We start from the raw sequence: 72,089 nt of genomic DNA on the forward strand, positions 1-72,089 counted from the left end.
CAGTGCGAGCTGAAAATGCATTTTCAGCACTAAAAAACCAAACTTTTATAACAGCTAAACCAAACGTTTCCAATGTAAATTTCCACCTTTATATAGTGTAAAAAGACATCCTGAAGCCTGGGCAGTCATTAATTTGATTGTCCAGTATTTCCCTTATGAGATAATGCCTCACATAGCAAATGTGTACAGCGCGAGCTGAAAATGCATTTACAGCACTAAAAAAACAAACTTTTATAACAGCTAAACTAAACGTTTCCAATGTAAATTTCCACCTTTATATAGTGTAAAAAGACATCCTGAAGCCTGGGCAGTCATTAATTTGATTGTCCAATATTTCCCTTAAGAGATAATGCCTCTCATAGCAAATGTGTACAGCGCGAGCTGAAAATGCATTTACAGCACTAAAAACCCAAACTTTTATAACAGCTAAACCAAACGTTTCCAATGTAAATTTCCACCTTTATATAGTGTAGAAAGGCATCCTGAAGCCTGGAAAGTCATTAATTTGATTGTCCAGTATTTCCTTCATGAGATATTGCAACACTTAGAAAAGGTGTACAGCGCCAGCAGACAATGAATTTTCAGCACTAAAAAATCGAAACTTCATTAACAGCTAAACCAAACGTTTCCAATGTAAATTTCCACCTTTATATAGTGTAGAAAGGCATCCTGAAGCCTGGAAAGTCATTAATTTGATTGTCCAGTATTTCCTTCATGAGATATTGCAACACTTAGAAAAGGTGTACAGCGCCAGCAGACAATGAATTTTCAGCACTAAAAAAACGAAACTTCATTAACAGCTAAACCAAACGTTTCCAATGTAAATTTCCACATTTATAGAGTGTAAAAAGGCATCCTGAAGCCTGGGAAGTCATTAATTTGATTGTCCAGTATTTCCCTTATGAGATAATGCCTCACATAGCAAATGTGTACAGTTCGAGCTGAAAATGCATTTACAGCACTAAAAAACCAAACTTTTATAACAGCTAAACCAAACGTTTCCAATGTAAATTTCCACCTTTATATAGTGTAGAAAGGCATCCTGAAGCCTGGAAAGTCATTGATTTGATTGTCCAGTATTTCCTTCATGAGATATTGCAACACTTAGAAAAAGTGTACAGCGCCAGCAGACAATGAATTTTCAGCACTAAAAAAACGAAACTTCATTAACAGCTAAACTAAACGTTTCCAATGTAAATTTCCACATTTATAGAGTGTAAAAAGACATCCTGAAGCCTGGGCAGTCATTTATTTGATTGTCCAATATTTCCCTTATGAGATAATGCCTCTCATAGCAAATGTGTACAGTGCGAGCTGAAAATGCATTTACAGCACTAAAAAAACAAACTTTTATAACAGCTAAACCAAACGTTTCCAATGTATATTTCCACCTTTATATAGTGTAAAAAGACATCCTGAAGCCTGGGCAGTCATTAATTTGATTGTCCAATATTTCCCTTATGAGATAATGCCTCTCATAGCAAATGTGTACAGCGCGAGCTGAAAATGCATTTACAGCACTAAAAAACCAAACTTTTATAACAGCTAAACCAAACGTTTCCAATGTAAATTTCCACCTTTATATAGTGTAAAAAGACATCCTGAAGCCTGGGCAGTCATTAATTTGATTGTCCAATATTTCCCTTATGAGATAATGCCTCTCATAGCAAATGTGTACAGCGCGAGCTGAAAATGCATTTACAGCACTAAAAAAACCAAACTTTTATAACAGCTAAACCAAACGTTTCCAATGTAAATTTCCACCTTTATATAGTGTAGAAAGGCACCCTGAAGCCTGGAAAGTCATTAATTTGATTGTCCAGTATTTCCTTCATGAGATATTGCAACACTTAGAAAAAGTGTACAGCGCCAGCAGACAATGAATTTTCAGCACTAAAAAAACGAAACTTCATTAACAGCTAAACCAAACGTTTCCAATGTAAATTTCCACATTTATAGAGTGTAAAAAGGCATCCTGAAGCCTGGGAAGTCATTAATTTGATTGTCCAGTATTTCCCTTATGAGATAATGCCTCACATAGCAAATGTGGACAGTGCGAGCTGAAAATGCATTTTCAGCACTAAAAAACCAAACTTTTATAACAGCTAAACCAAACGTTTCCAATGTAAATTTCCACCTTTATATAGTGTAAAAAGACATCCTGAAGCCTGGGCAGTCATTAATTCGATTGTCCAATATTTCCTTTATGAGATAATGCCTCTCATAGGCAAATGTATACAGCGCGAGCTGAAAATGCATTTTCAGCACTAAAAAAACGAAACTTCATTAACAGCTAAACCAAACGTTTCCAATGTAAATTTCCACATTTATAGAGTGTAAAAAGGCATCCCGAAGCCTGGGAAGTCATTAATTTGATTGTCCAGTATTTCCCTTATGAGATAATGCCTCACATAGCAAATGTGTACAGTGCGAGCTGAAAATGCATTTTCAGCACTAAAAAACCAAACTTTTATAACAGCGAAACCAAACGTTTCCAATGTAAATTTCCACCTTTATATAGTGTAAAAAGACATCCTGAAGCCTGGGCAGTCATTAATTTGATTGTCCAAAATTTCCCTTATGAGATAATGCCTCTCATAGCAAATGTGTACAGCGCGAGCTGAAAATGCATTTACAGCACTAAAAAACCAAACTTTTATAACAGCTAAACCAAACGTTTCCAATGTAAATTTCTACCTTTATATAGTGTAGAAAGGCATCCTGAAGCCTGGAAAGTCATTAATTTGATTGTCCAGTATTTCCTTCATGAGATATTGCAACACTTAGAAAAAGTGTACAGCGCCAGCAGACAATGAATTTTCAGCACTAAAAAAACGAAACTTCATTAACAGCTAAACTAAACGTTTCCAATGTAAATTTCCATCTTTATATAGTGTAAAAAGACATCCTGAAGCCTGGGCAGTCATTAATTTGATTGTCCAATATTTCCCTTATGAGATAATGCCTCTCATAGCAAATGTGTACAGCGCGAGCTGAAAATGCATTTACAGCACTAAAAAACCAAACTTTTATAACAGCTAAACCAAACGTTTCCAATGTAAATTTCCACCTTTATATAGTGTAGAAAGGCATCCTGAAGCCTGGAAAGTCATTAATTTGATTGTCCAGTATTTCCTTCATGAGATATTGCAACACTTAGAAAAAGTGTACAGCGCCAGCAGACAATGAATTTTCAGCACTAAAAAAACGAAACTTCATTAACAGCTAAACCAAACGTTTCCAATGTAAATTTCCACATTTATAGAGTGTAAAAAGGCATCCTGAAGCCTGGGAAGTCATTAATTTGATTGTCCAGTATTTCCCTTATGAGATAATGCCTCACATAGCAAATGTGTACAGTGCGAGCTGAAAATGCATTTTCAGCACTAAAAAACCAAACTTTTATAACAGCTAAACCAAACGTTTCCAATGTAAATTTCCACCTTTATATAGTGTAAAAAGACATCCTGAAGCCTGGGCAGTCATTAATTTGATTGTCCAGTATTTCCCTTATGAGATAATGCCTCACATAGCAAATGTGTACAGCGCGAGCTGAAAATGCATTTACAGCACTAAAAAAACAAACTTTTATAACAGCTAAACTAAACGTTTCCAATGTAAATTTCCACCTTTATATAGTGTAAAAAGACATCCTGAAGCCTGGGCAGTCATTAATTTGATTGTCCAATATTTCCCTTATGAGATAATGCCTCTCATAGCAAATGTGTACAGCGCGAGCTGAAAATGCATTTACGGGACTAAAAACCCAAACTTTTATAACAGCTAAACCAAACGTTTCCAATGTAAATTTCCACCTTTATATAGTGTAGAAAGGCATCTTGAAGCCTGGAAAGTCATTAATTTGATTGTCCAGTATTTCCTTCATGAGATATTGCAACACTTAGAAAAGGTGTACAGCGCCAGCAGACAATGAATTTTCAGCACTAAAAAACGAAACTTCATTAACAGCTAAACCAAACGTTTCCAATGTAAATTTCCACATTTATAGAGTGTAAAAAGGCATCCTGAAGCCTGGGAAGTCATTAATTTGATTGTCCAGTATTTCCCTTATGAGATAATGCCTCACATAGCAAATGTGTACAGTGCGAGCTGAAAATGCATTTTCAGCACTAAAAAACCAAACTTTTATAACAGCTAAACCAAACGTTTCCAATGTAAATTTCCACCTTTATATAGTGTAAAAAGACATCCTGAAGCCTGGGCAGTCATTAATTCGATTGTCCAATATTTCCTTTATGAGATAATGCCTCTCATAGCAAATGTGTACAGCGCGAGCTGAAAATGCATTAACAGCACTAAAAAAACAAACTTTTATAACAGCTAAACCAAACGTTTCCAATGTAAATTTTCACCTTTATATAGTGTAAAAAGGCATCCTGAAGCCTGGAAAGTCATTAATTTGATTGTCCAGTATTTCCTTCATGAGATAATGCCTCACATAGCAAATGTGTACAGTGCGAGCTGAAAATGCATTTTCAGCACTAAAAAACCAAACTTTTATAACAGCTAAACCAAACGTTTCCAATGTAAATTCCACCTTTATATAGTGTAAAAAGACATCCTGAAGCCTGGGCAGTCATTAATTTGATTGTCCAATATTTCCCTTATGAGATAATGCCTCTCATAGCAAATGTGTACAGCGCGAGCTGAAAATGCATTTACAGCACTAAAAAACCAAACTTTTACAACAGCTAAACCAAACGTTTCCAATGTAAATTTCCACCTTTATATAGTGTAGAAAGGCATCCTGAAGCCTGGAAAGTCATTAATTTGATTGTCCAGTATTTCCTTCATAAGATATTGCAACACTTAGAAAAAGTGTACAGCGCCAGGAGACAATGAATTTTCAGCACTAAAAAACCGAAACTTCATTAACAGCTAAACTAAACGTTTCCAATGTAAATTTCCACCTTTATATAGTGTAAAAAGACATCCTGAAGCCTGGGCAGCCATTAATTTGATTGTCCAATATTTCCCTTATGAGATAATGCCTCTCATAGCAAATGTGTACAGCGCGAGCTGAAAATGCATTTACAGCACTAAAAAACCAAACTTTTATAACAGCTAAACCAAACGTTTCCAATGTAAATTTCCACCTTTATATAGTGTAAAAAGACATCCTGAAGCCTGGGCAGTCATTAATTTGATTGTCCAGTATTTCCCTTATGAGATAATGCCTCACATAGCAAATGTGTACAGCGCGAGCTGAAAATGCATTTACAGCACTAAAAAAACAAACTTTTATAACAGCTAAACTAAACGTTTCCAATGTAAATTTCCACCTTTATATAGTGTAAAAAGACATCCTGAAGCCTGGGCAGCCATTAATTTGATTGTCCAATATTTCCCTTATGAGATAATGCCTCTCATAGCAAATGTGTACAGCGCGAGCTGAAAATGCATTTACAGCACTAAAAAAACAAACTTTTATAACAGCTAAACCAAACGTTTCCAATGTAAATTTCCACCTTTATATAGTGTAGAAAGGCATCCTGAAGCCTGGAAAGTCATTAATTTGATTGTCCAGTATTTCCTTCATGAGATATTGCAACACTTAGAAAAAGTGTACAGCGCCAGCAGACAATGAATTTTCAGCACTAAAAAAACGAAACTTCATTAACAGCTAAACCAAACGTTTCCAATGTAAATTTCCACATTTATAGAGTGTAAAAAGGCATCCTGAAGCCTGGGAAGTCATTAATTTGATTGTCCAGTATTTCCCTTATGAGATAATGCCTCACATAGCAAATGTGTACAGTGCGAGCTGAAAATGCATTTTCAGCACTAAAAAACCAAACTTTTATAACAGCTAAACCAAACGTTTCCAATGTAAATTTCCACCTTTATATAGTGTAAAAAGACATCCTGAAGCCTGGGCAGTCATTAATTTGATTGTCCAGTATTTCCCTGATGAGATAATGCCTCACATAGCAAATGTGTACAGTGCGAGCTGAAAATGCATTTTCAGCACGAAAAAAACCAAACTTTTATAACAACTAAACCAAACGTTTCCAATGTAAATTTCCACCTTTATATAGTGTAAAAAGACATCCTGGAGCCTGGGCAGTCATTAATTTGATTGTCCAATATTTCCCTTATGAGATAATGCCTCTCATAGCAAATGTGTACAGCGCGAGCTGAAAATGCATTTACAGCACTAAAAAAACAAACTTTTATAACAGCTAAACCAAACGTTTCCAATGTACATTTCCACCTTTATATAGTGTAGAAAGGCATCCTGAAGCCTGGAAAGTCATTAATTTGATTGTCCAGTATTTCCTTCATGAGATATTGCAACACTTAGAAAAAGTGTACAGCGCCAGCAGACAATGAATTTTCAGCACTAAAAAAACGAAACTTCATTAACAGCTAAACTAAACGTTTCCAATGTAAATTTCCACCTTTATATAGTGTAAAAAGACATCCTGAAGCCTGGGCAGTCATTCATTTGATTGTCCAATATTTCCCTTATGAGATAATGCCTCTCATAGCAAATGTGTACAGCGCGAGCTGAAAATGCATTTACAGCACTAAAAAACCAAACTTTTATAACAGCTAAACCAAACGTTTCCAATGTAAATTTCCACCTTTATATAGTGTAGAAAGGCATCCTGAAGCCTGGAAAGTCATTAATTTGATTGTCCAGTATTTCCTTCATGAGATATTGCAACACTTAGAAAAAGTGTACAGCGCCAGCAGACAATGAATTTTCAGCACAAAAAAAACGAAACTTCATTAACAGCTAAACCAAACGTTTCCAATGTAAATTTCCACATTTATAGAGTGTAAAAAGGCATCCTGAAGCCTGGGAAGTCATTAATTTGATTGTCCAGTATTTCCCTTATGAGATAATGCCTCACATAGCAAATGTGTACAGTGCGAGCTGAAAATGCATTTTCAGCACTAAAAAACCAAACTTTTATAACAGCTAAACCAAACGTTTCCAATGTAAATTTCCACCTTTATATAGTGTAAAAAGACATCCTGAAGCCTGGGCAGTCATTAATTTGATTGTCCAGTATTTCCCTTATGAGATAATGCCTCACATAGCAAATGTGTACAGCGCGAGCTGAAAATGCATTTACAGCACTAAAAAAACAAACTTTTATAACAGCTAAACTAAACGTTTCCAATGTAAATTTCCACCTTTATATAGTGTAAAAAGACATCCTGAAGCCTGGGCAGTCATTAATTTGATTGTCCAATATTTCGCTTATGAGATAATGCCTCTCATAGCAAATGTGTACAGCGCGAGCTGAAAATGCATTTACAGGACTAAAAACCCAAACTTTTATAACAGCTAAACCAAACGTTTCCAATGTAAATTTCCACCTTTATATAGTGTAGAAAGGCATCTTGAAGCCTGGAAAGTCATTAATTTGATTGTCCAGTATTTCCTTCATGAGATATTGCAACACTTAGAAAAGGTGTACAGCGCCAGCAGACAATGAATTTTCAGCACTAAAAAACGAAACTTCATTAACAGCTAAACCAAACGTTTCCAATGTAAATTTCCACATTTATAGAGTGTAAAAAGGCATCCTGAAGCCTGGGAAGTCATTAATTTGATTGTCCAGTATTTCCCTTATGAGATAATGCCTCACATAGCAAATGTGTACAGTGCGAGCTGAAAATGCATTTTCAGCACTAAAAAACGAAACTTCATTAACAGCTAAACCAAACGTTTCCAATGTAAATTTCCACATTTATAGAGTGTAAAAAGGCATCCTGAAGCCTGGGAAGTCATTAATTTGATTGTCCAATATTTCCCTTATGAGATAATGCCTCTCATAGCAAATGTGTACAGCGCGAGCTGAAAATGCATTTACAGCACTAAAAAACCAAACTTTTATAACAGCTAAACCAAACGTTTCCAATGTAAATTTTCACCTTTATATAGTGTAAAAAGGCATCCTGAAGCCTGGAAAGTCATTAATTTGATTGTCCAGTATTTCCTTCATGAGATAATGCCTCACATAGCAAATGTGTACAGTGCGAGCTGAAAATGCATTTTCAGCACTAAAAAACCAAACTTTTATAACAGCTAAACCAAACGTTTCCAATGTAAATTCCACCTTTATATAGTGTAAAAAGACATCCTGAAGCCTGGGCAGTCATTAATTTGATTGTCCAATATTTCCCTTATGAGATAATGCCTCTCATAGCAAATGTGTACAGCGCGAGCTGAAAATGCATTTACAGCACTAAAAAACCAAACTTTTATAACAGCTAAACCAAACGTTTCCAATGTAAATTTCCACCTTTATATAGTGTAAAAAGACATCCTGAAGCCTGGGCAGTCATTAATTTGATTGTCCAATATTTCCCTTATGAGATAATGCCTCTCATAGCAAATGTGTACAGCGCGAGCTGAAAATGCATTTACAGCACTAAAAAACCAAACTTTTATAACAGCTAAACCAAACGTTTCCAATGTAAATTTTCACCTTTATATAGTGTAAAAAGGCATCCTGAAGCCTGGAAAGTCATTAATTTGATTGTCCAGTATTTCCTTCATGAGATAATGCCTCACATAGCAAATGTGTACAGTGCGAGCTGAAAATGCATTTTCAGCACTAAAAAACCAAACTTTTATAACAGCTAAACCAAACGTTTCCAATGTAAATTCCACCTTTATATAGTGTAAAAAGACATCCTGAAGCCTGGGCAGTCATTAATTTGATTGTCCAATATTTCCCTTATGAGATAATGCCTCTCATAGCAAATGTGTACAGCGCGAGCTGAAAATGCATTTACAGCACTAAAAAACCAAACTTTTATAACAGCTAAACCAAACGTTTCCAATGTAAATTTCCACCTTTATATAGTGTAAAAAGACATCCTGAAGCCTGGGCAGTCATTAATTTGATTGTCCAATATTTCCCTTATGAGATAATGCCTCTCATAGCAAATGTGTACAGCGCGAGCTGAAAATGCATTTACAGCACTAAAAAACCAAACTTTTATAACAGCTAAACCAAACGTTTCCAATGTAAATTTCCACCTTTATATAGTGTAGAAAGGCATCCTGAAGCCTGGAAAGTCATTAATTTGATTGTCCAGTATTTCCTTCATGAGATATTGCAACACTTAGAAAAAGTGTACAGCGCCAGCAGACAATGAATTTTCAGCACTAAAAAAACGAAACTTCATTAACAGCTAAACCAAACGTTTCCAATGTAAATTTCCACATTTATAGAGTGTAAAAAGGCATCCTGAAGCCTGGGAAGTAATTAATTTGATTGTCCAGTATTTCCCTTATGAGATAATGCCTCACATAGCAAATGTGTACAGTGCGAGCTGAAAATGCATTTTCAGCACTAAAAAACCAAACTTTTATAACAGCTAAACCAAACGTTTCCAATGTAAATTTCCACCTTTATATAGTGTAAAAAGACATCCTGAAGCCTGGGCAGTCATTAATTTGATTGTCCAGTATTTCCCTTATGAGATAATGCCTCACATAGCAAATGTGTACAGCGCGAGCTGAAAATGCATTTACAGCACTAAAAAAACAAACTTTTATAACAGCTAAACTAAACGTTTCCAATGTAAATTTCCACCTTTATATAGTGTAAAAAGACATCCTGAAGCCTGGGCAGTCATTAATTTGATTGTCCAATATTTCGCTTATGAGATAATGCCCTTCATAGCAAATGTGTACAGCGCGAGCTGAAAATGCATTTACAGGACTAAAAACCCAAACTTTTATAACAGCTAAACCAAACGTTTCCAATGTAAATTTCCACCTTTATATAGTGTAGAAAGGCATCTTGAAGCCTGGAAAGTCATTAATTTGATTGTCCAGTATTTCCTTCATGAGATATTGCAACACTTAGAAAAGGTGTACAGCGCCAGCAGACAATGAATTTTCAGCACTAAAAAAACGAAACTTCATTAACAGCTAAACCAAACGTTTCCAATGTAAATTTCCACCTTTATATAGTGTAAAAAGGCATCCTGAAGCCTGGAAAGTCATTAATTTGATTGTCCAGTATTTCCTTCATGAGATAATGCCTCACATAGCAAATGTGTACAGTGCGAGCTGAAAATGCATTTTCAGCACTAAAAAACCAAACTTTTATAACAGCTAAACCAAACGTTTCCAATGTAAATTCCACCTTTATATAGTGTAAAAAGACATCCTGAAGCCTGGGCAGTCATTAATTTGATTGTCCAATATTTCCCTTTTGAGATAATGCCTCTCATAGCAAATGTGTACAGCGCGAGCTGAAAATGCATTTACAGCACTAAAAAACCAAACTTTTATAACAGCTAAACCAAACGTTTCCAATGTAAATTTCCACCTTTATATAGTGTAAAAAGGCATCCTGAAGCCTGGAAAGTCATTAATTTGATTGTCCAGTATTTCCTTCATGAGATAATGCCTCACATAGCAAATGTGTACAGTGCGAGCTGAAAATGCATTTTCAGCACAAAAAACCAAACTTTTATAACAGCTAAACCAAACGTTTCCAATGTAAATTCCACCTTTATACAGTGTAAAAAGACATCCTGAAGCCTGGGCAGTCATTAATTTGATTGTCCAGTATTTCCCTTATGAGATAATGCCTCACATAGCAAATGTGTACAGTGCGAGCTGAAAATGCATTTTCAGCACTAAAAAAACCAAACTTTTATAACAGCTAAACCAAACGTTTCCAATGTAAATTTCCACCTTTATATAGTGTAAAAAGACATCCTGAAGCCTGGGCAGTCATTAATTTGATTGTCCAATATTTCCCTTATGAGATAATGCCTCTCATAGCAAATGTGTACAGCGCGAGCTGAAAATGCATTTACAGCACTAAAAAACCAAACTTTTATAACAGCTAAACCAAACGTTTCCAATGTAAATTTCCACCTTTATATAGTGTAGAAAGGCATCCTGAAGCCTGGAAAGTCATTAATTTGATTGTCCAGTATTTCCTTCATGAGATATTGCAACACTTAGAAAAAGTGTACAGCGCCAGCAGACAATGAATTTTCAGCACTAAAAAAAACGAAACTTCATTAACAGCTAAACTAAACGTTTCCAATGTAGATTTCCACCTTTATATAGTGTAAAAAGACATCCTGATGCCTGGGCAGTCATTAATTTGATTGTCCAATATTTCCCTTATGAGATAATGCCTCTCATAGCAAATGTGTACAGCGCGAGCTGAAAATGCATTTACAGCACTAAAAAACCAAACTTTTATAACAGCTAAACCAAAACTGGGTTTAGCTAGTCAGTAAAACACTCTTTATAGTGTAGCAACGTTAGTAACGCTAAATTCTTACCTAGTTTATGAGACGAGTGCTGTACTTGACTATTTTTTGTAATTTATTATTATTATTTTTTTTAATGCTTTATAGAGCAAATTGCACCTATGACAGTTGTTATTACCACAGAAGCCATCTCAAATGGTTGCAAACTCTGAGGGTGACTTTGAACCGGAAGTCCCGCCTCAATCGTCATCTGATTGACAGCGGAATCCTGGAGCCAGAGAAGAGAAAAGAATCAGACACGAAGTTGAAGAAGCGAAAAAAAATAAACATCGAATCTTAAAGTTCTCGCAACGAGGGTGACTGTTGGGGTCTGGAGAAGTGACCGGGAGATGGGGAGCCCCGTATTTTGGTCTTGGTAAGAGGGTAACTCACTTGATGTTGACGAGGGAACCTATGCCGCTATGCTATATACCGTCGTGAGAAAACTACGGCCTGGGGGCCACATGCGGCCCGTTAAACGTTTTAATCCGGCCCGCCGAATTTGAAAAAAAAAAAAATAAACCTTGTTAATGTTTTATTTTCAAAATAGTGTGGTTTTTCAAAGACAAGCTTTTGTTCACTTTCATTTAAAATTAAATGTTTTTTTTTTCTCAGATGAGATGAGGTTACCAAAACACTCCATCCATCTGCTCCTGGTCCAGCCCCTCTGTCAAATTTTAGAACCCATTGTGGCCCGCCAATAAAAAAGTTTTCCCACCCCTGCTATATACTATAAACTATGTTAATGTCGTCAGGCCATTATAGAGTATTTCTTCTGACATTTTGAAGGAGAAATAATACTCAACGTTTTATTTTTTTATGATGTTTGAGGCATTCTGACTGAAATACAGTTAAATTGAGGTTACCAGTAGTCATTTCCATTACCTGTAAATGTAAATTAGAATGTAACTTACTACAGTGAACCCTCGGTTATCGCGGTTAATGGGGACCGAGACCACCCGCGAAAACTGAAAATCCGCGAAGTAGCGGCGCACCTTCAAAAATGCTTAAAAAAAAAAAGTGCGAAGTAGCGGCGCACCTTCAAAAATGCTTTAAAAAAAAAAGTGCGAAGTAGCGGCGCACCTTCAAAAATGCTTTAAAAAAAAAGTGCGAAGTAGCGGCGCACCTTCAAAAATGCTTAAAAAAATAAATAAATAAAATAATAATATATATATATATATATATATATATATATATACGGGTAGAGAGAGAGAGGGTGAAATTCATGTTATAACAAAAAAAAAAAATTATTAAAACATTTTTTTATTCCCCAGCCATTATTTTTGTATTTATTCAATTACTTCTTTTTGTATTTATTTAATTACTTCGACTTTTACCTGCTGGTACGCCGTCCGGTGTGCCCTGGCATTCTTCATTTATTTATTCATTTATTCATTCATAACTGACAGCCTCGCGCTCCGCTCATGCCCGGGCGGAAGGTGTTCCTCTTCGGCTTAACAACCACGCACGCCGGCCGGTCTCCTCCGGAGCTCTCGCACGGTCCCGAACGGAGCGAAATGTCGCCCCGCTAGTGCCCGGGCGGAAGTTGTTCCTCTTCGGCTTAACTGCCACGCACGCTGGCCGGAGCTCTGGTACGGTCCGAACCGCGCGAAACGTCGCCCCAAATCGTGCCCGGGGGAACGTGCTCTTCTTTGTCCACTCTCCTCTTCGCCCACGTTCTTCTTCGGCGGACGCCGGCCGTCTAACCACTCCAGCGCCCCGTCGTGCCGCTCGGCGAAACTACAATGCCCCCGAATATTTTTTAGACCCGCGAAGCACTGAACCCGCGAAAGGTGAACCGCGAAGTAGCGAGGGTTCACTGTATTGCAACCAGATACCTATAAAATGTCATTTAATTTGCACTGTTTTGATCGCCACTGTTTTGCTCATTGAACAACAAATGAAAAGATGAATCATACACAGTGTTTGTAAAGATAATTGTCAATGTTTTATTAAATGAAATTCCAATGTAAAATTGTGTAATATTGTGTTATATAATGGGTCTACAACATACATTTCTCACAGACAAGTAGAGCTTTTTCTCATGAAATGTGTTGAAAAAAAACTAACATTTGAACATTGTTTTGCGTTACAACATCCGTGTTTACTGGTCATAAATTATTAACTTAAGTTTAATATACACTACACGAGCTGGGTAGCCACCACGCCTCAACCACCATAACAAGTTCGCTAACCCTTTAAGTCGAACGAGGTAGCTAACATATCGGGTTCAATTTGTACCAAAAATATGCTGTTGTGCCTTGTGTCTCTGTATATGTCGTCATGACGTGTCATTTGACAAAGCCTTGTGTCGATGTTAGTTGTCGATGTAACAGTCTTATGTTAGATGTCAATGTATGTCTATGTTAGATCTCAATGTGTCGATGTTAGATGTCAATCTATGTGTCTATATTAGATGTGTTTATGTTAGATGTCTATGTAAATGTTTGTTAGATGTCGATGTGTGTAAGATGTCTATGTAGAGGTTGGTTAGATGTCGATGTCTATGTAAATGTTTATGATGGATGTCGATGTGTCTGTTAGATGTCCGTGTTTGTTAGATGTGATTGTAATGGTTTATGTTATAGACGTCAATGTAAGTGTCAATGTTAGATGCCCATGCATGTTTGTTAGATGTCGATATATGTGTCATTGTTACATTTCAACGTAAATGTTGTTCGTGCAAGTTTCCAGTCCTCCAGCCACGTGACATCATGTGCGTCAAAGTGATAACTCGTACATTTCACGGAGGGAAAAAAAACAGACACCATTGGTAGTTTTGACCGGGAAAAAAAAAATCATTTATTTTTTTCGAACACCTCATGTCTCTTTCAGCGTAAGAATAAACATGACACGACCAAAATAAAATATACCAACACAGGCAAATATTTAAGGAGCACTCAAGAGATACACTTCAGCTCATTTAATCCCACCTATTTTTACTAACGCAAACCCTTCAATTCTAGCGCCCACAGAATAGTGTGCTATAATGCTATAAAAATATGGAGCCTTTACCTGACAGCGTTTGAATATAACTGAATTCCCATTGCTCACGAAAAACTGAGAAACTAAGAACAAACATTTCAAGCACAAGCTTGACTTGACTTCAACAGTTCTATTTTTTCTTTCGTGACAGCTCAGACATCAAAATAATGCTTTCCTTCTATAAAATAAAAACAGCATGACAAAAGGTGCTGAAATAAACTATATACGGAAGTGCGTGAGTGACAGTGTGTGCATGTGTTTTTGCAACGCATGTGTACACCCCGCCATACAAATTACACAATTCGTTGGGTATGTGGTATACACTTAAAAACAATTGCCTTGGAGCAAGTGAACACAACACGTCTCACACTGTATACATGCTGTAGAAGGGCTGGGCGATATGACCTCAAATCAATATCGCGAGAAATCGAGCAATTTTACCTCGATAACGATAAATGCACAATAAATTCCCACGTGGACTAAAATCAAAATAAATGCAGGAATTGCATATTGACTGTTTTTTTTATTGACCAACTGGTACACTTTACTTTCAATGAAAAATAAAAGTACAAAAATCATTTGTATGAACATTCCAAATAGCTTGCAGGGTTCGCGGTTAACTTTAAAAACTGCTTGCCCATAGGGCAAGTGCCACTAAAATTTGCCTTGCCCGAGTGGCCAAATTACTTGCCCGACTTGGGCAAGTGACAATTTTTTTTCTCTAAGAATAAAATGTTTATGGTTGTAAAATGTGCGCCACAAATGTAAATAAACATATAATCTGATAAGCATAAATTAATCTTGTTTTCATCATCAACCATGAAACCCTACTCACAAGAGCAAATGTATCATCCTGTGCAGTTATTGAAAATGTTAATTGTAGTTTTAATAATTAACAAATCTGCATGTTAAATTGGGAAAATGATATTACAGCAATCCAGATGATCAATTTTAAGTCCAGGAGAGCGTATTAATTGAGGAATCACATGAGTAAATTATGAGTGTGGCAAATTTGTGTATTCCTTTAAGACCAGTGCCTGTGGTGCTGCCTCCATAAGTTTCATAGCATAAACAGAACACAGTCACTGACACTATGTCAGGTCACATCATGGAGCTAATGAATTAACAGCCAATAATCAAATATTACTCCCTTCCTTACTCACAACTGAATTGTCTACTTAAAAATATTCGAGCTATTTTAGTCATGTCAGAGGAATCCGAAATGTTCGGATTTGAACGAACTCGTCGCCACTCGTAAACATGCGCAGAAGGTAAGAAAACTTCCGGCTGTCAATTTTCGGCCAAAATATCGTAGGTTTTTGTTGTGTTTTTCAAACTTCAAATGAGGATGCTACGACAGCGAGTTCCAATACTGCGGGATTTATTGACGTCCACTTTAACTCGACATTCACTGAACTAACTGATCCCCGTAGCGCCCGCCCATTACCCCCGATAAGGCCAATGGACCATACCAAAACATAAGGGGTTGTCTGGGTTAAACCATCACCATACAGTGCACACAAACAGATCACACCACCGTTTTCGTCAAAATTAAAGATATTTGGCTGCTTTAAAAAATGCTTGCCCGGTCGGGCAAGTTGCCCATAATTTTACCTTGCCCGTGGCCAAATTTCACTTGCCCCGGGCAATCGGGAAGCGGTTAACCGCGAACCCTGAGCTTGCTTTGCATGACTTGAACAATGTCACAAAGAAAAAGGGTACCTCTTGCGAAATCTTTTTCTGCAAATAGATTGCGCCAAGATGCTCTCATGATGTAAATAATGGCAAATAAAAAAACGCGAAATAAAATGAAAGAAAATGTCAATGCAAGCCAAATAAACAAGTGGGTATTATCGGGGAAAATGTGCCGTCTCGAGTACTCTGCTGCGCAGTCGCCACTTGTCATCTATGGAATGCACAGTTAGGCTCAATCAGGGATCCATGTTGCGACCCGACCACAAGTCGGATGTAGATGCAAAATGCTTGACATGTCTAAGCTCCCGGCCCGATGTAGTCCATATCGGGAAATACGGCTTTCATGAAGCGTTTAAATCCTGTGCGCGCCACGTAACTAGACGAGCTTTATCTTTAGCTAGTGCTAGGCTATCGCGTCCACCTCTGAGACGTTCTCTCGTATGGTGTCGCCTCCGTTCATGGGCTGTTGTCACTTGTCGAACCTTGCTTCTCACTTTGAACTTTCAGCACAGCATGGTTGTGTTGTGGGTTGTGAGAAAGCTTCTGGATTTGAATCGCCAGCAACGAGAGCGACAGACGGGTGGAGTCACATGACTAGAGGCGCTGTAGCGGTCTTAAAGGGGCATGAACATTGCCGCAGACAAAAGGCTTTTCTTTTTTTATTCATCGAATTTACCGACATGGGCAAAATGATTTCGGTCATTGTAATAAATTTCGGTAACGGTAAATTTTCGGTTTATCGCCCAGCCCTATGCTGTAGCATGGCTTTTTTTGCCGTGGGTGTCAAATATTTTACTTTGTTTTCAGAGTGCTTACAGACCTCTTGGTTTTGCCTCAAAATAATTGTCTGCAAAGCAGTCTGTGCCATCCGCATCATTGATGTGCAGGAGTAGCTTGTTGGTAATAAATAGCTGCAAGAAGTCCGCTGTTTGCCGCAGCATCCAGTGGTCCAGCGCTCGCAGTGAAAGTCTTGTCTGGCAGCCCGAACCATCCCCAAACATTTCGAGATGCACGCCCACTAAATTCCAGAAATATAAACATGGACAAACTTGACATTCTTCCAGATTCTGTCTCTTTGCATTGTTTTGAAGTTACTCCTGCAACTTTTCCACTTCTTCGATCCTCCCCATTGTCTGAAAAAGAAGTGTATATTTTGATTTGAAATAATGACCTCAACATACCAATACATTTGTTTATCATCTGAACTGGATTATTTTGAAACAACATTTGGGTTGGACATCTGGGATTTGTTGTTGTGTATATTCAGAGTAATCCTTTTCTTGTATATAGCTAAAGCAATAGTCGCTGGCCTTGAAAATGGGTACAAGACTTGACCAAATTAAGATGCCATAAGGTCTAATTTGCCCCTTCTCTACCACAACTGATTTAGAGGCCATTAGTAACAGATTTGAGAAGACCACTTTTAAAGATATGAAGCCAGAGCTCGGCACCGGACCCATTTTAATTATTTATTATAATTTTAATGTATTATTGAGCAAATGACACAATATGTCAGTAGTGATTACCACAGAAGTCATGTCAAAATAGTGCAAATTCTGAGGTCGACTTCAAATCAGACAGGCGGAGACGAGCGCCAGAGAAGAGATGAGAATCAGAAGAGATGTTGAAGAAGCTAATAACAAAAAAAACAAAAAAACACATCAAATCTCCATGTAGTAGCAACGGGGATGGCTCATGGGGTCAGGAGAAGTGAGCGGGAGATGGGGAGTATGAGGTGCCGTTGGGGACAAAAGTCAGGAATCGCTTCACACTTCTGAAATGCACTCTTACACACCAGTGAAATTGTTGTTGCTCATGCATACTTATGAAACGCTATCATACATACGAGTGAAACGCTCTCATACACACTAGTGAAATAGTTGTTGCTCATACACTCGTCAAATGCGCTCATACACATAGGTGAAACATTCTCATACACACCAGTGAAAGGCGCTCAGGCACAATTGTGAAATTATTGTTATTCATAAATACAACTGAAACATGCTCATGCCCATACACGAGTGAAATGCTTTCATACAAACACCCACACTGTTGAAAATGCTGTCATGAACACAAGATCGCTTACAAATACTAAAATGTAAAAATTAATAATTTATTTAGCAGGGATGCATGGTGGGCGACTTGTTAGCACGATGGTCTCACAATGCAGAGGTCGCGGGATTGATTCCGGCTTTCCTGTTTGGAGTTTGCATGTTTCCCACACGCCTGCGTGGGTTCTCCGGTTTCCTCCCACATTCCAAACACATGCATGGCAGGTTGTTTGGACACCCTAAATTGGTGTGAGTGTGAGCGCGGATGGTTGTTTGTCTTTGTGTGACCTGCGATTGGCTGGCAACCAGTTTAGGGTGTACCCCACCTACTGCCCCAAGATAGCTGGGATAGGCTCCAGCACCCCCCGCAACCCTTGTGAGGAGAAGCCGTACAGATAATGGATGGTGGGATGGCATTCATAATGGACGGCCGCCACGGTGGGCGACTTGTGAGCACGATGGTCTCACAATGCAGAGGTTGTGGGATCGATTCCGGCTCCGGCCTTCCTGTGTAGAGTTTGCATGTTCTCCCAAGCCTGCGTAGTTTTCTCTGAGTTCGCCAGTTTCCTCGCACATTGCAAAAACATGCATCCATTTACTCTGATGCCAATGTTTTCTGTACCTTATGGCAGATTTTTCTCTTTGCCGAAGACTATTAGCACTTGTAGAGCGAGGACCTGTGCCACAGTCATCAACTGCACCCTAAAATCTGATCATTTTGTATTTTAGACATTACACACTACACAGTTAAAGATGGTCCAAAAAAGAAAAATGGATTAATGTATTTCAACTTACATAATACTCTTTAAAGAGCTGACCAGCTCATTCCCAGAGGTACGTATTGGGGCGTATTGGTCGTCTTTACAGAAGACTCCAGGAGGTAACTCAGGTTTGACCTTCAGCCACAACAGAGTGTTGGGTGTGAGTGCTTCCAAGTCGTTGAGGTCGGAAGATGTCCTTGTGATAGGCCTGCTGTTTATAACTGCTTCAGCCTCACCAAGCAAGGTATATTGACTTTCTTCACCCGAAATTTGTTCTTTTACAGTGACATTCAGGATTTTTCTCACAGACCAAATAAGTCGCTCACAGCTTCCTCCGTGGTGGGAACCTGCTGGGGGATTGCTATGCCACTGAATACCTTTTTGCAGCAAGTGTTTCTCGATTTACTTAGTGTTCCATTCTTTGATTGATTTCTTCATTTCACTGTCAGCTGATCTAAAGTTGGTTCCGTTATCAGAATACATCTCTCTCACTTGTCCTCTTCTGACAAGAAATCTTCGGATTGCGTTGAGACAAGCATCTGTGTCACGTGAAGATGCAATTTCCAGATGTACGGCTCGTACAGCGAGACATGTAAAAATCACGCCGTATCTCTTTACTTGTCCTCTAACCCTACTTACTTAGAATGGACCAAAATAATCAACGCCAATTCTCTTGAAAGGCGGATCGTCAGGTAGCACTCTTCTGATGACTCTAGCAGCTCGAGGTATCCAAAACTGTTGATGCAGATTAGCCATCATGTGGTTCCTTCCAGCGTGAGCTGTAATCTCATGAATGTATCTCAGGACTAGCTTTGTGTTATGTGAATCCTTGGCAAGATGGCTTGCTGTTTTGCTGTTTCAGGCATGGCTGCGTGGCTCAACTGTCCACCAACCCTCATGACACCATCTTGAAGTACTATATTGAACTTGTAAAGTGGGCTACTTTTCTTCACCCTTTTTTGTTTTTCAAATATGGCTAAATCTTTTTTGAAACTTCGCCTTTGACAGTATTTCACAAGTTCTCTTTCTGCTTTATCCAAGTCGTCGCAGGTCAAATACTTTCCTTTGACAGTTCTCTTGAATAAATTCATCTTGCCTTCTTCACCTAATGTGATTAACTCCTTTCTATTTTCCTTTACTCTGTCAGTAAGTCTTTCAGCTTTAGAAACCAGGCTACGGCCTGCTTCAATGCTGTCCAAGACGAATAATGGTTCATCCACTGGCCCAGAGAATCTTTGGGCTACAGTGACTGAATTACATGCACTTGAGTCACTCATTTGACCTCCAGGTCATTAATTGGTAATTTGAAGTGGTTTTTGTGTTTAACTAAATTCCTGGACACTGCCTGATTTTTTTCAGAGCTGTACAACCACTAGAAAGGGTGGTTCCCACAATGTGAGTTTTGCTCAGGTGGCCCAACAATGTCACAAAAACAAGTAGGGGTGTGTGTGTGTGTTTGTATAAGCTACATGTTGGGGACCAACATCGGACAGCACACCCACTGTAGGGGACCAAAATTTTTGTGGGGACCAAAAATCTGGGCCCCACAAAAAAGAGCATTGAATTCAGTGATAAGAAGCTCAGGGGGAGGTCCTGTCAAAGTTTCAGGGCTTCCCAGGAAGGTCACAAAAACAAGACGAGTGTGCTAGAAATGTGTGTGCGGAAAAATTACTCAGGATCGCTGTCTAGTGGTCGGTCCCGGTACTGCACTTACGCACACTTCACACACTCGGCTGGTCTGCGCATGTGCAGGACAGTCTGCTTTATGTCAGGCAGCCACCCTCCCCTCCCCCACAGCCCAACCCGAAAAATTGAGATGTTAGTTAAGTATTTATTCCTATTATTGAGTGAGATTACATATTTTTACTTGGCAGCTGGCACAACAGCTAAGCTTGGAGCACAGTTATTGCAAAATAAAATAAACAGTAACAACAATAACGATTGTTAATATTGTTATACTTTATAGCGTAACCTATTTATACTAATTTTCTGTATGCAATTTCAAGTGCAACTAATATAGTTGTGCATATAGATAGCCACCAAACTCCATACATTAGATAAAAATAAGAGCCACGATGTTAACCAATTAACAGTTCAAGAAAAAAGCAGACATCCAAGAACTTGCTTTGTTACTTTTGCGTGGCCAGAACTACAAACCCCAAAGCAGAGCAAACCCAAAACATCAGAGAAAGTACAATACTTTTGTCAAGGAGTGGTGCTGCTGCTTTGCGATCGCTGCCACCATAGTGAACGCGCTCCCACATTCGTGCACACGCACACATGCCACACACCTGTTTTCCACGTCCTGTCAGTCCACTCCGTCGGTCCGCATTTATTTCGTTGGTCAGCCATCACGGTTGGGTGCGCACTAGATCGCTGTTAAACCATCTTCTACGCCACAGTCCTCGTGTTCAACAAACATTTCTCCCGAATTCGCCTACCATGCACAACTCTCCACTTTCAAACCGAGCGCCGCTGTTACTTCCGGGTTTTTAGCGCCAAGCACTTGACGCTAGCGTGTGACGTCATGGCGAAATACTAGGTTTTAAAATAAAAATTTTCTTTTTTTTGTACAGTCTAAGTGCATGGGGTTATGATAGATCGAATGAGTATACCTTTATGTACTCACTAACATTTATGTTGATCATAAAATGTTGTTTTGATGAAGAAAACTGTTATTTTTTAGAATCAATTGGCTTAGGGCACTTGGGCAAACTACGGCCCGGGGGCCACTTGTGGCCCGTTAAACGTTTCAATCCAGCCCCCCAAACTTGAAAAAAATTAAATGAATAAGCCTTGTTAATGGTTTATTTTCTAAATACTGTGGTTTTTCAAAGACATATATATTGTTGTAATGCTTTTGTTCACTTTCGTTTAAAATTAAATGTATTTTAGGACTCATTGTGCCCCCCCCCTCCCAATCAAAAAGTTTGCCCATCCCTGGCATAGTGGATGGGCCGAGGAGTTTAAAAGGCACACATCATGCATTTTTCAGTCAGTTTTAGCCAGGGCTTGGTATGGGGAAGACCAGCTGGTTTACATGTAATCATTAAATTTTCCCAAGTTTTATTTAAGTTAATTGGACAAAACAAAAAAAACGCAATATTCTTCTGCCAGAGAGTATGTAATATTCTTCTGCCATTTTATTGTAGAGGGCCATTTTGAGCCCCTAACAATATTATTCAACCAAGAGATCATGAGTCGTCGCCCACTTACTTTCTGAAGTCAGCTGGGATGTCACGGCTGTGACCCTCGTGAGGATAAAGTGGTTCAGATGGAAAAGTAGGACTAAGGGCTTTTTCTCAGGTTTCCATGCGCAAATCCATGTATATTAGGTTAATTGGAGACTCTAAATTCTCTACTCATCAAATGACATTCGTGACCCTGATGGATAGATAAAATAGATTATTAATCTGCCATGGGAAGTCCAAGGTGTCTGGTAGAAAGAAATGCATTCATACACTCATTACACAGTCAACCAAGCAAAGACACAAAGCCTAGGGCAGGGGCGGGCAAACTTTTTGATTGGAGGACCACAATGGGTTCTAAAATATGACAGAGGGGCCGGACCAGGAGCAGATGGATGGAGTGTTTTGGAAACCTCACCTCATCTGAGAAAAAAAATACATTTAATTTTAAATGAAAGTGAATAAAAGCATTCCAACAATAATATTTGTCTTTGAAAACCACAGTGTTTAGAAAATAAAACATTAACAAGGTTTATTCATTAAATTTTTTTCAAGTTCGGCGGCCCGGATTAAAACTTAACGGGCCGCATGTGGCCCCCGGGCCGTAGTTTGCCCTCGCCTGGCCTAGGGCATAAACACATACATGTAATATCCAATCCGCTTATTCTCACAAGGATAGCGTGCTGGAGCCTACCCAGCTGTCAACGGACAGTAGGCGGGGCACACCCTGAAGTGGTTGCCAGCCAATCGCAGGGCACGCAAAGACGAACAACCATCTGCGCTCAAACTCACTCACAAATGCAACCTCCACACAGGAAAGCTGGGTCCCGGGATCGAACCCTGCACCTTGGGACTGCGAGCCGGATGTCCTAACCAGTCTTAACTCATTAAATACCAGCCATTTTCACTGGAGCAACCCGCTCAATCCCAGCGTTTTCCTGGGTTTTGACTAATATTGCAAGGCCCACAGAATATAGTATTCTAATGCTATATAGACATGGAGCACACCCGAAGAAAGATGAGACTCTCTTCTTTCAACAGAAAAAAATGTTTGTTCCTATCTTTTTCCATTCTTGAGCAATCGGCATTTGAAAATAGCTAAATTTCATGAAAACTCCAATCCCTGGGGAAAAAACTGAGAAAATGAGCTTTTTGTAAACTGATGCATTTTGACCATAATTTGAATTTTGACACTATTATTTATGGCTTTTATGACACCTCTAACATCTAAATAATGCATGCCTTCTATAAAATAACAAAAAAAAGCACAAAAAATGTTTTTGATAAAATAAATTTATTTGCACATAACACTAAACGACTGAACTGTTGAACTATGTACAAAAATGAAATACATCAGTGTCATACATACTTTTTTTTTGTGTGATATAAAATAAAACAGTTGCCTTGATGCAAGGGCACACAACATAGTTCACACCACATTCTTGTTTCACTCCGTTTGCCTTTGCACAAACAGACCCGACACTTTCGTTGTGGTCTGGCTTTGCTGGTCCGTGGAAAATAGGCGAGCTTGTGTTTGTCCACTGGGGTTTGTGTGAAAATAATTGTCTGGGAAGTGATTGCTGGCATCCGCGATGTGCTGCAGAAGCTCATCCGTGAGAAACAGCTGCAGGAAATCAGCTGGCTCCTCAGACTCCAAATGGGCAGCGGCATTCAGTGGTCCAGGGGTTGCTGTAAAGTCGATTTTCCTCGGTTGCCATCCAGTGTGACGCCATCCGGAACCACTGCTTCCTGATGCACAACCTGTAAATTACAGAAATACAAACAATTGGAAATATATATTTATTGCTGCATTTTATTGCTGGCGTGTGAAGTTTCATATTATAATTTACCTTTCTTTACACCAACAAGACGAGGAGGAACTTTCTTGCCGCGGGATGCACAATCTGTGAATTTTAGAAAGTATGCATGATTACCACACCATTCAGTATTGTTGTTTCCTCGTCGGGGAGGAGATGCGCTCGCGCGTAACTGCACATTTACGCGACATTTTCTGCCCGCAAGATGCATGATATGTACAATAAAAGCATGAGGGCTAAAACCACATGTTCAATGGTAACTTGCGAGCGTTTACTTCCTCGTCGGCGAGGACTTACGCTCGCGTGTAATTGTGCAATAGGCGCCCGGACGAGAAAGTCAGCGAGCAAGCTTGCGTCTAACTGCACATTTACGCGACATTTTCTGCCCGCAAGATGCATGATATGTACAATAAAAGCATGAGGGCTAAAACCACATGTTTAATGGTAACTTGCGAGCGTTTACTTCCTCGTCGGCGAGGACTTACGCTCGCGTGTAATTGTGCAATAGAGGCGGCCGGATGAGGAAGTCAGCGAGCAAGCTCGCGTCAAACTGCACATTTACGCGACATTTTCTGCCCGCAAGATGCATGATATGTACAATAAAAGCATGAGGGGTAAAACCACATGTTCAATGGTAACTTGCGAGCGCTTACCTCCTCGTTCGGGGGGATCTGGTGAGGACTCTCAGCTGCTTTGGCTATTGTCCGAAGGCAGGCGATGCAGGCCGCAAGGCACGCGCACCCTCTTTAGACGCCGTTTTGTTGTGACGACGACGAAGCGTCATCCTCTCAACCAAAGCGTCTCCATCGCCTTGATGCTTTTAGGAAGCTTTTTTTTTACAAAAAAGCATTCCTCGATCGTCATTTGCTTGGAGGATTTCATTGCTAACGCTACTAATGCGACTGCTGCTAGTGCTGCCGATGCTGCTGCTACCCACGCTGCTCTCCACACTTATAAGTCTACCCCAGGATCCCGCCCCCCCATTTGTACCTCTGGCGCAGATTCAAGGCGGATCTTTTGCACCTCTGCCCCCTGCTGGGTGATTTTTACATGATTCACAATGCGGACAAGGCTGATTCTCAGTCAGAGGTTGCATCAGACCCTTATGTACACTATGACGTAAAAAAGACAGGAAACGTACTTATACGTCTTTGGTAGAGGGCGCCATTGCATTAAAAGACGTCTTTGTACGTCTAAGGGAGTAAATGAGTTGAACAAAGTACAGGGTCCTTCACCTGACTACAGATGATCTTCTGGGGACTTTATTTGGTTTTAATCACTTTTGGGGTCTGTATCTATGCACACTCCCTGGTTTTGCTACCTTCCCGGGTACCACATACACACTGCTTAGTTTCTCTGCCTTCGTGGGTACCACATACATATTGCTTGGTTTCTCTGCCTTCCTGGGTACGACATACACACTGCCTGGTTTTGCTACCTTCCTGGGTACCAGTCACACAAACGTCAGACGACTCAGCACATACCGACTGTCTCAGCACTACACACTTTCACTCCAAGGCAGTGCTGTGAACCAACTTACTGACAAGAGGTAGTATTTAGAATTTTAAAAAGTGCTTGAAAGGTTTTGTTCATGTAAAACCAACAGATTATGACATTATTATTATTATTTAAATCAGTATTAAACAGCATCAGCATAGGTTAAAGATATTATACAGACTATATACGATAAAAAAATACTAAACCACCCTTGCTTTTCCGTCATTTCTTGTATAAGTTAACACACAGATGTATAACATTTGTTTATACAAATATAACGATTAAAAAGTAGCTGATTAGAGTTTTAATTTTGTATTCATTAATCTGTAATAAAAATGGACATATTTTGGTTAATAAAATTAACAAGAAATAAAAGTAAAGGGTGTTCTAATACTTTTTTCAAGATTGTCCTAACATACATTTAATGTTTACAGTATATGTCTTCGGAAGAAGCGCAGCATTAGATTTTTTTTTTTGTTCTCTCTCTTTGACTTCTGAATTTGAATTTCTGTCACAGATGTGCTTGAATTCTATTTTGGATGATTTGTGTTAAACTGCACAAATATTTGAAGAGCCATAGAATTCAAGAATCACACCAGTGCTGCTACTCCTCCGAACGGGTGAACGCCCTTGATTAACAACCTGCGTTGAGGTGGCTTTTGAGATTCGTGGTGTGGGAGAAAAATCTCTGAAGGCATTCTTAGACTTCAAGAGAGGGTCCACAATTTTCAAAGATTCACTTCCGTCTGAATCAGAGGCCTCACTTGTATCCGGAATATATTCATCTCCACTGTCATCTGAGTTGGAGTAATAATGCTTATCCATTCCAAAGTCAGCCTGTTTTTTTAATCTAAAAAACAACAACAACGAAATATAAAGGATAGAAGGCAGGAGACCAATAAAATATATGCAATTTGCTTGTAAGATTCCCTGAAATCTATATGGGTTGTTTACCTGTATACTTTTGGTCCTCCTGAGCCTTGGGATAGTAATATGGTCTGGGTCTGAGGCACAAAGTTCAGGGGCAGGATTTGACAATGATTCGTCAGAATCTGTGTCGTTATTCCAAGGAAGATTCAGCCCATATTTTTTGTCCAAGGGAGGAGACTGGGTTGCATCAGAGTCCAAGAGAAAATTGAGAACCCATTAAATACTTAATCCCCAGAGGAATCTGCACAGAAAAAGGTCTTAATTCTATTTGAAAAAAAAAAAAACTAAAATATTGATGAATGATATTATGACAAAATAATGTAATAACAAAATTAGAATGATTTTAGGAAATTATTTGCAAAACCAAAACATTGTGGTACGATAATAATGCATATAATTATTCTACGCAGCTATATTTAACAAAAACACTTAATTGACCGTAACAAAAAGCTCCCGGGAGGAAAACTACATTAAATGTTTTTTTAACAGGGCAGTGAAAATATTGGAAAATAAAAAAAATAATGAATAAAATAATATGAAAAAAGAATTCAATGTGTATCGATGGACCCATATGAAATACTTATATCGCTATGTACTTATCAGCCATATCGCCCAGCCCAATATGTAACTGCAACTTCAAAACCTCGGGCCATAACAGGATTGTAACATGGGATGCATATCTTCATTCCTAAATTTGTAGATCCCGAGGAGGCTGCTCAATGGTCCTGGTAATGTAAACCTCAACCAATTCGGTCACAGCCAATGTTCTCCATCCTTGTTAAGAAGTTTTGAAATGATTTAATAGATATACTATTGCAAACTATACCAGAATTTTATACATTTTAAACTTTTGATCACAATTTTACCTATTTTCTAAAAATCTGAAGAATCCACATGCCAAATCACCTGCTGTGGACACATAGGTTCTGTTCTGACAGATAATTCAGTTACAGGTTGTGTACTTAAAGCCAATAAGAGGGCAATGCAGCAGTCGACAGCCTGACGAAAGCTTAAGTCTCCCAATGAGAGAACTGTAGTGGCTGGTAGGTTCTTAGATTGTAACATAGTAAAGACATACACTACGCATAACTGTATATCATATGATGATGAGGGAAAATATTATTAGCTACGATTTATGTCCAGATATATTAGAAAACTTGTCCAACCAGCACAGGTCTATCTAACTGTAATTTTAACATCTCAAGACACGACAGGATGACCACATGATACGCATACCTCCTTTTCAGAGTCTGTCAAACCTTGAGAAGGCTGCTTCGATGTTCTGGTGGCATCAACCTCAGCCGATTCAGTCATTGTCGGTTGTCCTCCATCCTAATGAACAAGTTGAATATTAATTTAATGAATTAAAAAAAAGAAAATGGATCAGAATTTTACACATTTTAACGAACAAGTTCACGAATGAAACAAAACCAATTACTTTAGCGCATGACAATTAATCTTCAGTAGAGATATGTTGTGACTGATATTTCAGTCACAGGTTGTCTTTTGAACGCCACCAGGGCCGCAATGGAGCACAGGACAGCCAAAAGTCTTCTTGTCGGACAGCTGTAGTGGCTGGTAGGTTCTAAGATTATAACATAGTAAAGGCACATACAACTCCTAACTGTATTTCATATGATAATGAAGGAAAAGATGATTAGCTATGATTTATGTCAACAATAAAAATGGCTCTACGGGGTCCCCACGAACGCAAACCTGACAGTTGGGTGTCAGATGGCCAACATACCTGACTCGCAATTCAACTCAACTGGACCCCACAACACAAGAAAAAGCTGAGTGAGCCTCAAACCAGACATACACATTCACTGACAAATATCCTGTGACACCAGATATATTAGAAGTCTTGTCTAATCAGCACACGTCTATCTAACTGCAATTTTAACATCTCGAGACACGACAGGATGAGCACACGATACGCATACCTCCATTTCTGAGTCTGTAAAGCCTGGAGGAGGCTGCTTCGATGTTTTAGTAGCATCATAAATTTATTGAATTAATTATATTTGAGGTTGGATTAGATTTTTACACATTTTAAGCCTTAGCCACCCAAAACAAAACATAAGCTCATGAATGAAATAAAACTAATTAATTTCGCCCATGCCAATTAATCTTCTGTAGACACGTGTTGTGACCAGTGTTGTTTTTGGCAGGCATTTTAGATTTTGTCCAAGTCATTTGGACAAAGTGCTGATTTGTTTACATCACATTTAGTCATCCCAATTCGTTATAGTTTTAGTCCAGTTTTAGTCAACGAAAACTAAAAAAAGGGTTTTAGTCCAGTTTTAATCGACGGAAACGCAAAAAAAGTTTTACCCTAGTTTTCGTCAATTTATTCACAAAGGTTTTAGTCCAAGCGGCACGGTGGCCCAACTGGTTAGCATGATGGCCTCACAATATTGAGGTCGTAGGTACGATTCTGGCTCCGGCCTTCCTGCGTGGGTTTCCTCTGGGTAATCCGGTTTCCTCCCATATTCTTAAAACATGCATGGCAAGTTGCTTGGACACTCTAATTGCCCCGAGGCATGAGTGTGAGCGTGGATGGTTGTTCGTCTATGCATGTCCTGCGATTGGCTGGACACCAATTCAGGGTGTACCTCGCCTACTGCCGAAGACAGCTGGGATAGGCTCCAACACCCCCCGCGACCCTAGTGAGGAGAAGCGGTACAGATAACGGATGGATGGATGGATGGATGGGTTTAAGTCCATTTGAGTTAAAACAAGGCATTCAAGGTTTCCACCCAATAACAAAGACTTTTGGATGGACTACTAAGGATTCTTCATTACAAACAGAAAAAAGTGGCAACAGTGGAATCAATACTCACTGCTCCAAAATAAGCAGAGAAGCAAAACATTTTGTTGGGCAACTGTTGTGGCTTTATTTCACTAAAAGCAACATAAAATAATTTATGAACCACATGCTAACAATTTTGTCTAGTCAACGAAAAAAATTCATGTACATCACGTCATGTTTTCGTCATAAAAGAACCTCGTATAGCTTGTCATCGTCATTAAAAAAGGGGCGTTAACGAAGTATTTTCGTCATAGTCATCAGTGACGAAAACAACACTGGTTGTGACTGATATTTCAGTCCCAGGTTGTCTCCTGAACACCACCAATTGGGCAAGGGCGCGCAGGAAAGCCTGGGGTCTTCTATTTTTACAGTATAGAAAGGCTAAATATCAAATTGAAACAGTGTTTTATATCATGAATATACAGGGTTGGTGCTGGTTCTGGTAGGGAAACCACAACATAAAGATGTCCTTAATTAGTCCCACAATGGGGATATTTGCAATATGGCATATGATGGCCTAACAGGGCCACCGCCCAGAAAGGAGTAACGCAGAACTTTGTAATACTGTCACTCCCTGACCAGTTCGTTGTTCCTGCAGAGCCAAACTTTGACTCAGACCCACAAATTTGAATTACAGATAGTGGACAATGGAGAACTCCCCCAGTCAGTCATCATGTTCAACTTCCATAGAAACTTCACATACATTTATTAGATTGCCAAACTAATTGGAAACTACATCACCAGAACACCACAAGTGGGCTCTGTTATTGTACTTAAAGATGCATCTTACAAACCTGTGTTCTCCAAGGCCAGCTGGTCCATAGTCTTAAGTTATTTCTTCGCCAACATCAATGTCTCGGAGCGCAAACAGACAGAGGTGTGGTCTGTCCTCTGTTGTCATCTTCTTCATTTTACAGTTGGGGTGCATGTGGTCATCATTAACCAGTCTTCCCAGACTGCCATCTTCTTGAGCTGCATCAACACTTAAAATAGATTAAAAAAAAAAAAAACAATTATTCAATCAATGTCAGAAATTAATCTTTGAGACAATCTTGTGTACACAAAACATAAAAATAGGAAATCCACAATTTTTAAATCTAAATCAAATCATACAAGAAATTTCTATTGGAATCAGACCCTATTAACAGCTTGTCTTTGAGACTTCATGATCTATATTTTCATTTGTACAGATTCAACGCATGAATAAAAGTAATTATACATTTTTGCTTAGAGAATGATTTTTCCCCTAACACTTATGGGATGAGTATGTGTTTATTTTTTTAAATAAAAACAAAAATAAGATAACATCTCAATCTTTGCCTCACCTCCAAGTTTTTTCTTGCCGGCGGAAGTCAAACAAAAAGACAGTGCCTCTTCCATCCATCTTCCTGCGTTGAGATTCATCAGAATCTATCAATTTTCCTCTGTACTCCATAATAAAGAATAAAGTCGTCTTTCCTGAAAGGGGCCTTGGTAAATACTCCTCGACCTAGTTAACAGGGAAATCAAGTTAGCTTCGTCATATTTTTAAGCACACAAATAAGGAGTCATCATATTCATTTGGGCCACTATACTAATGTAGGGTGGTTTGAAACATTGCTTCTTGTGAGGGATAGAGCAGAGCCCTTCTTTATGATTTTAAAGGAACAGACCAGCCAAAATTCATTTTCCAGCATTGCATTAGCCAGTATGTATTAGGACTGAAAGTACAAATGTCAATTGCACCTGGTTACGTAAAAAAAAAACTTTAAGATTATTTAGTTTCAAAACAATGACATACACTGTACACAGTCATATTGGATCGCGTCACGTGATCTCTGTGACGTATTACGTGCTTTACACTAGACTATCAATATCGGACTTGTTCACCGGTCTATTGTGGTATAAAAATGCCGGAGGGCGTCATCAAGTACAGCCTTAATTTAGATAGAACTCCTACCATCAGGTTTCACACTCACTGAAATAACTTGAAACTGACAAAAGTGGCAAAAGAAAAGGTCAAGACACTCTTAATGTAAAATAACCACTTAAAAAACGATGTCAGCTTGGTTATCAGAAAACAATAATATATCTTAGCAAAAGCGTTAACATCATACCTTTAAATTAGTTTATATACTTCGCTTCTAACTCTGCAGTCTTGTCCAGACCCTTGACTGCATGTTCAATAGTATCCTGCTTTGGGGACTTCCTGCATCTCAGGGAAGGCATTGTTTATTCTATAAAGAAAAAAGACAGTATTGTGTTGAGAATTATTAATACTATGGGCTAAATGGAGTTTTAACAATATCAGTGTAAGAAAAATAAATTATAAATTAAAAAAATATCAATTCCTCCATCCCAATTAACGATTTCAACCATAATAGTTTATATTGAAGTTTAAACAACAGACACAGACAGATTTATGCAGTGTGACTACAAAAATCTTACCAAAATTGCATTCACAGTAACCTTTGCTTTAAGAATCATGTAATTAACCAGTGAACATCGTGTCTTACACAAAAATTAATGACAGAAATTATCATGGTACTTGCATTCTGTGGTTCTATAACAAAAGTGCAAGCTGTTAGCTCCGCAAAGCTAACGCAACAAGCTAGCGTCCCTCGTGCTCACATTCAATGCAAACCTGACCACCGGATGACAATACGCGTCGGTTTAGTTCTTTAAATGAGTAAAAGCACCATGACGTTTTATAATTATTCAATGCTTAACTGGAGCTCGTCAATTATGTCGATGTAGGAGCACATGTTTGCTAGGCCAGTGTTGTAGGCCCACATCCATGGTGCTACTTTGTATAGTGTTTTCCACACAACTATCTCTAACTATGAACAAATGCACTCGACGCATGTTTTGAAAAAAACCCAACGAAAAACACTTACCTCTCCGTTTCAACAGCAGTTCGAACTTCGAAGTGGTGATATTCTCCAGCGTTAAGCACCTGCTCGAACTGCGAATAGGTCAAATTCAACAGCGTCTTTTTTCTGTCTTAATAAGGACGCGATGAGAGGAGGAGCGCTTGCCTTTTCGTCAGCACGCCCCGCGCGGGTGGTGCTGCTTTATCACTCTCTATCTGTGCCCGCCCGCCGGCACGTCGATAGAAAAATAATATTCCTTCAAACATTACTTTCATCTTCTTAACGTTTTGTAGTGAATTTAACAGGTTCACCACTTTTTTCAAATACACCAATGGAAAACAGGTCTTAATTGAGGAAACATACAAAGAGCGTCTCACAAACACCTTATGATGAGCAATGTAATTTGATCACGTTTTTTGTCACTGCCTGGACGTTGGGTTCACTGGCCTGGTGGCAGTGGCTTGTAGACACTGTCACTGAGTGGGAACGGATCTCAAGGTGGGTCAAACTAACCCAAGCAGTGGATCGGTCCGTTTTTTAAATTTATTAATTTTTTTATTTTATGTATTTATTTATTATTTAATACAAGGGCTTCGGCTCACTACCAGTGGGCGGGACCAAAGAATTTGGGTTTCCTTTGAGCTAGGAGGCAGTCAAAGGCAGTCCAATCCCCGGCAACATAAAGCGCCTAGCTCTGGGGACATGGAATGTCATTTCTCTGGTAGGGAATGAACCCGAGCTGGTGTGTGACTAGACCAGTGGTTCTCAATTATTTCCTGTCATGCCCCCCCTACCAAGAAGAAAACAATTCGCACCCCCCCACCACAATTTTCTTTTACATTTCGTACTAATGTACATGTTCTTTGCATATTAATGTTAGATTGTCAATAAAATATCTTACCTTAACAAAGCTAAATTGATCGTCAACATTTGCATCATCCTCCATCAATTGTTCAATTTGACGTTGCATGGAGGTCAATTGAGCAAATTTGCAGCTGCGTGCCTGCATCCGTTTAGGCTTGTGATCTTCTACAGCTTTTCTCCGTCATTTTTAATGTCCGCTTTCCACTGTCTTGTTCCTCCATGTCAATCCACAATGAAGCAAACAAAAACGTCAAACTGACTGTAGCGTCTCAATTTGTAGGTCAGCCGAATGACGATCAAAGTTTTAAGCAGTTTACTCACGCACCTGTTACGTGCGCGTCCTTGTTAACTCGCGATGCTTGTCAAGTATGGACGCATGCTAACAGCTAGCAGCTCATTGTCCCGACTGGAAAGTTGCTCCTTAGCTGTGATGTGCCTAGGGTTACACTATCTATCATTAACAAACACAGCCAGCCCTCCTCTTTCCTCTTACCGCTTTCCAGTGTCCTGTCCGCAAGTAGTATTTGGAAGCCGTCAAATTCCACAACGGTGTCCGGCGTTAGCTCTGTTAGCCATGAATCCGTGAACATCAGCAAGCTAGCTCATTGGAAGTTCCTCTCGTGCCGCGTTAGCGCTGTTAGCTCGTCCATTTTCTTGGGAAGGTATCTAACATTTCCCATAAAAACGGACGGGAGGACGGGGTGGTCACGCCTCCTCTTTGCCTGGCGTTTCGCCCCCGCGCGACATCCCCCGTCTCTTCCTCCTCAACTCGTGGGGGATATCGGGTCTCGCTCCGGGAGTCGGCACGGGGTTAGCACGAAGTGCTAACAGCTGATCTCTTGTGTAAACGATTGATCCGTAGCTCCCAGTGACATCTCCGGACACGATCACGCAAAAAACAGCCCTCAGCAGCAATAAAACCACCGCAATTTGGATGTCCATTGCTGCGATGAGGTAAAATAAATAAAACTGGGTAAAGGGAAAAACACGCGAAAAAGGCTCAAATAGTGAGCCGTGCTGCTCTAGCAGGGAGCCACTCGCGTGGCGACGGAACCGGAAAAACAAATGTGGTCCCATCAAAATCTGATTGGATATTTAAAAATAAAAGCGTGAAAATTTGCTTATTTGTCTGTCGTCACCAATGATTAAAAAAATTAAAATCATTACAAAATCCTCAAGCTATCGTGATACCAGACGAGTTCTGCGGGACACCAGACCACCCCAGTTGTCCACAAAAAGTGGTCACTTCAAAATTTGATGTGGCATTTCAAAATAAAAAAATCACCTGAAATATGCACTGTGATCAACACTGATTTAAAAGAAAAATCTTTAAAAAATATCCTCAAACTATCGTGATACCAAACCAGGACTGGGGATACTAGACCACACCGGCTGTCCACCAAAAGTGGTCACATCAAAATGTGATGTGGCACTTCAAAATAAAAGTAGCCTGAAATTCGCTTATTTCACGGTCATCACCACTGAGTTAAAAAAAAACATAGCTCGAGCTTTCGTGATACCAGACCAGTTTTGTGGGACACGAGACTACCCCAGCTGTCCATAAAAAGTGGTCCCATTGAAATCTAATTTGTAATTTCAAACTAAAAGTTGCCTGAAATCTGCACATTTCACTGTCATCATGCCTGACTTTAAAATTTCATTAAAAAATATCCTCTAGCTATGGTAATACCAAACCAGGTTTGGAGGACACTAGACAACACAGCTTTCCACCAAAAGTAGTCCCATCAAAATGTAAGGAGGCATTTTAAAATAAAAGAGCTGGAGCTGTCGTAATACCAGACTAGTTTTGTTGGACACTCGACGACCCCAGCTGTTCATCAAAAGTGGTCCCATCAAAATCTGGTGTAATTTCACAATAAAAAAAAAAACACCTGAAATATGCACATTTCATTGTCATCAACACTGATTTTAAAATAATCATTTCAAAATACCCTCGAGCTATCGTGATATCAGACCCATTTTGGGGGACACTATGCTGATGATACGCAATTATACATGCCGTTGGATATAACGAATCCGTGTGATTGCTATAAATTAGAGGCATGCCTTGCCGAAATTAAACTATGAATGTCTTTCAATTTTTTGCGTCTTAACTCAGATAAAACCGAGATGCTGATCATTGGACCAGCGCGTCATCGGTACCTTTTTCAAAGACACCACTATGAGTATCGATAAATTGCCCAAAAGGATTCAACAAGATCAATGTCTAAAGTCATTTTTGGCCAATTTTCAATCAGATTCGTTAAAAGGGCACCGTGCAGTACGTCAAAATGTAAAAAATTATAATTTTTGTCACCACTGGGTGGTGCAAGGTGGTCGCTGCTCAGGCCCTAATAATAATAATAATAATAATAATAATAAAAGTAATAATATTTTCTACAAAAACAATAGGGACCTCGCAGCCGTCGCAGCTCGGGCCCTAATAACAATTTCTACAAAAACAATAGGGACCTCGCCGCGGTCGCTGCTCGGGCCCCAATAATAATTTCTACACAAAGTCCATTGTGGTGACCCGCCCCCTTTTAAGTAAATTCAAAATGGCCGACTTCCTGTAAAACCTAGCTCATTGCTCCAAGAGACTATTTTGTCGGTCTTGGTCTTATACATACAGTGAACCCTCGCTACTTCGCGGTTCACCTTTCGCGGGTTCAGTGCTTCGCGGGTCTAAAAAATATTCGGGGGCATTGTAGTTTCGCCGAGCGACACAACGGGGCGCTGGAGCGGTTAGACGGCCGGCGTGCGCCGAAGAAGAGCGTGGGCGAAGAGGAGAGTGGACGAAGAAGAGCACGTTCCCCCGGACACGATCGGTGGCGACGTTTCGCGCGGTTCGGACCGTACCAGAGCTCCGGCCAGCGTGCGTGGCAGTTAAGCCGTAGAGGAGCACCTTCCCCGGGCACGGGCGGTTCCAAGCGGCCCCTAAGTTTAACCGAATGGAAGCTCCGGAGGAGGAGGGCATGCTCGCGTCACAGTAAGCCGAAGAGGAGCACCTTCCCCGGGCACGGGCGGTGCCAAGCGGCCCCTAAGTTTAACCGAATGGAAGCTCCGGGGGAGGAGGGCGGGCGTGTGTCACAGTTAAGCCAAATTGGAGCACCTCTTCTGCCCGGGCACGAGCGGAGCGCGAGGCTGTCAGTTATGAATGAATAAATGAATAAATAAATAAAGAATGCCACCTTTCATTTCACAGGGCACACCGGACGGCGTACCAGCAGGTAAAAGTCGGAGTAATTAAATAAATACAAAAAGAATGGCTGGGGAATAAAAAAATAATACGTTTTAATAATAATTTGGTTTTTTTGTTATAACATGAATTTCACTCTCTCTCTCCCCGTATATATATATATATATATATATATATATATATATATATATATATATATATATATATATATATATATATATATATATATATATATATATATATATATATATTTATTATATATATTGTATATTTTTTTTAAGCATTTTTGAAGGTGCGCCGCTACTTCGCGGATTTTCAGTTTTCGCGGGTGGTCTCGGTCCCCATTAACCGCGATAACCGAGGGTTCACTGTACTCCATAAAATTTACAAAAAGCGAGGTGAAACACTCAACCAGAGCTGCTTTTTTTAACATTTCTCGAGGGCCATGGCGAGCCATTTAAAAAAAGCTGCACAACTAACGTATAAAATATTGATAAATTTGCTCGGCCTGATGTGTGTGTAAAGTTTTACGAGTTGTCGTTCATATTTAGAACCTCATAATCAGCTTTGTTTTATTGCCGAACAGTGCAATGCCACTCCCACAACTTTTCACGAAAAAGGACGAATTTCGTATTGTGACATCCTCATGGCCGAAACAGTCATCCGAGCATATATGAGGGCGACCTTGTTGAGTTGCACGGAGAAAAACATCCAAGAAAATAACTTGTATTAGCTTTTACCAGTTGGTGGCGCTACTACTACGATGTAAAATAAGTTGGTAGATGTCTTCAGGGCTGAAGTATCCTCAAATGTGTACAACTTCGAGAAGATAGGATCATCTGAGTCATGTTGCCGGAGCTTTTGTTGCCACAGAGTACAATCGGACTTTTCAGCACCTTAATAGCCACGCCTTTTGCCAAAACGTCACAAAATTCGGCAGAGAGTAAGATCATTGTCTTGAGTCTTTTCTGACTAATTTTCAGTCGGATTCGTCAAAAGGGCACCGTGCAGTACGTGAAAATTAAAATAAAAACAAATTTTTGATTCCACTTGGCGGCACTGTGTGTATAACAAAATAATAACATTACGATGTCTTCAGGTCGGGACGTTTTATTTACAGGTGAAGGTTTGGATTTTTAGGAGCATGTGCAGGGGAGTTATTAAGCATTCATTTATTTGTATTAGGTTCATTTTGTCTTCTTATTATTGATATTTGACTGATTCATTAAAAGCAGACAATTATGTTTTAGGTAAATTTTTTACCTGACATCTTTCGGCGAGTCTTTCGCCTTCTTCAGAGTGTCGCATGATGGTGTCTTGAGCTGATGTTCCATGAGGGTGTGACTTACCTGTCAAAAAAATGAAAAAAATCAGAGCAGTAAAAGAACAAGCACAACATGAACATTACAAATCAGCAATCACTGACCACTGCAAAAGGGAAAACTACATCATGGACCGGGAGAAGGGCAGGGTCATCCGCACAGAAGAGAACAAACAACAGCGCTGGATCAGAGAGGCCATTGAGATCTGCAAGCGAGGCATAAAAACCATGAACAGAGACAAGGGAGCCTTCATCCTCTCTACCACCTGGACCAGCATCTTGGCGGAGTGAACGGACAGCGGGGGCGTGACTTGCCTTCATTCTTGTGACAGGTAAGTCACGCCCTCATGGAACATCAGCTGATAAAGACGGGTCACAAGACAGCATCATGTGACACTCTGAAGAAGGCGAAAGACTTTCGTATTGTGACATGCTCAAGGCCTAAACACTCATCCGAGCAAATATAAGGTAGATTTTGTTCACCTGCCCGGAGAAAAACATCAACGAAAATAATTTGTATTTGTTTTAACCAGTTGGTGGCGCTACCACTGCGATCAAAAATAAGTTGGCAGCCGTCTTCAGGGCCTGAATATCCTCAAATGTGAAAAATTTCGAGAAGATGGATCATCTGAATCATTTTGCAGGAACTTTTGTTGCCACGGAGAATAATCAGACTCTGCGGCACCGTAATAGCCACGCCCTTCGAAGGAAAGTCACAAAAATAGGGATAGAGTAAGATCAATGTCTTGAGTCTTTTCTAGCCAATTTTCAATCAGATTCGTTAAAAGGGCACCGTGCAGTAAGTCAAAATGTAAAAAATGATATTGATTGGCGCAAGGTGTATAACTGAATATAAACATATAGATGTCTTCAGGTACAGACTTTTTATGTACATGTGAAGTTTTGGATTTTTAGCAGCATGTGCAGGAGAGTTATTAAGCATTTTGTCCATTGCGGCGAAGGAAATCTTAAGTGAAAACTTTGAAGCCCCGCCCCCGTCATATAGTATTTCGGAAACAAAAAATTTTAGCCCCAGTGTTTGTCCCAGGTCTTCAGATGCTACAGACAGAATTTTAAGGCAATCAGATGAAGCCTTTAGGATCAGGGTGCAAAAGAATGACCCCTGTAAACATGCAAAAAAGGGCAAAAGTCGGACTTTCAAAAATTCATAACTCACTTCCTGTTCATATTAGACGTTAAAATAACAAATTTTTCGCCATGCCCGATGAGACTGCCAAGTTTGGTGAGTTTTTGTGCATGTTTCGGGGGTCAAAAATGCGATCGAACAATCGGAAAAATAATAATAATAATAATTTCTACAAAAACAATAGGGACTTCGCAGCGGTCGCTGCTCAGGCCCTAATAATAATAATAATAAAAGTAATAATATTTTCTACAAAAACAATAGGGACCTCGCCGCGGTCGCTGCTCGGGCCCCAATAATAATTTCTACACAAAGTCCATTGTGGTGACCCGCCCCCTTTTAAGTAAATTCAAAATGGCCGACTTCCTGTAAAACCTAGCTCATTGCTCCAAGAGACTTTTTTGTAGGTCTTGGTCTTATACATACAGTGAACCCTCGCTACTTCGCGGTTCACCTTTCGCGGGTTCAGTGCTTCGCGGGTCTAAAAAATATTCGGGGGCATTGTAGTTTCGCCGAGCGGCACGACGGGGCGCTGGAGCGGTTAGACGGCCGGCGTGCGCCGAAGAAGAGCGTGGGCGAAGAGGAGAGTGGACGAAGAAGAGCACGTTCCCCCGGACACGATCGGTGGCGACGTTTCGCGCGGTTCGGACCGTACCAGAGCTCCGGCCGGCGTGCGTGGCAGTTAAGCCGTAGAGGAGCACCTTCCCCGGGCACGGGCGGTGCCAAGCGGCCCCTAAGTTTAACCGAATGGAAGCTCCGGAGGAGGAGGGCATGCTCGCGTCACAGTAAGCCGAAGAGGAGCACCTTCCCCGGGCACGGGCGGTTCCAAGCGGCCCCTAAGTTTAACCGAATGGAAGCTCCGCAGGAGGAGGGCATGCTCGCGTCACAGTAAGCCGAAGAGGAGCACCTTCCCCGGGCACGGGCGGTGCCAAGCGGCCCCTAAGTTTAACCGAATGGAAGCTCCGGGGGAGGAGGGCGGGCGTGTGTCACAGTTAAGCCAAATTGGAGCACCTCTTCTGCCCGGGCACGAGCGGAGCGCGAGGCTGTCAGTTATGAATGAATAAATGAATAAATAAATAAAGAATGCCACCTTTCATTTCACAGGGCACACCGGACGGCGTACCAGCAGGTAAAAGTCGGAGTAATTAAATAAATACAAAAAGAATGGCTGGGGAATAAAAAAATAATACGTTTTAATAATAATTTGGTTTTTTTGTTATAACATGAATTTCACTCTCTCTCTCCCCGTATATATATATATATATATATATATATATATATATATATTTATTATATATATTGTATATTTTTTTAAGCATTTTTGAAGGTGCGCCGCTACTTCGCGGATTTTCAGTTTTCGCGGGTGGTCTCGGTCCCCGTTAACCGCGATAACCGAGGGTTCACTGTACTCCATAAAATTTACAAAAAGCGAGGTGAAACACTCAACCAGAGCTGCTTTTTTTAACATTTCTCGAGGGCCATGGCGAGCCATTTCAAAAAAGCTGCACAACTAACGTATAAAATATTGATAAATTTGCTCGGCCTGATGTGTGTGTAAAGTTTTACGAGTTGTCGTTCATATTTAGAACCTCATAATCAGCTTTGTTTTATTGACGAACAGTGCAATGCCACTCCCACAACTTTTCATGAAAAAGGACGAATTTCGTATTGTGACATCCTCATGGCCGAAACAGTCATCCGAGCATATATGAGGGCGACCTTGTTGAGTTGCACGGAGAAAAACATCCAAGAAAATAACTTGTATTAGCTTTTACCAGTTGGTGGCGCTACTACTACGATGTAAAATAAGTTGGTAGATGTCTTCAGGGCTGAAGTATCCTCAAATGTGTACAACTTCGAGAAGATAGGATCATCTGAGTCATGTTGCCGGAGCTTTTGTTGCCACAGAGTACAATCGGACTTTTCAGCACCTTAATAGCCACGCCTTTTGCCAAAACGTCACAAAATTCGGCAGAGAGTAAGATCATTGTCTTGAGTCTTTTCTGACTCATTTTCAGTCGGATTCGTCAAAAGGGCACCGTGCAGTACGTGAAAATTAAAATAAAAACAAATTTTTGATTCCACTTGGCGGCACTGTGTGTATAACAAAATAATAACATTAAGATGTCTTCAGGTCGGGACGTTTTATTTACAGGTGAAGGTTTGGATTTTTAGGAGCATGTGCAGGGGAGTTATTAAGCATTCATTTATTTGTATTAGGTTCATTTTGTCTTCTTATTATTGATATTTGACTGATTCATTAAAAGCAGACAATTATGTTTTAGGTTAATTTTTTACCTGACATGTTTCGGCGAGTCTTTCGCCTTCTTCAGAGTGTCGCATGATGGTGTCTTGAGCTGATGTTCCATGAGGGTGTGACTTACCTGTCAAAAAAATGAAAAAAATCAGAGCAGTAAAAGAACAAGCACAACATGAACATTACAAATCAGCAATCACTGACCACTGCAAAAGGGAAAACCACATCATGGACCTGGAGAAGGGCAGGGTCATCCGCACAGAAGAGAACAAACAACAGCGCTGGATCAGAGAGGCCATTGAGATCTGCAAGCGAGGCATAAAAACCATGAACAGAGACAAGGGAGCCTTCATCCTCTCTACCACCTGGACCAGCATCTTGGCGGAGTGAACGGACAGCGGGGGGCGTGACTTGCCTTCATTCTTGTGACAGGTAAGTCACGCCCTCATGGAACATCAGCTGATAAAGACGGGTCACAAGACAGCATCATGTGACACTCTGAAGAAGGCGAAAGACTTTCGTATTGTGACATGCTCAAGGCCTAAACACTCATCCGAGCAAATATAAGGTAGATTTTGTTCACTTGCCCGGAGAAAAACATCAACAAAAATAATTTGTATTTGTTTTAACCAGTTGGTGGCACTACCACTGCGATCAAAAATAAGTTGGCAGCCGTCTTCAGGGCCTGAATATCCTCAAATGTGAAAGATTTCCAGAAGATGGATCATCTGAATCATTTTGCAGGAACTTTTGTTGCCACGGAGAATAATCAGAATCTGCGGCACCGTAATAGCCACGCCCTTTGAAGGAAAGTCATAAAAATAGGGATAGAGTAAGATCAATGTCTTGAGTCTTTTCTAGCCAATTTTCAATCGGATTCGTTAAAAGGGCACCGTGCAGTACGTCAAAATGTAAAAATTGATATTGATTGGCGCAAGGTGTATAACTGAATATAAACATATAGATGTCTTCAGGTACCGACTCTTTATGTACATGTGAAGTTTTGGATTTTTAGCAGCATGTGCAGGAGAGTTATTAAGCATTTTGTCCATTGCGGCGAAGGAAATCTTAAGTGAAAACTTTGAAGCCCCGCCCCCGTCATATAGTATTTCGGAAACAAAAAATTTTAGCCCCAGTGTTTGTCCCAGGTCTTAAGATGCTCCAGACAGAACTTTAAGGCAATCAGATGAAGCCTTTAGGATCAGGGTGCAAAAGAATGACCCCTGTAAACATGCAAAAAAGGGCAAAAGTCGGACTTTCAAAAATTCATAACTCACTTCCTGTTCATATTAGACGTTAAAAAATATAAAATTTTTCGCCATGCCCGATGAGACTGCCAAGTTTGGTGAGTTTTTGTGCATGTTTCGGGGGTCAAAAATGCGATCGAACAATCGGAAAAATAATAATAATACTAATTTCTACAAAAACAATAGGGACTTCGCAGCGGTCGCTGCTCAGGCCCTAATAATAATAATAATAATAATAATAATAAAAGTAATAATATTTTCTACAAAAACAATAGGGACCTCGCCGCGGTCGCTGCTCGGGCCCCAATAATAATTTCTACACAAAGTCCATTGTGGTGACCCGCCCCCTTTTAAGTAAATTCAAAATGGCCGACTTCCTGTAAAACCTAGCTCATTGCTCCAAGAGACTTTTTTGTAGGTCTTGGTCTTATACATACAGTGAACCCTCGCTACTTCGCGGTTCACCTTTCGCGGGTTCAGTGCTTCGCGGGTCTAAAAAATATTCGGGGGCATTGTAGTTTCGCCAAGCGGCACGACGGGGCGCTGGAGCGGTTAGACGGCCGGCGTGCGCCGAAGAAGAGCGTGGGCGAAGAGGAGAGTGGACGAAGAAGAGCACGTTCCCCCGGACACGATCGGTGGCGACGTTTCGCGCGGTTCGGACCGTACCAGAGCTCCGGCCGGCGTGTGTGGCAGTTAAGCCGTAGAGGAGCACCTTCCCCGGGCACGGGCGGTGCCAAGCGGCCCCTAAGTTTAACCGAATGGAAGCTCCGGAGGAGGAGGGCATGTTCGCGTCACAGTAAGCCGAAGAGGAGCACCTTCCTCGGGCACGGGCGGTTCCAAGCGGCCCCTAAGTTTAACCGAATGGAAGCTCCGGAGGAGGAGGGCATGCTCGCGTCACAGTAAGCCGAAGAGGAGCACCTTCCCAAGGCACGGGCGGTTCCAAGCGGCCCCTAAGTTTAACCGAATGGAAGCTCCGGAGGAGGAGGGCATGCTCGCGTCACAGTAAGCCGAAGAGGAGCACCTTCCCCGGGCACGGCGGTGCCAAGCGGCCCCTAAGTTTAACCGAATGGAAGCTCCGGGGGAGGAGGGCGGGCGTGTGTCACAGTTAAGCCGAATTGGAGCACCTCTTCTGCCCGGGCACGAGCGGAGCGCGAGGCTGTCAGTTATGAATGAATAAATGAATAAATAAATAAAGAATGCTACCTTTCATTTCACAGGGCACACCGGACGGCGTACCAGCAGGTAAAAGTCGGAGTAATTAAATAAATACAAAAAGAATGGCTGGGGAATAAAAAAATAATACGTTTTAATAATAATTTGGTTTTTTTGTTATAACATGAATTTCACTCTCTCTCTCCCCGTATATATATATATATATATATATATATATATATATATATATATATATATATATATATATATATATATATATATATATATATATATATATATATATATTTATTATATATATTGTATATTTTTTTTAAGCATTTTTGAAGGTGCGCCGCTACTTCGCGGATTTTCAGTTTTCGCGGGTGGTCTCGGTCCCCATTAACCGCGATAACCGAGGGTTCACTGTACTCCATAAAATTTACAAAAAGCGAGGTGAAACACTCAACCAGAGCTGCTTTTTTTAACATTTCTCGAGGGCCATGGCGAGCCATTTCAAAAAAGCTGCACAACTAACGTATAAAATATTGATAAATTTGCTCGGCCTGATGTGTGTGTAAAGTTTTACGAGTTGTCGTTCATATTTAGAACCTCATAATCAGCTTTGTTTTATTGCCGAACAGTGCAATGCCACTCCCACAACTTTTCACGAAAAAGGACGAATTTCGTATTGTGACATCCTCATGGCCGAAACAGTCATCCGAGCATATATGAGGGCGACCTTGTTGAGTTGCACGGAGAAAAACATCCAAGAAAATAACTTGTATTAGCTTTTACCAGTTGGTGGCGCTACTACTACGATGTAAAATAAGTTGGTAGATGTCTTCAGGGCTGAAGTATCCTCAAATGTGTACAACTTCGAGAAGATAGGATCATCTGAGTCATGTTGCCGGAGCTTTTGTTGCCACAGAGTACAATCGGACTTTTCAGCACCTTAATAGCCACGCCTTTTGCCAAAACGTCACAAAATTCGGCAGAGAGTAAGATCATTGTCTTGAGTCTTTTCTGACTAATTTTCAGTCGGATTCGTCAAAAGGGCACCGTGCAGTACGTGAAAATTAAAATAAAAACAAATTTTTGATTCCACTTGGCGGCACTGTGTGTATAACAAAATAATAACATTACGATGTCTTCAGGTCGGGACGTTTTATTTACAGGTGAAGGTTTGGATTTTTAGGAGCATGTGCAGGGGAGTTATTAAGCATTCATTTATTTGTATTAGGTTCATTTTGTCTTCTTATTATTGATATTTGACTGATTCATTAAAAGCAGACAATTATGTTTTAGGTAAATTTTTTACCTGACATCTTTCGGCGAGTCTTTCGCCTTCTTCAGAGTGTCGCATGATGGTGTCTTGAGCTGATGTTCCATGAGGGTGTGACTTACCTGTCAAAAAAATGAAAAAAATCAGAGCAGTAAAAGAACAAGCACAACATGAACATTACAAATCAGCAATCACTGACCACTGCAAAAGGGAAAACTACATCATGGACCGGGAGAAGGGCAGGGTCATCCGCACAGAAGAGAACAAACAACAGCGCTGGATCAGAGAGGCCATTGAGATCTGCAAGCGAGGCATAAAAACCATGAACAGAGACAAGGGAGCCTTCATCCTCTCTACCACCTGGACCAGCATCTTGGCGGAGTGAACGGACAGCGGGGGCGTGACTTGCCTTCATTCTTGTGACAGGTAAGTCACGCCCTCATGGAACATCAGCTGATAAAGACGGGTCACAAGACAGCATCATGTGACACTCTGAAGAAGGCGAAAGACTTTCGTATTGTGACATGCTCAAGGCCTAAACACTCATCCGAGCAAATATAAGGTAGATTTTGTTCACCTGCCCGGAGAAAAACATCAACGAAAATAATTTGTATTTGTTTTAACCAGTTGGTGGCGCTACCACTGCGATCAAAAATAAGTTGGCAGCCGTCTTCAGGGCCTGAATATCCTCAAATGTGAAAAATTTCGAGAAGATGGATCATCTGAATCATTTTGCAGGAACTTTTGTTGCCACGGAGAATAATCAGACTCTGCGGCACCGTAATAGCCACGCCCTTCGAAGGAAAGTCACAAAAATAGGGATAGAGTAAGATCAATGTCTTGAGTCTTTTCTAGCCAATTTTCAATCAGATTCGTTAAAAGGGCACCGTGCAGTAAGTCAAAATGTAAAAAATGATATTGATTGGCGCAAGGTGTATAACTGAATATAAACATATAGATGTCTTCAGGTACAGACTTTTTATGTACATGTGAAGTTTTGGATTTTTAGCAGCATGTGCAGGAGAGTTATTAAGCATTTTGTCCATTGCGGCGAAGGAAATCTTAAGTGAAAACTTTGAAGCCCCGCCCCCGTCATATAGTATTTCGGAAACAAAAAATTTTAGCCCCAGTGTTTGTCCCAGGTCTTCAGATGCTACAGACAGAATTTTAAGGCAATCAGATGAAGCCTTTAGGATCAGGGTGCAAAAGAATGACCCCTGTAAACATGCAAAAAAGGGCAAAAAGTCGGACTTTCAAAAATTCATAACTCACTTCCTGTTCATATTAGACGTTAAAATAACAAATTTTTCGCCATGCCCGATGAGACTGCCAAGTTTGGTGAGTTTTTGTGCATGTTTCGGGGGTCAAAAATGCGATCGAACAATCGGAAAAATAATAATAATAATAATTTCTACAAAAACAATAGGGACTTCGCAGCGGTCGCTGCTCAGGCCCTAATAATAATAATAATAAAAGTAATAATATTTTCTACAAAAACAATAGGGACCTCGCCGCGGTCGCTGCTCGGGCCCCAATAATAATTTCTACACAAAGTCCATTGTGGTGACCCGCCCCCTTTTAAGTAAATTCAAAATGGCCGACTTCCTGTAAAACCTAGCTCATTGCTCCAAGAGACTTTTTTGTAGGTCTTGGTCTTATACATACAGTGAACCCTCGCTACTTCGCGGTTCACCTTTCGCGGGTTCAGTGCTTCGCGGGTCTAAAAAATATTCGGGGGCATTGTAGTTTCGCCGAGCGGCACGACGGGGCGCTGGAGCGGTTAGACGGCCGGCGTGCGCCGAAGAAGAGCGTGGGCGAAGAGGAGAGTGGACGAAGAAGAGCACGTTCCCCCGGACACGATCGGTGGCGACGTTTCGCGCGGTTCGGACCGTACCAGAGCTCCGGCCGGCGTGCGTGGCAGTTAAGCCGTAGAGGAGCACCTTCCCCGGGCACGGGCGGTGCCAAGCGGCCCCTAAGTTTAACCGAATGGAAGCTCCGGAGGAGGAGGGCATGCTCGCGTCACAGTAAGCCGAAGAGGAGCACCTTCCCCGGGCACGGGCGGTTCCAAGCGGCCCCTAAGTTTAACCGAATGGAAGCTCCGCAGGAGGAGGGCATGCTCGCGTCACAGTAAGCCGAAGAGGAGCACCTTCCCCGGGCACGGGCGGTGCCAAGCGGCCCCTAAGTTTAACCGAATGGAAGCTCCGGGGGAGGAGGGCGGGCGTGTGTCACAGTTAAGCCAAATTGGAGCACCTCTTCTGCCCGGGCACGAGCGGAGCGCGAGGCTGTCAGTTATGAATGAATAAATGAATAAATAAATAAAGAATGCCACCTTTCATTTCACAGGGCACACCGGACGGCGTACCAGCAGGTAAAAGTCGGAGTAATTAAATAAATACAAAAAGAATGGCTGGGGAATAAAAAAATAATACGTTTTAATAATAATTTGGTTTTTTTGTTATAACATGAATTTCACTCTCTCTCTCCCCGTATATATATATATATATATATATATATATATATATATATATTTATTATATATATTGTATATTTTTTTAAGCATTTTTGAAGGTGCGCCGCTACTTCGCGGATTTTCAGTTTTCGCGGGTGGTCTCGGTCCCCGTTAACCGCGATAACCGAGGGTTCACTGTACTCCATAAAATTTACAAAAAGCGAGGTGAAACACTCAACCAGAGCTGCTTTTTTTAACATTTCTCGAGGGCCATGGCGAGCCATTTCAAAAAAGCTGCACAACTAACGTATAAAATATTGATAAATTTGCTCGGCCTGATGTGTGTGTAAAGTTTTACGAGTTGTCGTTCATATTTAGAACCTCATAATCAGCTTTGTTTTATTGACGAACAGTGCAATGCCACTCCCACAACTTTTCATGAAAAAGGACGAATTTCGTATTGTGACATCCTCATGGCCGAAACAGTCATCCGAGCATATATGAGGGCGACCTTGTTGAGTTGCACGGAGAAAAACATCCAAGAAAATAACTTGTATTAGCTTTTACCAGTTGGTGGCGCTACTACTACGATGTAAAATAAGTTGGTAGATGTCTTCAGGGCTGAAGTATCCTCAAATGTGTACAACTTCGAGAAGATAGGATCATCTGAGTCATGTTGCCGGAGCTTTTGTTGCCACAGAGTACAATCGGACTTTTCAGCACCTTAATAGCCACGCCTTTTGCCAAAACGTCACAAAATTCGGCAGAGAGTAAGATCATTGTCTTGAGTCTTTTCTGACTCATTTTCAGTCGGATTCGTCAAAAGGGCACCGTGCAGTACGTGAAAATTAAAATAAAAACAAATTTTTGATTCCACTTGGCGGCACTGTGTGTATAACAAAATAATAACATTAAGATGTCTTCAGGTCGGGACGTTTTATTTACAGGTGAAGGTTTGGATTTTTAGGAGCATGTGCAGGGGAGTTATTAAGCATTCATTTATTTGTATTAGGTTCATTTTGTCTTCTTATTATTGATATTTGACTGATTCATTAAAAGCAGACAATTATGTTTTAGGTTAATTTTTTACCTGACATGTTTCGGCGAGTCTTTCGCCTTCTTCAGAGTGTCGCATGATGGTGTCTTGAGCTGATGTTCCATGAGGGTGTGACTTACCTGTCAAAAAAATGAAAAAAATCAGAGCAGTAAAAGAACAAGCACAACATGAACATTACAAATCAGCAATCACTGACCACTGCAAAAGGGAAAACCACATCATGGACCTGGAGAAGGGCAGGGTCATCCGCACAGAAGAGAACAAACAACAGCGCTGGATCAGAGAGGCCATTGAGATCTGCAAGCGAGGCATAAAAACCATGAACAGAGACAAGGGAGCCTTCATCCTCTCTACCACCTGGACCAGCATCTTGGCGGAGTGAACGGACAGCGGGGGGCGTGACTTGCCTTCATTCTTGTGACAGGTAAGTCACGCCCTCATGGAACATCAGCTGATAAAGACGGGTCACAAGACAGCATCATGTGACACTCTGAAGAAGGCGAAAGACTTTCGTATTGTGACATGCTCAAGGCCTAAACACTCATCCGAGCAAATATAAGGTAGATTTTGTTCACTTGCCCGGAGAAAAACATCAACAAAAATAATTTGTATTTGTTTTAACCAGTTGGTGGCACTACCACTGCGATCAAAAATAAGTTGGCAGCCGTCTTCAGGGCCTGAATATCCTCAAATGTGAAAGATTTCCAGAAGATGGATCATCTGAATCATTTTGCAGGAACTTTTGTTGCCACGGAGAATAATCAGAATCTGCGGCACCGTAATAGCCACGCCCTTTGAAGGAAAGTCATAAAAATAGGGATAGAGTAAGATCAATGTCTTGAGTCTTTTCTAGCCAATTTTCAATCGGATTCGTTAAAAGGGCACCGTGCAGTACGTCAAAATGTAAAAATTGATATTGATTGGCGCAAGGTGTATAACTGAATATAAACATATAGATGTCTTCAGGTACCGACTCTTTATGTACATGTGAAGTTTTGGATTTTTAGCAGCATGTGCAGGAGAGTTATTAAGCATTTTGTCCATTGCGGCGAAGGAAATCTTAAGTGAAAACTTTGAAGCCCCGCCCCCGTCATATAGTATTTCGGAAACAAAAAATTTTAGCCCCAGTGTTTGTCCCAGGTCTTAAGATGCTCCAGACAGAACTTTAAGGCAATCAGATGAAGCCTTTAGGATCAGGGTGCAAAAGAATGACCCCTGTAAACATGCAAAAAAGGGCAAAAGTCGGACTTTCAAAAATTCATAACTCACTTCCTGTTCATATTAGACGTTAAAAAATATAAAATTTTTCGCCATGCCCGATGAGACTGCCAAGTTTGGTGAGTTTTTGTGCATGTTTCGGGGGTCAAAAATGCGATCGAACAATCGGAAAAATAATAATAATACTAATTTCTACAAAAACAATAGGGACTTCGCAGCGGTCGCTGCTCAGGCCCTAATAATAATAATAATAATAATAATAATAATAAAAGTAATAATATTTTCTACAAAAACAATAGGGACCTCGCCGCGGTCGCTGCTCGGGCCCCAATAATAATTTCTACACAAAGTCCATTGTGGTGACCCGCCCCCTTTTAAGTAAATTCAAAATGGCCGACTTCCTGTAAAACCTAGCTCATTGCTCCAAGAGACTTTTTTGTAGGTCTTGGTCTTATACATACAGTGAACCCTCGCTACTTCGCGGTTCACCTTTCGCGGGTTCAGTGCTTCGCGGGTCTAAAAAATATTCGGGGGCATTGTAGTTTCGCCAAGCGGCACGACGGGGCGCTGGAGCGGTTAGACGGCCGGCGTGCGCCGAAGAAGAGCGTGGGCGAAGAGGAGAGTGGACGAAGAAGAGCACGTTCCCCCGGACACGATCGGTGGCGACGTTTCGCGCGGTTCGGACCGTACCAGAGCTCCGGCCGGCGTGTGTGGCAGTTAAGCCGTAGAGGAGCACCTTCCCCGGGCACGGGCGGTGCCAAGCGGCCCCTAAGTTTAACCGAATGGAAGCTCCGGAGGAGGAGGGCATGTTCGCGTCACAGTAAGCCGAAGAGGAGCACCTTCCTCGGGCACGGGCGGTTCCAAGCGGCCCCTAAGTTTAACCGAATGGAAGCTCCGGAGGAGGAGGGCATGCTCGCGTCACAGTAAGCCGAAGAGGAGCACCTTCCCCGGGCACGGGCGGTTCCAAGCGGCCCCTAAGTTTAACCGAATGGAAGCTCCGGAGGAGGAGGGCATGCTCGCGTCACAGTAAGCCGAAGAGGAGCACCTTCCCCGGGCACGGCGGTGCCAAGCGGCCCCTAAGTTTAACCGAATGGAAGCTCCGGGGGAGGAGGGCGGGCGTGTGTCACAGTTAAGCCGAATTGGAGCACCTCTTCTGCCCGGGCACGAGCGGAGCGCGAGGCTGTCAGTTATGAATGAATAAATGAATAAATAAATAAAGAATGCTACCTTTCATTTCACAGGGCACACCGGACGGCGTACCAGCAGGTAAAAGTCGGAGTAATTAAATAAATACAAAAAGAATGGCTGGGGAATAAAAAAATAATACGTTTTAATAATAATTTGTTTTTTTTGTTATAACATGAATTTCACTCTCTCTCTCCCCGTATATATATATATATATATATATATATATATATATATATATATATATATATATATATATATATATATATATATATATATATATATATATATTTATTATATATATATATATTTATTATATATATTGTATATTTTTTTTAAGCATTTTTGAAGGTGCGCCGCTACTTCGCGGATTTTCAGTTTTCGCGGGTGGTCTCGGTCCCCATTAACCGCGATAACCGAGGGTTCACTGTACTCCATAAAATTTACAAAAAGCGAGGTGAAACACTCAACCAGAGCTGCTTTTTTTTAACATTTCTCGAGGGCCATGGCGAGCCATTTCAAAAAAGCTGCACAACTAACGTATAAAATATTGATAAATTTGCTCGGCCTGATGTGTGTGTAAAGTTTTACGAGTTGTCGTTCATATTTAGAACCTCATAATCAGCTTTGTTTTATTGCCGAACAGTGCAATGCCACTCCCACAACTTTTCACGAAAAAGGACGAATTTCGTATTGTGACATCCTCATGGCCGAAACAGTCATCCGAGCATATATGAGGGCGACCTTGTTGAGTTGCACGGAGAAAAACATCCAAGAAAATAACTTGTATTAGCTTTTACCAGTTGGTGGCGCTACTACTACGATGTAAAATAAGTTGGTAGATGTCTTCAGGGCTGAAGTATCCTCAAATGTGTACAACTTCGAGAAGATAGGATCATCTGAGTCATGTTGCCGGAGCTTTTGTTGCCACAGAGTACAATCGGACTTTTCAGCACCTTAATAGCCACGCCTTTTGCCAAAACGTCACAAAATTCGGCAGAGAGTAAGATCATTGTCTTGAGTCTTTTCTGACTAATTTTCAGTCGGATTCGTCAAAAGGGCACCGTGCAGTACGTGAAAATTAAAATAAAAACACATTTTTGATTCCACTTGGCGGCACTGTGTGTATAACAAAATAATAACATTAAGATGTCTTCAGGTCGGGACGTTTTATTTACAGGTGAAGGTTTGGATTTTTAGGAGCATGTGCAGGGGAGTTATTAAGCATTCATTTATTTGTATTAGGTTCATTTTGTCTTCTTATTATTGATATTTGACTGATTCATTAAAAGCAGACAATTATGTTTTAGGTTAATTTTTTACCTGACATGTTTCGGCGAGTCTTTCGCCTTCTTCAGAGTGTCGCATGATGGTGTCTTGAGCTGATGTTCCATGAGGGTGTGACTTACCTGTCAAAAAAATGAAAAAATCAGAGCAGTAAAAGAACAAGCACAACATGAACATTACAAATCAGCAATCACTGACCACTGCAAAAGGGAAAACCACATCATGGACCGGGAGAAGGGCAGGGTCATCCGCACAGAAGAGAACAAACAACAGCGCTGGATCAGAGAGGCCATTGAGATCTGCAAGCGAGGCATAAAAACCATGAACAGAGACAAGGGAGCCTTCATCCTCTCTACCACCTGGACCAGCATCTTGGCGGAGTGAACGGACAGCGGGGGGCGTGACTTGCCTTCATTCTTGTGACAGGTAAGTCACGCCCTCATGGAACATCAACTGATAAAGACGGGTCACAAGACACCATCATGTGACACTCTGAAGAAGGCGAAAGACTTTCGTATTGTGACATGCTCAAGGCCTAAACACTCATCCGAGCAAATATAAGGTAGATTTTGTTCACTTGCCCGGAGAAAAACATCAACAAAAATAATTTGTATTTGTTTTAACCAGTTGGTGGCACTACCACTGCGATCAAAAATAAGTTGGCAGCCGTCTTCAGGGCCTGAATATCCTCAAATGTGAAAGATTTCCAGAAGATGGATCATCTGAATCATTTTGCAGGAACTTTTGTTGCCACGGAGAATAATCAGAATCTGCGGCACCGTAATAGCCACGCCCTTTGAAGGAAAGTCATAAAAATAGGGATAGAGTAAGATCAATGTCTTGAGTCTTTTCTAGCCAATTTTCAATCGGATTCGTTAAAAGGGCACCGTGCAGTACGTCAAAATGTAAAAATTGATATTGATTGGCGCAAGGTGTATAACTGAATATAAACATATAGATGTCTTCAGGTACCGACTCTTTATGTACATGTGAAGTTTTGGATTTTTAGCAGCACGGGCAGGAGAGTTATTAAGCATTTTGTCCATTGCGGCGAAGGAAATCTTAAGTGAAAACTTTGAAGCCCCGCCCCCGTCATATAGTATTTCGGAAACAAAAAATTTTAGCCCCAGTGTTTGTCCCAGGTCTTAAGATGCTCCAGACAGAACTTTAAGGCAATCAGATGAAGCCTTTAGGATCAGGGTGCAAAAGAATGACCCCTGTAAACATGCAAAAAAGGGCAAAAGTCGGACTTTCAAAAATTCATAACTCACTTCCTGTTCATATTAGACGTTAAAAAATATAAAATTTTTCGCCATGCCCGATGAGACTGCCAAGTTTGGTGAGTTTTTGTGCATGTTTCGGGGGTCAAAAATGCGATCGAACAATCGGAAAAATAATAATAATACTAATTTCTACAAAAACAATAGGGACTTCGCAGTGGTCGCTGCTCAGGCCCTAATAATAATAATAATAATATTATTAATAATAAAAGTAATAATATTTTCTACAAAAACAATAGGGACCTCGCAGCCGTCGCAGCTCGGGCCCTAATAACAATTTCTAGAAAAACAATAGGGACCTCGCAGCGGTCACTGCTCGGGCCCTAATAATAATAATAAAAATAATAATAATTTCCACAAAAACAATGGGGACCTCGTAGCGGTCGCTGCTCGGGCCCTAATAATAATTTCTACAAAAACAATAGGGACCTCGCCGCCGTCGCTGCTCGGGCCCCAATAATAATTTCTACACAAAGTCCATTGTGGTGACCCGCCCCCTTTTAAGTAAATTCAAAATGGCCGACTTCCTGTAAAACCTAGCTCATTGCTCCAAGAGACTTTTTTGTAGGTCTTGGTCTTATATATACAGTGAACCCTCGCTACTTCGCGGTTCACCTTTCGCGGGTTCAGTGCTTCGCGGGTCTAAAAAATATTCGGGGGCATTGTAGTTTCGCCGAGCGGCACGACGGGGCGCTGGAGCGGTTAGACGGCCGGCGTGCGCCGAAGAAGAGCGTGGGCGAAGAGGAGAGTGGACGAAGAAGAGCACGTTCCCCCGGACACGATCGGTGGCGACGTTTCGCGCGGTTTGGACCGTACCAGAGCTCCGGCCGGCGTGCGTGGCAGTTAAGCCGTAGAGGAACACCTTCCCCGGGCACGGGCGGTGCCAAGCGGCCCCTAAGTTTAACCGAATGGAAGCTCCGGAGGAGGAGGGCATGCTCGCGTCACAGTAAGCCGAAGAGGAGCACCTTCCACGGGCACGGGCGGTTCCAAGCGGCCCCTAAGTTTAACCGAATGGAAGCTCCGGAGGAGGAGGGGATGCTCGCGTCACAGTAAGCCGAAGAGGAGCACCTTCCCCGGGCACGGGCGGTTTCAAGCGGCCCCTAAGTTTAACTGAATGGAAGCTCCGGAGGAGGAGGGCATGCTCGCGTCACAGTAAGCCGAAGAGGAGCACCTTCCCCGGGCACGGGCGGTGCCAAGCGGCCCCTAAGTTTAACCGAATGGAAGTTCCGGGGGAGGAGGGCGGGCGTGTGTCACAGTTAAGCCGAATTGGAGCACCTCTTCCGCCCGGGCACGAGCGGAGCGCGAGGCTGTCAGTTATGAATGAATAAATGAATAAATAAATAAAGAATGCCACCTTTCATTTCACAGGGTACACCGGACGGCGTACCAGCAGGTAAAAGTCGGAGTAATTAAATAAATACAAAAAGAATGGCTGGGGAATTAAAAAATAATATGTTTTAATAATAATTTGTTTTTTTTGTTATAACATGAATTTCACTCTCTCTCTCCCCGTATATATATATATATATATATATATATATATATATATTTATATATTTATTATATATATTGTATTTTTTTTAAGCATTTTTGAAGGTGTGCCGCTACTTCGCGGATTTTCAGTTTTCGCGGGTGGTCTCGGTCCCCATTAACCGCGATAACCGAGGGTTCACTGTACTCCATAAAATTTACAAAAGGCGAGGTGAAACACTCAACCAGGGTTGCTTTTTTGAACATTTCTCGAGGGCCATGGCGAGCCATTTCAAAAAAGCTGCACAACTAACGTATAAAATATTGATAAATTTGCTCGGCCTGATGTGTGTGTAAAGTTTCACGAGTTGTCGTTCATATTTACAACCTCATAATCAGCGTTGTTTTATTGCCGAACAGTGCAATGCCACTCCCACAACCTTTCACGAAAAAGGACGAATTTCGTATTGTGACATCCTCATGGCCGAAACAGTAATCCGAGCATATATGAGGGCGACCTTGTTGAGTTGCACGGAGAAAAACATCCAAGAAAATAACTTGTATTAGCTTTTACCAGTTGGTGGCGCTACTACTACGATGAAAAATAAGTTGGTAGAAGTCTTCAGGGCTGAAGTATCCTCAAATGTGTACAACTTCGAGAAGATAGGATCATCTGAGTCATGTTGCCGGAGCTTTTGTTGTCACAAAGTACAATCGGACTTTTCAGCACCGTAATAGCCACGCCTTTTGCCAAAACGTCACAAAATTCGGCAGAGAGTAAGATCATTGTCTTGAGTCTTTTCTGACTAATTTTCAGTCGGATTCGTCAGAAGGGCACCGTGCAGTACGTGAAAATTTAAATAAAAACAAATTTTTGATTCCACTTGGCGGCGCTGTGTGTAAAACAAAATAATAACATTAAGATGTCTTCAGGTCGGGACGTTTTATTTACAGGTGAAGGTTTGGATTTTTAGGAGCATGTGCAGGGGAGTTATTAAGCATTCATTTATTTGTATTAGGTTCATTTTGTCTTCTTATTATTGATATTTGACTGATTCATTAAAAGCAGACATTTATGTTTTAGGTTAATTTTTTACCTGACATGTTTCGGCGAGTCTTTCGCCTTCTTCAGAGTGTCGCATGATGGTGTCTTGAGACCAGTCTTTATCAGCTGATGTTCCATGAGGGTGTGACTTACCTGTCAAAAAAATTAAAAAATCAGAGCAGTAAAAGAACAAGCACAACATGAACATTACAAATCAGCAATCACTGACCACTGCAAAAGGGAAAACCACATCATGGACCGGGAGAAGGGCAGGGTCATCCGCACAGAAGAGAACAAACTACAGCGCTGGATCAGAGAGGCCATTGAGATCTGCAAGCGAGGCATAAAAACCATGAACAGAGACAAGGGAGCCTTCATCCTCTCTACCACCTGGAGCAGCGTCTTGGCGGAGTGAATGGACAGCGGGGGGCGTGACTTGCCTTCATTCTTGTGACAGGTAAGGCACGCCTTCATGGAACATCAGCTGATAAAGACAGGTCACAAGACACCATCACAGGGTTCGAAGTTAACTTTAAAAACTGCTTGCCCATAGGGCAAGTGCCACTAAAATTTGCCTTGCCCGAGTGGCCAAATTACTTGCCCAACTTGGGCAAGTGACAATTTTTTTTCTCTTGCCCTGAGTGACTTTTTGTATGACAAAGTGTCTAATTACAAATTGCATGAATTTTTTGTTCGGACAGTTCCCGCCTAGAAAGAATTAAAAATACGTTACAATCATAAGGGTTGCTTATAGAAAAATGTATCATGTATTAACACATTAATTAGGTGTCTGCTGACCCAGGATTATGTTATTGTTATGTTATGTTATATATGAAAGAGAATGTGGAATGACACTGAACGATGGAAGGTGGAAGGATGTGGAAAGATTGTGAATGACATTGAATGATTTGGAATGACACTGAAAGATTTTGAATAATACTGAATGACACTGAATGAAGTAAAACTTTCTGGGAACGGGCCAATTCAAGATAGCTGCCGCACTGTGGGGGAGGCTTTGGTACCAAATTTGGAAAGAGACCCAAACGGTTGGGTCCATTTTATATCAGTGTGGGGGTGAAACGTTGGTCTCGGCGGAGCTGTCTGAATATTGGAGAAGTTAGAAGACAAAGTAAAACAGAACAATTAAAATCACTCTTCAAATACATATTGTTTGGTGGGCAGAGCATGATTTACAGCTCACCATTTTATTGCATGCACCAAGCATGTTATACATTTTTCTGTCCATGGGATGGCGTAGTCAAGAAAAATGAAGCATCTCGAAGCCCATTCGTGTGTGAAGTATTTCCCTGCAGGGCTTGGCTGCTTTATGGGGCTTCATTTTGCCATCACTAGTTTTAGATAGTTTTAATTTTTGAAAGAGCATTTTTGTTTTAGTATTAAGGTAGGCCAGAAATGGAATGAAATGCAGAGATAGAAATGACACAGGAAAAATTTGGCTAGAAGGGCTATAATTTTCATTAAAGCAGAGAAGAAAATAGAAACTACAAAAAACATTGATGTGTACTTGTCCACTTTAAGGTAGAACTGGTTGAAGTGAAATGAGTCACAAGATTGGAAAAATAGGAAATAAAATAGAATTAACATGTTCATTTTTGTGATAAGAAATTTGTGATTAGGTGAAAAGGGGAAAAAAAAGAGAATTACAGGCTTTTCAAATAAAACAACCTAATTTAAATTGGCCAACTTGTAAAATGGAAAAGAAAATTCTAAATTATGCACAGAAAGCATGAACGTGTTGGGCAGAAGGAAGGAAAAAGAAAAGAAAGAAAGGAGGAAGCAGTAAGTCTTGTTACAAAACATTAACTTTTCAGGACGAGTTGTGGTAGCAATGGAGGATCACGTGACGTAAAAAGTCAAACATAAAAGTGTGTGTAGAAGGAGTTCTACATCAACATGCGTTTTACTCATTAGGCCGTGATACACTGACAAAATTGGACTTCAATAGAATTAATAAGCACGGGCGAATTCAAACAAACGTCAAAACTTTAAAGGGGCGCATTGTCAGTGATAAGAAAGAGAAAAGATATTGCCAGACCACTTTTCTGTAAAAACTTTCCTTGGGACGCCTCGGTGACCCCCATTAAATCCCTGACCCTTCATAGATAAAGTTGAGGCCCAGTGCCTCTCAGGGCTGTAATTTATGTGGCAGAGAAAGGTCCAACAAGCCTTGGTAATCTTTAAAACAGTATCGTCATGGCCATGGAATGGGTTGTGTATGTTGGAACTTGTGAAGATACACTACAAGATTGTATCGACAAAGCATCTTAACGCACTACCAAATTATTATAAGCCATTTGAGCAAAACAGTGACTGCAAAAAATGACTTCATTAGCCTGGGTTACTGCAGGAACCAGGGCAAAATGAATTCATTTGCATATTTAGTCACAACAATTTGGATTTCGTGGCAGAGAACCACTTAGAGTGTGATTAAGAGCTTTCACTGCTGCTTTAAGGAATCAAAAAATTACATTCTTTTCCCACCACATTCACATTGCACGCCGGCCTAATTGTCACAGGGACACATTATACTGATAAGTTGCGGTGCATTTCAGCCCAGCGTCATTTTTTCCCCGCATCATCTAGGAGGCGCCACACGACTGTGGAGCCGTCCAAATTATCACCAAACCGCGACTTGACCTTCCTCCCGACTGGAGGAACTCAGACTTGTAACACAGACCAGGTGGGCATTCCAGACTGATAAGAAGTAAAAGTGTTTGAGAACCAAGGTCGCAGCCTGAAATCAAACTGACTTTTATGCGATGGGAGTACTAACATTGTGATACCAACGGATAAGAGATTGTTAGGATAAGCAGGAAGAGCGTAGGCGGGTGTGAGCTAATTAAAATTTGGGGTTTCCCATCTTGTATGAGTTGTATGGTTACAATGTGGACTGACAATCAAGATAAATGTTCATGCGTTCTGTCGACATTGGGCTTTAAAAACCACAACAGGAAAAGAAAAGTTGTGCATAAAGCACGTCTAAAATAGTTATTTGTGAACGCAAAATTCACTTAACAGAAAATGACACAATTACAATTGGAAACTGCCTCGCCTTTATATCGACACAGCGCAGCTAAAAGGGAAAATGAACACACCCCCACACGCAGAAAATCAACTTGACAATTTGATCCCACGCCAGGGAAAAAGGTACCAGTAATTGAACGCACACATTGGGAGAACAAAGGTGCAAACATTGCTGAGGACAGGATCAGCAAATTGGCAGATGGCAAATCCTGGCTGCCTAATTCATTGATTGGAAAAGTAATAAGAGTGACACACGAGCATAACCACATGTGTCAAGAGAGGGGTAGTATGATATGAAATTGTTCCCACATACAGACTTTTCAACAAAAAACTTTTTTTTAGACAGTGTTATTTGTTTGAGATGCAATATTGTTTGGTTGTAATTCATATGTTTTCAAAATGGATTAAGTTGTTTCCGACAACATATGTTGATGCTAAAACAGTTGGAAAAAGTGTTGTGTAATCAAATTGTCAGGTTCAATCACCTAAGCATTCACTGAACATAGGCTAAATGAATGGAAGGAAGACAAGAGTTGATCTTTTACTCGCGAGGAGAACGAACGGAGGTGTGCTCAGTTACATCTCCAAATTCGTTCTGGAGCACACTCCGCCGAGCCCTCTATTTTATTAGGGAAGTCCCTAACAATACAATGTATTTGCACTAAGGGATGAAGGGGGGAGCACCAGCAGGAACATGTAAACATCTCAGACACAAGAGGAAAGACAGACATCAATGGCAGTCATCCACTGATTGAAAAGGCAGATATGCCCTTTTAGTGCTCTGGTACTAAAGTCTCAGTCCTTTTGTTTCAGAGGTGTGTCTCAGCACACCTCCTTTGATGTTGCAGACGTTGATCCAGTCTTCAGGCATCCGCTTCTCTGTGAAGTCTTCTCATCCATATGGTCAAACATGGGTCACGCTGTGGAACAATTCTTTTGCAATACTAATAGAGTAAAATATGGGATAAAATACATCTTCAACCTAACACAAATTATCCTGACATTTGGAATTTCAAGAAGTGATTTGAAGTGAAAATTATGCATTTGTGAATGATGTTGTAACAAGTGGGACAGTTGTTGCAAAATTGACTCAAAGCGTCATTGTGCATAGAGTCTGCAGGACTTGTGGAACGCACTAATGGGACTGTTAAGGGCAGACTTATCAAGACAATGAGGGAAAAAAAGGAGACAATGACCAGACTGTGTTTCAATCACAGCAATGAGGATAGTGCCAGCCGAAGTTAGGACACTATCCCCTATCGACTCTCAGGTTCATCAGAACCACCAGCGACTGGCACATCAGTCCCAGTCCACATGGGAAACATGTTTTGACCAAAAAAAAAAAAAAAAAAAAAAGACGCAATTACTGGTCAGTGTGTTCTGATCCACAGAGAAATCACGTCCGTGTGGGAGACCAACTCTTCTTCAAGGTGCTGAAACGACTTCGTTGGGACAAGTGAATGCTGAGATGGCCCTCGCCAAATGATTGCAGTGACCCCGACGGCAGCAAAGGTCACGGGGCGTGGCAGCTGGATCCACCAGTTGCAGTACAAGCTTCTCCGGTTTCCAGCTAAAGGCCGAGCAACGCGAATCCCTCGAACAGGAGCCCACCTGAGTCACAATATCGGACCACACGCACATCGGAACCGCACAACCAGCCACAGATACGAATGTTGAAGCCACAGAACAAAAAGATTAGATATTGTTTGGAAATTAATGACGTACATAAAGAATTTTAGCCTTGATTGGAGAACATTACTGCATTTACATTTTTAATAAAATGAAACAATTATTGATGTTATGACCACTACGAAGAATTTGAAAGACAATATATCGGGATAATTATGGTTTTCATTTTTGTTATGTGTAGTCTGTTCATGTTGCATTATTCTTATGACAAAGATGATTATTAACTGCATGTTTGTTGCCCAAATGTACCATTACAACCTGATTGATGTTGAGAATGACGAATTCGAACTGGACAATGACAAACTCGAACTGGACACTGAAACCTAAATAACACATGGACCCTTTTGCCCCTGCCCCCACACATGCACACACATACACCACACACGAAGATCCGGGAGGTAAAGACGGCTGTCCCCTCCTACAACGAGGCAAGGGCCTCCATCAAGTCGCCGCAGAGACAAGCTCTGCGTGGAGACAAGCTCTGCGTGGAGACAGTTTTGTTATTTTTCACTAGGTATATTGAAGTTTTTTTATGTTTTATTCCCAAGTGACCAACATACCATGAGAATCTCGTTCCACGCCGGAAGGGAGGAGGGGAATTTTGTCCCTACTGAGGGTTTTCGCCCCTCCACGGATGACCACACTGTTGTATGATTTCATTATGATGATCTGTCTTAAAGCCGTAAGGACATGATTTAAACCCACAAACGGGGGAATGTGAGATGGGATGAGGATATGTAAATAGTTTGTGTATTTCTAATCATGTTTTTATACACTATTTGTATCAGTTATAATTGCGCACACACACACAGACACTCACATTATTGCTTTAGCACACACGCGCACAACTGGAACACACGCACACACTTTAGTTTCGAATTCCTGACTGACTACTGTGGTTGATTGCTTCCTGCCTGCCTGCTAGAATTTCAGACAGACCTCCATTGTCTGCTTAGGTTGCTGATAAAAGACCGAACGGGTGGTAGAGAGTGAGAGAGAGTGCGCGAGATTGAACTGGCAAGACGCCTGCTTCACCTCCTGACTTCCTCTCCCATTCGCGAATGGTCAAAAACAAAACTCTAACTGGTTTGGTCTGGATTTATGCCACCTTCAGTCTAAAAATGGCGTCAGGACGTTTTAAACCTGACAGTTGCCTTGAGATCTCCGAGCTCGAACTGCCCTATTCCCACCTTGATCACAAGCTCCCATGAACCACTTGGACAGGGTTGCCTGTGTCCTTCTCGTTGATGTCCTTTGTGGCTCCATTCCTTTTCAGTGCTCCTAAAACAAAAAAGACAAGAAGTCAACTTAGTAAAGCTATTTAATGATTGTGAAACCTTATGGGACATGCTGAAATGTCTTCACACCACAATCCCTTAAAAAAAAAAAAAATATATATATATATATTACCGTATAGAACATCAGAAAAAGGCAGGTCTCGGCGCTTGTTCTTGCTACGATGTCCAAAGAGATTGTACTTCAGAGACAGAGGATTTGTCATGATGAACGCCATCATTGTTCTGACACTATCGTCCAATCCACCAATACCTGCAACCATTATAACATGGGTGTCACTCGATCCAGATAATCATCACACACTTAAAAATATTTTGGCAGTTAAACTGGGTATGATAAACGTCACAGGAAAGGAATTGTCGATTAAGTGAACAGCTTCGGTAACGCCATATACACTCAAAGGGCAAGAGCCCAACATTCTACCAAAATGATTATGATTAGGGAGGTAACGATTCACTCTAGCCCCGATTCGATTTTTGATTTTCAGTTCCCGATTTCGATTCGATATTTTAATTGTTTTAAGTTGCTGCCACGTTTGTCTCTGTGCGCTCGTGTGATGCTGCAGCGATCCACAAACAAAATATGTCTATACGTCTTGTGCATTTTGAATGGAACCAAAAAACAATACACGATGCCAAATTGTACTATTATTATGAAACTGCCTATGAGTAGTAAAAGAAATACTTGTAAAAATATTTCACATTTTTAGAGCCCCAATACATTCTTTTAAATATAGAAGGGACTGAAATCATGTGAAAATTGAGTCTTTTTCTCAGTTTCCGACTTGGGGTGAACACATTCGGCTTATCATAGTTGCAGTTGACCATCTTGAACTCTGAAGTCTTTCAACTCGGCCTTCCGAATCAGGGTTTTAGAGGTGGGGCTATTTAGTGATACAGTAGGATGGTTTGATCTCTGTAGCTCCAGAATCAGGAATGTACTGGGACTGGGGTTCCTACTTGGGTTTAGGGTACCTAATTTTATATTTCAAGAAATTAAATAATTATTTATAATTTTGAAGATAATACATTAAAATTTCATCATTTTCATACCTGCATTAGATCCTGCAGTAGACTCACAGACTCAACACGTTGGACGTACTCAAGGACCTTCTGCAGCGCCTCTCTTGGTTAGGAAGCTTTTTCTCTGTGACAATCCATGGGGAGGTGTAGATGGTACTTCGTCATCACAGGCTTCAGACTCGTCACTTGAGAAAACATCCCTGCAATGGATGCATAGACACTTGGGCATGAATGTCATTTAACAACAAAAGCTAGAACAAAAAGCTTTGCATTTAAAAGAATACATCTGTGATGGGGAAGCCAGGTTAAAGTGTTAATTTTATAATTATGTAATTAGCTGCAGGTTAGTCTAGTGAAGGTGTAATCACTTCTATTTTGGAGCATAGCTTTTGCTCTGTCCAATCATTGCCTCACCGGCTGAAACCCACATTCGGGTATTTTACAAACCAAAAACTTAAATACCTGTACAGCTCTCATTTTTAACTTATTTTCTCTAACCTTTACCCACAAAATTTGAATATTCAAAATAAAAGTACACAAAGAAGTCACAATTTTTCCACATTAGTTACTTACGTAGTTCCTCTCAAATGCAGCTCAACACTGCATTGAATTAGAGCTTGATAAGCCTAAACACAAAACATACAAAGCACATTGTGGCATGATTCTGAATGAGCCAATCTAGCATTTCAACATCTGTTCAACTGTTGGAACTATTATCTGACTCTATTAACCAACATTCATCCAACAATTATGCGCGCTCGTTTTGGACACTGCATTGAATTAGAGCTTGATAAACCCACACACAAAACATACAAAGCACATTGTGGCATGATTCTGAATGAGCCAATCTAGCATTTCAATATCTGTTCAACTTTCATCTTGAATTTCTATTATTTAAATAACAGGCAACATTCAACAGTTAATATGTTTTGCTTTACTTACCCAAATCAAACACATCACAAAAAAGCCTTAAATGAGCTAGTGGAGTAGATTGTATTAATTTGAGTGAAAGCTTAAGTCTTTTGGAGAATTTTGGAGAGAGATCGAGGGACACTGTGTTTAGCGTCGTAGGCCCAATGCTAACAATATGTAGCTCGTTGTAAAGGTCCTCATAAAAATAAATAAAACACACAACGCTTATCAGTATTATTAAAAGGGTGATTATAATGTACTTAAGTTTTCCCCAAAATAATTCGAGTACGTACGTTGTTGATATACCCTCTGTGTTCTCGTCACTTATCATTTTAGCATACTGTGTTTTAGCTAACGCACCAAGCAGTTTTCCAACACAGGCAACCTTGAAAAATTACAAAACACATTGTAAAGTAAGTCTAAAAAATGAGAGCCAGACATTTACCCAAGATTAATTAATTAATTCAATTATCGTTCGGGACTCACCGTGCTTTCAGCTCTTCTGCCGCACCTCAAAGACCGCGTAGCTTGCATTCGCTCCTTTTCTCACAGTTTGAATATGCTGCCTTCAAAAGAATCTGTAATTTTGACAACTCCGAATTGAATCTACAAAAATCAAGCAATAAGGTAGAAATAACTTCAAATATACTTTGAATAAAGATCTTTCACAGCATACAGAATTAATAAAATAACATTAATTAATAATGTTGATTTTGTTTATTTAAAAAAAAGTAACTGTGTTGACTGTTGGATGTGGCTGACAATGCTGGACCTGCCTTGTCAAATAGTTCATAGATGACAATCTTAGCTGTCTGGTATATTATAAAATGTTATCTTGTCCCTTAAGGGTTATTAAGTCACAGTTGGGGGTACATGTAAATTCACAAAATATAACGTCCAGCCTTGTTAAATTTAGCATAGATAAATACATGAATTTAATTTTAATAAATCAATCAATCCTCTGTACTGCTTCTTGTCCTCACAAGGGTCCCCGGGAGTGCTGGAGCCTATCCCAGCTGTCTTCGGGCAGTCGACAGGGTACACCCTGAACTGGTTGCCAGTCAATCGCAGGGCACACAGAGACAAGCAACCATCCGCTCTCACACTCAGACCTTGGACCAGTGACCAATCAACCTATCATGGATGTTTTTGGAAAGTGGGAGGAAACCGGCGAAAACCCTAGCAGGCACAGGGAGAACCTTGCACTTCTGTACTGTGATGCGGACTTGCTAACCAGTCCGCCACCGTGCCGCTTGTTCTAAAGAGTCCCAGAAAATAAAAACACCCGTCCATTAGTCAAAAGCGGAAAAAGTCCAACAACAACCCGACCATAATTTGCATTGTTCCATAAGTTAAATCAATGTCAAACCTAATAAAAGCTGACTTCTGGTCCTCAAAAATCCTACACTTATTTTAGTCCTTTCACAATCTCGCAGCATAGGCTCCATGGCCATGTCTCTATCGTTTTGGCATCCATTGAATAGTTCTACTGAGAATAGTCTTCGGGTGGTTACTATTAGCATAGCATGCATTAAATATCAAAAAGGCTCCAGAACAAATTTTCAAACCCATGCCCGCTTAGCTCATCTATAACCCATAACAGGACCCAGACATGGTTGACCAGCTCTAACCTATGCCCACTTATCCCACACATAACCCAAACAGGACCGATAAATGGTGACCACTTCTAACCCATGCCCACTTAGCCCACACATAACCCAAATAGGACCCAGACATGGTTGACCAGCTCTAACCCATGCCCACTTGGCCCATATACAGCCCATATGAGACCCTCACATGGTTGACCAGTTCTAACCCATGCCCACTTAGCCCACACATAACCCAAATAGGACCTATAAATGGTTTCAGTAGTAGATTCAGTAGTTTTTATCATTACAGCATTTTCCCCTCTGTATAATGGACAGACATTAGGAGTCTTTCCTTACACTTAGATACGTTTATACTGTGTATATTTGCATGCTTTTTATGAATGTCTGCTGCTAATGTTATACATTAACGGCTACATTACGCCGCCGACTCTGTGTGAGCTATATCTTTGCTGCTGTAACACCTCAAATTTCCCCATTGTGGGACTAATAAAGGACATCTTTATCTTTATCTTTACCAGTTCTAACCCATGCCCACTTAGCCCATACACAACCCGTATTGCACCCACAACATTTGCCCAGTTTAAGCCCATGCCCACCAATCCCAGATGGCGCCCACATGGAACCCTGTACCATTGCCCACTTCTAGCCCATTCCCACTTGGTACCCAGGAATCCCGCATTTACCCCATTTGGGGCCCAGTTGGACATGTTGGCTGGGTACAGTACTTTTATTCTTGCAGTATTTTTATCATTGCAGTATTTTCAATCATTCAGTATTTTTTTTTATCATTGCAGCGTTTTTATTTATTTCCCCTCTGAACCATAGACAGGCATTAGGAGTGTTTCCTTACACTTGTATATGTTGTGGGCTGTAAGTGTGTATATACATGGGGATCTGTGTATATACGTATATACTGTGTATATTTGCATGCTTTTTATGAATGCCTGCTGCCAATGTTATACATTAACGGCTACATTACGTCGGTGCCACTGTGTGATGTATATCTTTGCTGCTGTAACACTGCAAATGTCCCCGTTATGGGACAATTAAAAGACATCTTTATCTTTAGAAATTGAAGATTCACTTGCGAGGCCATTTTCAACACGGACCTTTCAAGAGAAGCTATATCGTCCAACACTCGGTCAGTGCTGTCTAAGTGCTTTTCTGTATATTGTTTGTCCACCCGTGGTGTCATAAATTATGGTATTATGAGGGGGATTTATTCAAGTAGGACGAAGTAGGACTTCATTGAAGGCCCAGGTGTGAAATGCATGGCCCTCCACTGGTTCAAATAATATCTAAAACTAAATTACCAGTTACATGTGCAATTTCAATATTCAACAATTATCTCAACAAAAAAGGACAATCTGAATTTTTTTTAAATGCACAATAAAACAGAAAAGCCATTTCCGGGTATTTTACAATTCAGTCTTCATTGGGGAAAAAACATTCAACAATTTGCTTTTCTTATTTAATACATAGTTCAGCACAGCAGGTGGCGGACAAGCACCTTAAAACGTCATTCGCCTACACAAGGAAGAAGAACATGCCCGAGGCGCTCCCGTGTCCTCGTCTTTCGGTCAACCTGAGAATAATGTTCTTGAGGATTAAAGTTTATAAATGTAAGTATGATGTGATTTTTTATTTTATTTTATGTTGTTGAACAGTGTTTTTGTTTATTTTATAATTTCGTCATTAAAAGGCTGTGGCGGTTGGAGAGTCAGCTTCGTGTTAGGGCGTGTTAAAGATCCCGATACCCACACTACACCCTCATTGAAGTATATACGAGTAAAATTATTCGAGCGCGCAGCCAAAGTATATTGTTCACTATTATTTGCGGACTTAACCAAAATCCCATTGAACTGGCGATGTTCGGTGGAATTCTTGTGCCCATGCTGAAAAAAATTATACACACAGCGCCGCCAAGTGGAATCAAAAATTTTTTTTAATTTTAATTTTCACGTACTGCACGGTGCCCTTTTGACGAATCCGACTGAAAATTAGTCAGAAAAGACTCACTTACTCTCTGCCGAATTTTGTGACGTTTTGGCAAAAGGCGTGGCTATTACGGTGCTGAAAAGTCCGATTGTACTCTGTGGCAACAAAAGCTCCGGCAACATTACTCAGATGATACTATCTTCTCGAAGTTGTACACATTTGAGGATACTTCAGCCCTGAAGACATCCACCAACTTATTTTTCATCGTAGTAGTAGCGCCACCAACTGGTAAAAGCTAATACAAGTTATTTTTTTGGATGTTTTTCTCCGTGCAACTCAACAAGGTCGCCCTCATATATGCTCGGATGACTGTTTCGGCCATGAGGATGTCACAATACGAAATTCATCCTTTTTCGTGAAAAGTTGTGGGCAATAAAACAACGCTGATTATGAGGTTCTAAATATGAACGACAACTCGTGAAACTTTACACACACATCAGGCAGAGCAAATTTATCAATATTTTATACGTTAGTTGTGCAGCTATTTTGAAATGGCTCGCCATGGCCCTCGAGAAATGTTAAAAAAAGCAGCCCTGGTTGAGTGTTTCACCTCGCTTTTTGTAAATTTTATGGAGTACAGTGAACCCTCGGTTATCGCGGTTAATGGGGACCGAGACCACCCGCGAAAACTGAAAATCCGCGAAGTAGCGGCGCACCTTCAAAAATGCTTAAAAAAAAATACAATATATATAATAAATATATATATATATATATACGGGGAGAGAGAGAGAGAGTGAAATTCATGTTAGAACAAAAAAACCAAATTATTATTAAAACGTATTATTTTTTTATTCCCCAGCCATTCTTTTTGTATTTATTTAATTACTCAGACTTTTACCTGCTGGTACGCCGTCTGGTGTGCCCTGTGAAATGAAAGGTGCCATTCTTTATTTATTTATTTATTTATTCATTTATTCATTCATAACTGACAGCTTCGCGCTCCGCTCGTGCCCGGGCGGAAGAGGTGCTCCAATTCGGCTTAACTGTGACACACGCCCACCCTCCTCCCCCGGAGCTTCCATTCGGTTAAACTTAGGGGCCGCTTGGCACCGCCCGTGCCCGGGGAAGGTGCTCCTCTTCGGCTTACTGTGACGCGAGCATGCCCTCCTCCTCCGGAGCTTCCATTCGGTTAAACTTAGGGGCCGCTTGGAACCGCCCGTGGCCGGGGAAGGTGCTCCTCTTCGGCTTACTGTGACGCGAGCATGCCCTCCTCCTCCGGAGCTTCCATTCGGTTAAACTTAGGGGCCGCTTGGAACCGCCCGTGCCCGGGGAAGGTGCTCCTCTTCGGCTTACTGTGACGCGAGCATGCCCTCCTCCTCCGGAGCTTCCATTCGGTTAAACTTAGGGGCCGCTTGGCACCGCCCGTGCCCGGGGAAGGTGCTCCTCTACGGCTTAACTGCCACGCGAGCATGCCCTCCTCCTCCGGAGCTTCCAATCGGTTAAACTTAGGGGCCGCTTGGCACCGCCCGTGCCCGGGGAAGGTGCTCCTCTACGGCTTAACTGCCACGCACGCCGGCCGGAGCTCTGGTACTGTCCGAACCGCGCGAAACGTCGCCACCGATCGTGTATGGGGGAACGTGCTCTTCTTCGTCCACTCTCCTCTTCGCCCACGCTCTTCTTTGGTGCACGCCGGCCGTCTAACCGCTCCAGCGCCCCGTCGTGCCGCTCGGCGAAACTACAATGCCCCCGAATATTTTTTAGACCCGCGAAGCACTGAACCCGCGAAAGGTGAACCGCCAAGTAGCGAGGGTTCACTGTATGTATAAGACCAAGACCTACAAAAAAGACTCTTGGAGCAATGAGCTAGGTTTTACAGGAAGTCGGCCATTTTGAATTTACTTAAAAGGGGGCGGGTCACCACAATGGACTTTGTGTAGAAATTATTATTGGGGCCCGAGCAGCGACCGCGGCGAGGTCCCTATTGTTTTTGTAGAAATTATTATTAGGGCCCGAGCAGCGACCGCTACGAGGTCCCCATTGTTTTTGTGGAAATTATTATTATTATTATTATTAGGGCCCGAGCAGTGACCTGTTTATTTTTTTTAAGCATTTTTGAAGGTGCGCCGCTACTTCGCGGATTTTCAGTTTTCGCGGGTGGTCTCGGTCCCCATTAACCGCGATAACCGAGGGTTCACTGTACTCCATAAAATTTACAAAAAGCGAGGTGAAACACTCAACCAGAGCTGCTTTTTTTAACATTTCTCGAGGGCCATGGCGAGCCATTTCAAAAAAGCTGCACAACTAACGTATAAAATATTGATAAATTTGCTCGGCCTGATGTGTGTGTAAAGTTTTACAAGTTGTCGTTCATATTTAGAACCTCATAATCAGCTTTGTTTTGTTGCCGAACAGTGCAATGCCACTCCCACAACTTTTCATGAAAAAGGACGAATTTCGTATTGTGACATCCTCATGGCCGAAACAGTCATCCGAGCATATATGAGGGCGACCTTGTTGAGTTGCATGGAGAAAAACATCCAAGAAAATAACTTGTATTAGCTTTTACCAGTTGGTGGCGCTACTACTACGATGTAAAATAAGTTGGTAGATGTCTTCAGGGCTGAAGTATCCTCAAATGTGTACAACTTCGAGAAGATAGGATCATCTGAGTCATGTTGCCGGAGCTTTTGTTGCCACAGAGTACAATCGGACTTTTCAGCACCTTAATAGCCACGCCTTTTGCCAAAACGTCACAAAATTCGGCAGAGAGTAAGATCATTGTCTTGAATCTTTTCTGACTCATTTTCAGTCGGATTCGTCAAAAGGGCACCGTGCAGTACGTGAAAATTAAAATAAAAACAAATTTTTGATTCCACTTGGCGGCACTGTGTGTATAACAAAATAATAACATTAAGATGTCTTCAGGTCGGGACGTTTTATTTACAGGTGAAGGTTTGGATTTTTAGGAGCATGTGCAGGGGAGTTATTAAGCATTCATTTATTTGTATTAGGTTCATTTTGTCTTCTTATTATTGATATTTGACTGATTCATTAAAAGCAGACAATTATGTTTTAGGTTAATTTTTTACCTGACATGTTTCGGCGAGTCTTTCGCCTTCTTCAGAGTGTCGCATGATGGTGTCTTGAGCTGATGTTCCATGAGGGTGTGACTTACCTGTCAAAACAATGAAAAAATCAGAGCAGTAAAAGAACAAGCACAACATGAACATTACAAATCAGCAATCACTGACCACTGCAAAAGGGAAAACCACATCATGGACCGGGAGAAGGGCAGGGTCATCCGCACAGAAGAGAACAAACAACAGCGCTGGATCAGAGAGGCCATTGAGATCTGCAAGCGAGGCATAAAAACCATGAACAGAGACAAGGGAGCCTTCATCCTCTCTACCACCTGGACCAGCATCTTGGCGGAGTGAACGGACAGCGGGGGGCGTGACTTGCCTTCATTCTTGTGACAGGTAAGTCACGCCCTCATGGAACATCAGCTGATAAAGACGGGTCACAAGACAGCATCATGTGACACTCTGAAGAAGGCGAAAGACTTTCGTATTGTGACATGCTCAAGGCCTAAACACTCATCCGAGCAAATATAAGGTAGATTTTGTTCACCTGCCCGGAGAAAAACATCAACGAAAATAATTTGTATTTGTTTTAACCAGTTGGTAGCACTACCACTGCGATCAAAAATAAGTTGGCAGCCGTCTTCAGGGCCTGAATATCCTCAAATGTGAAAGATTTCCAGAAGATGGATCATCTGAATCATTTTGCAGGAACTTTTGTTGCCACGGAGAATAATCAGACTCTGCGGCACCGTAATAGCCACGCCCTTTGAAGGAAAGTCGTAAAAATAGGGATAGAGTAAGATCAATGTCTTGAGTCTTTTCTAGCCAATTTTCAATCGGATTCGTTAAAAGGGCACCGAGCAGTACGTCAAAATGTAAAAATTGATATTGATTGGCGCAAGGTGTATAACTGAATATAAACATATAGATGTCTTCAGGTACAGACTCTTTATGTACATGTGAAGTTTTGGATTTTTAGCAGCATGTGCAGGAGAGTTATTAAGCATTTTGTCCATTGCGGCGAAGGAAATCTTAAGTGAAAACTTTGAAGCCCCGCCCCCGTCATATAGTATTTCGGAAACAAAAAATTTTAGCCCCAGTGTTTGTCCCAGGTCTTAAGATGCTCCAGACAGAACTTTAAGGCAATCAGATGAAGCCTTTAGGATCAGGGTGCAAAAGAATGACCCCTGTAAACATGCAAAAAAGGGCAAAAGTCGGACTTTCAAAAATTCATAACTCACTTCCTGTTCATATTAGACGTTAAAAAATATAAAATTTTTCGCCATGCCCGATGAGACTGCCAAGTTTGGTGAGTTTTTGTGCATGTTTCGGGGGTCAAAAATGCGATCGAACAATCGGAAAAATAATAATAATACTAATTTCTACAAAAACAATAGGGAATTCGCAGCGGTCGCTGCTCAGGCCCTAATAATAATAATAATAATAATAATAATAATAAAAGTAATAATATTTTCGACAAAAACAATAGGGACCTCGCCGTGGTCGCTGCTCGGGCCCCAATAATAATTTCTACACAAAGTCCATTGTGGTGACCCGCCCCCTTTTAAGTAAATTCAAAATGGCCGACTTCCTGTAAAACCTAGCTCATTGCTCCAAGAGACTTTTTTGTAGGTCTTGGTCTTATACATACAGTGAACCCTCGCTACTTCGCGGTTCACCTTTCGCGGGTTCAGTGCTTCGCGGGTCTAAAAAATATTCGGGGGCATTGTAGTTTCGCCAAGCGGCACGACGGGGCGCTGGAGCGGTTAGACGGCCGGCGTGCGCCGAAGAAGAGCGTGGGCGAAGAGGAGAGTGGACGAAGAAGAGCACGTTCCCCCGGACACGATCGGTGGCGACGTTTCGCGCGGTTCGGACCGTACCAGAGCTCCGGCCGGCGTGCGTGGCAGTTAAGCCGTAGAGGAGCACCTTCCCCGGGCACGGGCGGTGCCAAGCGGCCCCTAAGTTTAACCGAATGGAAGCTCCGGAGGAGGAGGGCATGTTCGCGTCACAGTAAGCCGAAGAGGAGCACCTTCCCCGGGCACGGGCGGTTCCAAGCGGCCCCTAAGTTTAACCGAATGGAAGCTCCGGAGGAGGAGGGCATGCTCGCGTCACAGTAAGCCGAAGAGAAGCCCCTTCCCCGGGCACGGGCGGTTCCAAGCGGCCCCTAAGTTTAACCGA

The 72,089-nt window shown here is 41.1% G+C and overlaps 2 long non-coding RNA genes across 2 annotated transcripts; both read right to left on the reverse strand.

Moving 5' to 3' along the window:
* Nucleotides 1-16,963: 16,963 nt before the first annotated feature.
* LOC148316018 (uncharacterized) lies at nucleotides 16,964-37,452 on the reverse strand. The gene is made up of 3 exons (XR_015840439.1): nucleotides 37,349-37,452; nucleotides 37,186-37,271; nucleotides 16,964-17,084 (listed from the first exon to the last, which is right to left on the reverse strand). It is a non-coding gene; the product is annotated as an uncharacterized LOC148316018 (long non-coding RNA).
* On the reverse strand, nucleotides 30,379-32,930 carry LOC148316019 (uncharacterized). Its single transcript, XR_015840438.1, has 3 exons — nucleotides 32,761-32,930; nucleotides 31,104-31,223; nucleotides 30,379-30,496 (listed from the first exon to the last, which is right to left on the reverse strand). It is a non-coding gene; the product is annotated as an uncharacterized LOC148316019 (long non-coding RNA).
* Nucleotides 37,453-72,089: the final 34,637 nt, after the last annotated feature.

The sequence above is a fragment of the Idiotropiscis lumnitzeri genome, unplaced genomic scaffold (assembly GCF_059441095.1).
Source record: "Idiotropiscis lumnitzeri isolate Australia: NSW breed Sydney's pygmy pipehorse unplaced genomic scaffold, RoL_Ilum_1.0 HiC_scaffold_25, whole genome shotgun sequence".
NCBI lineage: Eukaryota > Metazoa > Chordata > Actinopteri > Syngnathiformes > Syngnathidae > Idiotropiscis > Idiotropiscis lumnitzeri.